Source organism: Triticum aestivum, chromosome 5D, assembly GCF_018294505.1.
Source record: "Triticum aestivum cultivar Chinese Spring chromosome 5D, IWGSC CS RefSeq v2.1, whole genome shotgun sequence".
Lineage (NCBI taxonomy): Eukaryota > Viridiplantae > Streptophyta > Magnoliopsida > Poales > Poaceae > Triticum > Triticum aestivum.
Window position 1 is genome coordinate 497,202,882 of NC_057808.1, and position 70,061 is coordinate 497,272,942.

The following is a 70,061-nucleotide window of genomic DNA, read 5'->3' on the forward strand; positions in this document are numbered from 1 at the left end:
GCCTACCACCTGACCTACGATCCCTTTCTTGAACAAAAGAAAGTAAATGGGCTATTTAACATGTCTCCTCTACTACGTATGCATAAAAACGAGTTAATTTAGTGTTCGATTTTTTCCGCGCTTAGGTACCCCGTTCCTACTAACTTTACCGACCGGGGGGGATGAAATATCCTCCGTTAACTTTCGTGTGAATAACATGGTAACTCAAATTTCATAGACCTGATAACTTATGTACCCCGGTCCTAAAAAATTTGTCGGCGAGGGTGGGGGTGGGGCAAGTCGCTGAAACATGCCATGGTCACTTCTGTGCAAATAACATGATAACTCAGACATGGCGGACCTGATAACTTATGTACCCCTGTCCTGATAGCTTGGTCGGCGAGGGTGGGGGTGGAGCAAGTCGCTGAAACATGCCATGGTCACTTCTGTGCAAATAACATGATAACTCAAACATGGCGGACCTGATAACTTATGTACCCCGGTCCTGATAGCTTGGTCGGCGAGGGTGGGGGTGGGGCAAGTCGCTGAAACATGCCATGGTCACTTCTGTGCAAATAACATGATAACTCAAACATGGCGGACCTGATAACTTATGTACCCCGGTCCTGATAACTTGGTCGGCGAGGATGGGGGTGGAGCAAGTCGCTGAAACATGCCACGGTAACTTATGTGCAAATAACATGATAACTCATACATGGTATGTTGGGGAACGTAGCAATAATTCAAAAAAAATCTACGTGTCGCCAAGATCAATCCAGGAGATGCTAGCAACGAGAGAGAGGGAGTGCATCTTCATACCCTTGAAGATCGCTAAGCGGAAGCGTTACAAGAACGCGGTTGATGGAGTCGTACTCGCGGCGATTCAAATCGCGGAAGATCCGATCTAGCGCCGAACGGACGGCGCCTCCGCGTTCAACACACGTACAGCCCGGGGACGTCTCCTCCTTCTTGATCCAGCAAGGGGAGAGGAGAAGTTGAGGGAGAACTCCAGCAGCACGACGGCGTGGTGGCAATGGAGCTCGTGGTTCTCCGGCAGAGCTTCGCTAAGCACTACGGAGGAGGAGGAGTTGGAGGAGGAGAGGGCTGCGCCAGGCAAGGGGTACAGCTGCCCTCTCTCTCCCTCACTATATATAGGGGGAAGGGGGTGGAGGAGGTTCCCTAGGGGAGGGGCGGCGGCCACAGGGGAAACCCTAGATGGGTTTGGGCGCCCCCACCCCTGGGAAACTTGCCCCCCGAGCCGGGAGGGGTGGCTGCCCTAGGGGAGGCGCCCCCACCTCTCCACGTTACGTGAGAGGGGTTGGGAGGGGCGCACAGCCCCTTAGTGGGCTGGTTTGCCCCTTCCCCCTGGCCCATAAGGCCCCCCAACGCTTGCCGGGGCCTCCGAAACCCCTTTCGGACATGCTGGCCATAGCCTGGTACCCCCGGAACAATTCCGGACTCCAATACCCTTCGTCCAATATATCGATCTTCAACTCCGGACCATTCCAGAGCTCCTCGTCATGTCCGGGATCTCATCCGGGACTCCGAACAATCTTCGGTAACCACATACTATTTCCCATAACAACTCTAGCGTCACCGAACCTTAAGTGTGTAGACCCTACGGGTTCGGGAACCATGCAAACATGACCGAGACACCTCTCCGGCCAATAAACAATAGCGGGATCTGGATACCCATATTGGCTCCCACATGTTCCACGATGATCTCATCGAACGAACCACGATGTCGGGGATTCAATCAATCCCGTATACAATTCCCTTTGTCTATCGGTATGTTACTTGCCCGAGATTCGATCGTCGGTATCCCAATACCTCGTTCAATCTCGTTACCGGCAAGTCTCTTTACTCGTTCCATAACGCATGATCCTGTGGCTAACTCATTAGTCACATTGAGCTCATTATGATGATGCATTACCGAGTGGGCCAGAGATACCTCTCCGTCATACGGTGTGACAAATCCCAATCTCGATCTGTGCCAACCCAACAGACACTTTCAGAGATACCCGTAGTGCACCTTTATAGTCACCCAGTTATGTTGTGACGTTTGGTACACCCAAAGCACTCCTACGGTATCCGGGAGTTGCACGATCTCATGGTCTAAGGAAATGATACTTGACATTGGAAAAGCTCTAGCAAACGAACTACACGATCTTTAGTGCTATGCTTAGGATTGGGTCTTGTCCATCACATCATTCTCCTAATGATGTGATCCCGTTATCGATGACATCCAATGTCCATGGTCAGGAAACCATAACCATCTATTGATCAACGAGCTAGTCAACTAGAGGCTTACTAGGGACATGTTGTGGTCTATGTATTCACACATGTATTACGGTTTCCAGTTAATACAATTATAGCATGAACAATAGACAATTATCATGAACAAGGAAATACAATAATAACCATTTTATTATTGCCTCTAGGGCATATTTCCAACAGTCTCCCACTTGCACTAGAGTCAATAATCTAGTTCACAACACTATGTGATTGTAATGAATCCAACACCCATGGGGTTTGTTCATATCTCGCTTGTGAGAGAGGTTTTTAGTCAACGGGTCTAAACCTTTCAGATCCGTGTGTGCTTTACAAATCTCTATGTCATCTTGTAGATGCAGCTACCACGCGCTACTTGGAGCTATTCCAAATAACTACTCTACTATACGAATCCGGTTTACTACTCAGAGTCATCCGGATTAGTGTCAAAGTTTGCATCGACGTAACCCTTTACGACGAACTCTTTTACCACCTCCATAATCGAAAAAATTCCTTAGTCCACTAGTTACTGAGGATAAGTTCGACCGCTGTCATGTGATCCCTTACTGGATCACTCTTGTACCCCTTGACTAATTCATGGCAAGGCACACTTCAGGTGCGGTACACAGCATAGCATACTGTAGAGCCTACGTCTAAAGCATAGGGGACGACCTTCGTACTTTCTCTCTCTTCTGCCGTGGTCAGGTATTGAGTCTTACTCAATACTCACACCTTGTAACACAACCAAGAACTCCTTCTTTGCTGATCTATTTTGAACTCCTTCAAAATCTTGTCATGGTACGTATTCATTTGAAAGTACTATTAAGCGTTTTTGATCTATCCTTATAGATCTTGATGCTCAATGTTCAAGTAGCTTAATCCAGGTTTTCCATTGAAAAACACTTTTCAAATAACCCTGTATGCTTTCCAGAAATTCTACATCATTTCTGATCAACAATATGTTAACAACATATACTCATCAAAAATTCTATAGTGCTCCGACTCACTTCTTTGGAAATACAAGTTTCTCAAAATCTTTGATCATCTCATCAAAGCGTGCATTCCAACTCCGAGATGCTTACTCAAGTCCTTAGAAGGATTGCTGGAGCTTTGCATACTTGTTAGCATCTTTCAGGATTGACAAAACCTTCTGGTTGCATCACATACAACCTTTCCTCAAGAAAATCGTCGAGGAAACAATGTTTTTTGACATCCTATCTGCAAGATTTCATAAATAATGCAGTAACTACTAATATAATTCCAACAGACTCTTAGCATCGCTACGAGTGAGAAAATCTCATCGTAGTCAACTCCTTGAACTTGTCGGAAAACATCTTAACGACAAGTCGAGCTTTCTTAATGGTGACATTTACCATCATTGTCCGTCTTCCTTTTAAAATCCATCTGCACCCAATAGCCTTACGACCATCAAGTAGTTCTTCCAAAGTCTATACTTTGTTTTTTTTATACATGGATCCTCTCTCGGATTTTATGGCCTCGAGCCATTCGTCGGAATCTGGGCCCACCATCGTTTCTCCATAGCTCGTAGGTTCATTGTTGTCTAGCAACATGACTTCCAAGACAGGATTACGTACCACTCTGAAGTAGTACGCATCCTTGTCGTCCTACGAGGTTTGGTAGTGACTTGATCCGAAGTTTCATGATCACTATCATAAGCTTCCACTTCAATTGGTGTAGGTGCCACAGGAACAACTTCTTGTGCCCTGCTACACACTAGTTGAAGTGACGGTTCAATAACCTCATCAAGTCTCCACCATCCTCCCACTCAATTCTTTCGAGAGAAACTTTTCCTCGAGAAAGGACCCGTTTCTAGAAACAATCACTTTTGCTTCCAGATCTGAAATAGGAGGTATACCCAACTGTTTTGGGTATTCTATGAAGATGCATTTATCCGCTTTGGGTTCGAGCTCATCAGCCTGAAACTTTTTCACATAAGCGTCGCAGCCCCAAACTTTTAAGAAACGACAGCTTAGGTTTCTCTAAACCATAGTTCATATGGTGTTGTCTCAACGGAATTGCGTGGTGCCCTATTTAAAGTGAATGCGGTTGTCACTAATGCCTAACCCATAAACGATAGTGGTAATTCGATAAGAGACATCATGGTATGCACCATATCCAATAGGGTGCAGTTATGATGTTCGGACACACCATCACACTATGGTGTTCCAGGCGGTATTAGTTGTGAAACAATTTCCACAATGTCTTAATTGTGTGCCAAACTCGTAACTCAGATATTCATCTCTATGATCATATCACAGACATTTTATCCTCTTGTCACAACGATCTTCAACTTCACTCTGAAATTACTTGAACCTTTCAATAATTCAGACTTGTGTTTCATCAAGTAAATATACTCAGCATCTACTCAAATCATCTGTGAAGTAAGAACATAACGATATCCACTGCGTGCCTCAGCACTCATTGGACTGCACACATCAAAATGTATTACTTCCAACAAGTTGCTTTCTTGTTCCATCTTACTGAAAACGAGGCCTTTCAGTCATCTTGCCCATGTGTTATGATTTGCATGTCTCAAGTGATTCAAAATCAAGTGAGTCCAAACGATCCATCTGTATGGAGTTTCTTCATGCATATCTACCAATAGACATGGTTCGCATGTCTCAATCTTTTCAAAAACGAGTGAGTCCAAAGATCCATCAACATGGAGCTTCTTCATGCGTTTTATACCAATATGACTCAAATGGCAGTGCCACAAGTATGTGGTACTATCATTACTATTTTATATCTTTTGGCATGAACATGTGTATCACTACGATCGAGATTCAATAAACCATTCATTTTAGGTGCAAGACCATTGAAGGTATTATTCAAATAAACAGAGTAACCATTATTCTCCTTAAATGAATAACCGTATTGCGATAACATAATCCAATCATGTCTATGCTCAACGCAAACACCAAATAACAATTATTTAGGTTTAATACCAATCCCGATGGTAGAGGGAGCGTACGATGTTTGATTACATCAACCTTGGAAACACTTCCAACACATATCGTCATCTCACCTTTAGCTAGTCTCCGTTTATTCCGTAGCCTTTTATTTCGAGTTACCAACACTTAGCAACCGAACCGGTATCTAATACCCTGGTGCTACTAGGAGTACTAGTAAAGTACACATTAATATAATGTATATCCAATATACTTCTGTCGACCTTGCCTGCCTTCTCATCTACCAAGTATCTAGGGTAGTTCTGCTTCAGTGACCGTTCCCCTCATTACAGAAGCACTTAGTCTCGGGTTTGGGTTCAACCTTGGGTTTCTTCACTAGAGCAGCAACTGATTTGCCGTTTCATGAAGTATCCCTTCTTTCCCTTGCCCTTCTTGAAACTAGTGGTTTTACTAACCATCAAAAATTGATGCTCCTACTTGATTTCTACTTTCGCGGTGTCAAACGTCGCGAGTTGCTCAAGGATCATCATGTCTATCCCTGATATGTTATAGTTCATCACGAAGCTCTAATAGCTTGGTGGCAGTGACTATGGAGAACCATCACTATCTCATCTGGAAGATTAACTCCCACTCGATTCAAGCGATTGTAGTACTCAGATAATCTGAGCACATGCTCAATGATTGAGCTTTTCTCCCTTAGTTTGCAGGCTTAAGAAACTTGTCAGAGGTCTTATACCTCTTGACGTGGGCACTAGTCTGAAATCCCAATTTCAGTCTTTGGAACATCTCATATGTTCTGCGACGTTTCAAAAAAACATCTTTGGCGCCTCAATTCTAAACCGTTAGCATTACGCACTGAACTATCACGTAGTCATCAAAACGTGTATGTCAGATGTTCGCAACATCCACAGACGACGCTCGAGGTTCAGCACACCGAGCGGTGCATTAAGGACATAAGCCTTCTGCGCAGCAATGAGGATAATCCTCAATTTACAGACCCAGTCCGCATAATTTCTACTATCAACTTTCAACTAAATTTTCTCTATGAACATATCTTAAACAGTAGAACCAAAGCGTAAGCTATGACATAATTTGCAAAGACCTTTTGACTATGTTCATGATAATTCAGTTTATCTGATTATTTAATGAACTCCCACTTAGATAGACATCCCTCTAGTCATCTAAGTGATACATGATCCGAATCGACTAGACCGTGTCCGATCATCACGTGAGACGGACTAGTCAACAACGGTGAACATCTCCATGTTGATCGTATCTACTATACGACTCATGTTCGACCTTTCGGTCTCTTGTGTTCCGAGGCCATGTCTGTACATGCTAGGCTCGTCAAGTCAACCTAAGTGTTTTGCATGTGTAAATCTGGCTTACACCCGTTGTATGCGAACGTTAGAATCTATCACACCCGATCATCACGTGGTGCTTCGAAACAACGAACCTTCGCAACGGTGCACAGTTAGGGGGAACACATCTCTTGAAATTTTAGTGAGGGATCATCTTATTTATGCTACCGTCGTTCTAAGCAAATAAGATGTAAACATGACAAACATCACATGCAAATCATAAAGTGACATGATATGGCCAATATCATCTTGCGCCTTTGATCTCCATCTTCGAGGCGCGGCATGATCACCTTCGTCACCGGCATGACACCATGATCTCCATCATCATGATCTCCATCATCGTGTCTTCATGAAGTTGTCTCGCCAACTATTACTTATACTACTATGGCTAACGGTTAGCAATAAAGTAAAGTAATTACATGGCGTTTTTCATTGACACGCAGGTCATACAATAAATTAAGACAACTCCTATGGCTCCTGCCGGTTGTCATACTCATCGACATGCAAGTCGTGATTTCTATTACAAGAACATGATCAATCTCATACATCACATATATATAATTCATCACATCCTTTTGGCCATATCACATCACATAGCATACCCTGCAAAAACAAGTTAGACGTCCTCTAATTGTTGTTGCATGTTTTACGTGGCTGCTATGGGTTTCTAGCAAGAACGTTTCTTACCTACGCAAAAGCCACATCGGTGATATGCCAATTGCTATTTACCCTTCATAAGGACCCTCTTCATTGAATCCGATCCGACTAAAGTGGGAGAGACAGACACCCGCTAGCCACCTTATGCATCAAGTGCATGTCAGTCGGTGGAACCTATCTCACGTAAGAGTACGTGTAAGGTTGGTCCGGGCCGCTTCATCCCACAATGCCGCCGAATCAAGATAAGACTAGTAACGGTAAGCAAATTGAACAAATCATCGCCCACAACTACTTTGTGTTCTACTCGTGCATAGAATCTACGCATAGACCTAGCTCATGATGCCACTGTTGGGGAACATAGCAATAATTCAAAATTTTCCTACGTGTCGCCAAGATCAATCCAGGAGATGCTAGCAAAGAGAGAGAGGGAGTGCATCTTCATACCCTTGAAGATCACTAAGCGGAAGCGTTACAAGAACGCGGTTGACGGAGTCGTAGTCGCGGCGATTCAAATCGCGGAAGATCTGATCTAGCGCCGAACGGACGGCGCCTCCGCGTTCAACACACGTACAGCCCAGGGACGTCTCCTCCTTCTTGATCCAGTAAGGGGAGAGGAGAAGTTGAGGGAGAACTCCAGCAGCATGACGGCGTGGTGGCAATGGAGCTCGTGGTTCTCCGGTAGAGCTTCGCTAAGCACTACGGAGGAGGAGGAGTTGGAGGAGGAGAGGGCTGCGCCAGGCAAGGGGTACGGCTGCCCTCTCTCTCCCTCACTATATATAGGGGGAAGGGGGGTGGAGGAGGCGCCCTAGGGTTCCCTAGGGGAGGGGCGGCGGCCACAGGGGAAACCCTAGATGGGTTTGGGCGCCCCCACCCCTGGGAAACTTGCCCCCCAAGCCGGGAGGGGTGGCTGCCCTAGGGGAGGCGCCCCCACCTCTCCACGTTACGTGAGAGGGGTTGGGAGGGGTGCACAGCCCCTTAGTGGGCTGGTTTGCCCCCTCCCCTTGGCCCATAAGGTCCCCCAACGCTTGCCGGGGCCTCCGAAACCCCTTTCGGACATGCTGGCCATAGCCTGGTACCCCCGGAACAATTCCGGACTCCAATACCCTTCGTCCAATATACCGATCTTCACCTCTGGACCATTCCGGAGCTCCTCGTCATGTCCGGGATCTCATCCGGGACTCCGAACAATCTTCGGTAACCACATACTATTTCCCATAACAACTCTAGCGTCACCGAACCTTAAGTGTGTAGACCCTACGGGTTCGGGAACCATGCAGACATGACCGAGACACCTCTCCGGCCAATAACCAATAGCGGGATCTGGATACCCATATTGGCTCCCACATGTTCCACGATGATCTCACCGGATGAACCACGATGTCGGGGATTCAATCAATCCCGTATACAATTCCCTTTGTCTATCAGTATGTTACTTGCCCGAGATTCGATCGTCGTGTTGGGGATCGTAGCAGAATTTTAAAATTTTCGACGCATCACCAAGATCCATATATGGAGTATATTAGCAACGAGGGGAAAGGAGTGCATCTACATACCCTTGTAGATCGCGAGCGGAAGCGTTCAAGTGAACGGGGTTGATGGAGTCGTACTCGCCGTGATCCAAATCACCGATGACCGAGTGCCGAACGGACGGCACCTCCGCGTTCAACACACGTACGGAGCAGCAACGTCTCCTCCTTCTTGATCTAGCAAGGGGGGAGGAGAGGTTGATGGAGATCCAACAGCACGACGGCGTGGTGGTGGAAGTAGCGGGGATCCCGGCAGGGCTTCGCCAAGCGCAAGCGGGGAGGAGAGGTGTTGCAGGGGGAGAGGGAGGCGCCAGGGGCTGTGGTGCTGCTGCCCTCCCTCCCCCCACTATTTATAGGGGTCCTGGGGGGGCGCCGGCCACCCTGGAGATCCCATCTGAGGGGGGGGCGGCCAAGGGGGTGGCTTGCGCCCCAAGGCAAGTGGGGCGCCCCCCACCCCTAGGGTTTCCAACCCTAGGCGCAGGGGGAGGCCCAAGGGGGGCGCCCCAGCCCACTAAGGGCTGGTTCCCTTCCCACTTCAGCCCATGGGGCCCTCCGGGATAGGTGGCCCCACCCGGTGGACCCCCGGGACCCTTCCGGTGGTCCCGGTACAATACCGATAACCCCCGAAACTTTCCCGGTGGCCGAAACTGGACTTCCTATATATAATTCTTCACCTCCGGACCATTCCGGAACTCCTCGTGACGTCCGGGATCTCATCCGGGACTCCGAACAACTTTCGGGTTTCCGCATACTAATATCTCTACAACCCTAGCGTCACCGAACCTTAAGTGTGTAGACCCTACGGGTTCGGGAGACATGCAGACATGACCGAGACGCCTCTCCGGTCAATAACCAACAGCGGGATCTGGATACCCATGTTGGCTCCCACATGTTCCACGATGATCTCATCGGATGAACCACGATGTCGAGGATTCAATCAATCCCGTATACAATTCCCTTTGTCAATCGGTACGTTACTTGCCCGAGATTCGATCGTCGGTATCCCAATACCTTGTTCAATCTCGTTACCGGCAAGTCACTTTACTCGTACCGTAATGCATGATCCCGTGGCTAACTCCTTAGTCACATTGAGCTCATTATGATGATGCATTACCGAGTGGGCCCAGAGATACCTCTCCGTCATACGGAGTGACAAATCCCAGTCTCGATCCGTGCCAACCCAACAGACACTTTCGGAGATACCCGTAGTGCACCTTTATAGTCACCCAGTTACGTTGTGACGTTTGGTACACCCAAAGCACTCCTACGGTATCCGGGAGTTGCACGATCTCATGGTCTAAGGAAATGATACTTGACATTGGAAAAGCTCTAGCAAACGAACTACACGATCTTTAGTGCTATGCTTAGGATTGGGTCTTGTCCATCACATCATTCTCCTAATGATGTGATCCCGTTATCAATGACATCCAATGTCCATAGTCAGGAAACCATGACTATCTGTTGATCAACGAGCTAGTCAACTAGAGGCTTACTAGGGACACGTTGTGGTCTATGTATTCACACATGTATTACGATTTCCGGATAACACAATTATAGCATGAACAATAGACAATTATCATGAACAAGGAAATATAATAATAACCATTTATTATTGCCTCTAGGGCATAGTTCCAACAGTCTCCCACTTGCACTAGAGTCAATAATCTAGTTACATTGTGATGAATCGAACACCCATAGAGTTCTGGTGTTGATCATGTTTTGCTCTAGGGAGAGGTTTAGTCAACAGATCTGCTACATTCAGGTCCGTATGTACTTTACAAATATCTATGTCTCCATTTTGAACACTTTCACGAATGGAGTTGAAGCGACGCTTGATATGCCTGGTCTTCCTGTGAAACCTGGGCTCCTTGGCAAGGGCAATAGCTCCAGTGTTGTCACATAAGAGAGTCATCGGGCCCGATGCATTGGGAATCACCCCTAGGTCGGTAATGAACTCCTTCATCCAGACTGCTTCTTGCGCTGCCTCTGAGGCTGCCATGTACTCCGCTTCACATGTAGATTCCGCCACGACGCTTTGCTTGCAACTGCACCAGCTTACTGCCCCTCCATTCAAAATATACACGTATCCGGTTTGTGACTTCGAGTCATCCAGATCTGTGTCGAAGCTAGCATCAACGTAACCCTTTACGACGAGCTCTTCGTCACCTCCATAAACGAGAAACATATCCTTAGTCCTCTTCAGGTACTTCAGGATATTCTTGACCGCTGTCCAGTGTTCCATGCCGGGATTACTTTGGTACCTTCCTACCAAACTTACGGCAAGGTTTACATCAGGTCTGGTACACAGCATGGCATACATAATAGACCCTATGGCCGAGGCATAGGGGATGACACTCATCTTTTCTCTATCTTCTGCCGTGGTCGGGCATTGAGCCGTGCTCAATTGCACACCTTGCAATACAGGCAAGAACCCCTTCTTGGACTGATCCATATTGAACTTCTTCAATATCTTGTCAAGGTACGTACTCTGTGAAAGACCAATGAGGCGTCTTGATCTATCTCTATAGATCTTGATGCCTAATATATAAGCAGCTTCTCCAAGGTCCTTCATTGAAAAACACTTATTCAAATAGGCCTTTATACTTTCCAAGAATTCTATATCATTTCCCATCAATAGTATGTCATCCACATATAATAAGAGAAATGCTACAGAGCTCCCACTCACTTTCTTGTAAACACAGGCTTCTCCATAAGTCTGTGTAAACCCAAACGCTTTGATCATCTCATCAAATCGAATGTTCCAACTCCGAGATGCTTGCACCAGCCCATAGATGGAGCGCTGGAGCTTGCATACCTTGTTAGCATTCTTAGGATCGACAAAACCTTCCGGCTGCATCATATACAATTCTTCCTTAAGAAAGCCGTTAAGGAATGCCGTTTTGACGTCCATTTGCCATATCTCATAATCATAGAATGCGGCAATTGCTAACATGATTCGGACGGACTTCAGCTTCGCTACGGGTGAGAAAGTCTCATCGTAGTCAACCCCTTGAACTTGTCGATAACCCTTAGCGACAAGTCGAGCCTTATAGATGGTCACATTACCATCCGCGTCTGTCTTCTTCTTAAAGATCCATTTATTTTCTATGGCTCGCCGATCATCGGGCAAGTCAGTCAAAGTCCATACTTCGTTTTCATACATGGATCCTATCTCGGATTTCATGGCTTCTAGCCATTTGTCGGAATCCGGGCCCGCCATCGCTTCTTCATAGTTCGAAGGTTCACCGTTGTCTAACAACATGATTTCCAGGACAGGGTTGCCGTACCACTCTGGTGCGGAACGTGTCCTTGTGGACCTACGAAGTTCAGCAGTAACTTGATCCGAAGCTTCATGATCATCATCATTAACTTCCTCCCCAGTCGGTGTAGGCACCACAGGAACATCTTCCCGCGCTGCGCTACTTTCCGGTTCGGAAGGGGTGACTATCACCTCATCAAGTTCCACTTTCCTCCCACTTAATTCTTTCGAGAGAAACTCTTTCTCCAGAAAGGACCCGTTCTTGGCAACAAAGATCTTGCCTTCGGATCTGAGGTAGAAGGTATACCCAATGGTTTCCTTAGGGTATCCTATGAAGACGCATTTTTCCGACTTGGGTTCGAGCTTTTCAGGTTGAAGTTTCTTGACATAAGCATCGCATCCCCAAACTTTTAGAAACGATAGCTTAGGTTTCTTCCCAAACCATAATTCATACGGTGTCGTCTCAACGGATTTCGACGGAGCCCTATTTAAAGTGAATGCGGCAGTCTCTAAAGCATAGCCCCAAAATGAGAGCGGTAGATCGGTAAGAGACATCATAGATCGCACCATATCCAATAGAGTGCGATTACGACGTTCGGACACACCGTTTCGCTGAGGTGTTCCAGGCGGCGTGAGTTGTGAAACGATTCCACATTTCCTTAAGTGCGTACCAAATTCGTGACTTAAATATTCTCCACCACGATCTGATCGTAAGAACTTTATTTTCTGTCACGTTGATTCTCAACCTCACTCTGAAATTCCTTGAACTTTTCAAAGGTTTCAGACTTGTGTTTCATTAGGTAGACATACCCATATCTACTTAAGTCATCAGTGAGAGTGAGAACATAACGATATCCTCCGCGAGCCTCAACACTCATTGGACCGCACACATCGGTATGTATGATTTCCAATAAGTTGGTTGCTCGCTCCATTGTTCCGGAGAACGGAGTCTTGGTCATCTTACCCATGAGGCATGGTTCGCACGTGTCAAATGATTCGTAATCAAGAGACTCCAAAAGTCCATCTGCATGGAGCTTCTTCATGCGTTTGACACCAATGTGACCAAGGCGGCAGTGCCACAAGTATGTGGGACTATCGTTATCAACTTTACATCTTTTGGTATTCACACTATGAATATGTGTAACATCACGTTCGAGATTCATCAAGAATAAACCATTGACCAGCGGGGCATGACCATAAAACATATCTCTCATATAAATAGAACAACCATTATTCTCGGATTTAAATGAGTAGCCATCTCGCATTAAACGAGATCCAGATACAATGTTCATGCTCAAAGCTGGCACTAAATAACAATTATTGAGGTTTAAAACTAATCCCGTAGGTAAATGTAGAGGCAGCGTGCCGACGGCGATCACATCGACCTTGGAACCATTCCCGACGCGCATCGTCACCTCGTCCTTCGCCAGTCTCCGCTTATTCCGCAGCTCCTGTTTTGAGTTACAAATATGAGCAACCGCACCGGTATCAAATACCCAGGAGCTACTACGAGTACTGGTAAGGTACACATCAATTACATGTATATCACATATACCTTTGGTGTTGCCGGCCTTCTTGTCCGCTAAGTATTTGGGGCAGTTCCGCTTCCAGTGACCACTTCCCTTGCAATAAAAGCACTCAGTCTCAGGCTTGGGTCCATTCTTTGACTTCTTCCCGGCAACTGGCTTACCGAGCGCGGCAACTCCCTTGCCGTCCTTCTTGAAGTTCTTCTTACCCTTGCCTTTCTTGAACTTAGTGGTTTTATTCACCATCAACACTTGATGTTCCTTTTTGATCTCCACCTCCGCTGATTTCAGCATTGAATATACCTCGGGAATGGTCTTTTCCATCCCCTGCATATTGAAGTTCATCACAAAGCTCTTGTAGCTTAGTGGAAGCGACTGAAGGATTCTGTCAATGACCGCATCATCCAGGAGATTAACTCCCAGCTGAGACAAGCGGTTGTGTAACCCAGACATTCTGAGTATGTGCTCACTAACATAACTATTTTCCTCCATTTTACAGCTGAAGAACTTGTCGGAGACTTCATATCTCTCGACCCGGGCATGAGCTTGGAAAACCATTTTCAGCTCTTCGAACATCTCATATGCTCCATGTTTCTCAAAACGCTTTTGGAGCCCCGGTTCTAAGCTGTAAAGCATGCCGCACTGAACGAGGGAGTAATCATCAGCACGTGATTGCCAAGCGTTCATAACGTCTTGGTTCTCTGGGATGGGTGCTTCACCTAGCGGTGCTTCTAGGACATAATCTTTCTTGGCAGCTATGAGGGATCCTCAGGTTCCGGACCCAGTCCGTATAGTTGCTGCCATCATCTTTCAGCTTGGTTTTCTCTAGGAACGCGTTGAAGTTGAGGACAACGTGGGCCATTTGATCTACAAGACATATTGTAAAGATTTTAGACTAAGTTCATGATAATTAAGTTCATCTAATCAAATTATTCAATGAACTCCCACTCAGATAGACATCCCTCTAGTCATCTAAGTGAAACATGATCCGAGTTAACTAGGCCGTGTCGATCATCACGTGAGACGGACTAGTCAAGATCGGTGAACATCTCCATGTTGATCGTATCTTCTATACGACTCATGCTCGACCTTTCGGTCTTCCGTGTTCCGAGGCCATGTCTGTACATGCTAGGCTCGTCAAGTCAACCTAAGTGTATTGCGTGTGTTCCGAGGCCATGTCTGTACATGCTAGGCTCGTCAACACCCGTTGTATGCGAACGTTAGAATCTATCACACCCGATCATCACGTGGTGCTTCGAAACAACGAACCTTCGCAACGGTGCACAGTTAGGGGGAACACTTTCTTGAAATTATTATAAGGGATCATCTTACTTACTACCGTCGTTCTAAGCAAATAAGATGCAAAACATGATAAACATCACATGCAATCAAATAGTGACATGATATGGCCAATATCATTTTGCTCCTTTGATCTCCATCTTCGGGGCGCCATGATCATCTTCGTCACCGGCATGACACCATGATCTCCATCATTGTGTCTTCATGAAGTTGTCACGCCAACGATTACTTCTACTTCTATGGCTAACGCGTTTAGCAATAAAGTAAAGTAATTTACATGGCGTTATTCAATGACACGCAGGTCATACAAAAAATAAAGACAACTCCTATGGCTCCTGCCGGTTGTCATACTCATCGACATGCAAGTCGTGATTCCTATTACAAGAATATGATCAATCTCATACATCACATATATCATTCATCACATCTTCTGGCCATATCACATCACAAGGCACATGCTGCAAAAACAAGTTAGACGTCCTCTAATTGTTGTTGCAAGTTTTTACGTGGCTTCTATAGGTTTCTAGCAAGAACGTTTCTTACCTACGTAAAACCACAACGTGATATGCCAATTTCTATTTACCCTTCATAAGGACCCTTTTCATCGAATCCGTTCCGACTAAAGTGGGAGAGACAGACACCCGCTAGCCACCTTATGCAACTAGTGCATGTCAGTCGGTGGAACCTGTCTCACGTAAGCGTACGTGTAAGGTCGGTCCGGGCCGCTTCATCCCACAATACCGCCGAAACAAGATAAGACTAGTAGTGGCAAGAAAAATTGACAACATCTACGCCCACAACTGCTTTGTGTTCTACTCGTGCATAGTAACTACGCATAGGCCTGGCTCATGATGCCACTGTTGGGGATCGTAGCAGAATTTTAAAATTTTCTACGCATCACCAAGATCCATCTATGGAGTATACTAGCAACGAGGGGAAAGGAGTGCATCTACATACCCTTGTAGATCGCGAGCGGAAGCGTTCAAGTGAACGGGGTTGATGGAGTCGTACTCGCCGTGATCCAAATCACCGATGACCGAGTGTCGAACGGACGGCACCTCCGCGTTCAACACACGTACGGAGCAGCGACGTCTCCTCCTTCTTGATCCAGCAAGGGGGAAGGAGAGGTTGATGGAGATCCAGCAGCACGACGGCGTGGTGGTGGAAGTAGCGGGGATCCCGGCAGGGCTTCGCCAAGCGCAAGCGGGGACGAGAGGTGTTGCAGGGAGAGAGGGAGGCGCCAGGGGCTGTGGTGCTGCTGCCCTCCCTCCCCCCCACTATTTATAGGGGTCCTGGGGGGCGTCGGCCACCCTGGAGATCCCATCCGAGGGGGGGCGGCGGCCAAGGGGGTGGCTTGCCCCCCAAGGCAAGTGGGGCGCCCCCCACCCCTAGGGTTTCCAACCCTAGGCGCGGGGGGAGGCCCAAGGGGGGGCGCCCCAGCCCACTAATAGCTGGTTCCCTTCCCACTTCAGCCCATGGGGCCCTCCGGGATAGGTGGCCCCACCCGGTGGGCCCCCGGGACCCTTCCGGTGGTCCTAGTACAATACCGATAACCCCCGAAACTTTCCCGGTGGCCGAAACTGGACTTCCTATATATAATTCTTCACCTCCGGACCATTCCGGAACTCCTCGTGATGTCCGGGATCTCATCCGGGACTCCGAACAACTTTCGGGTTTCCGCATACTAATATCCCTACAACCCTAGCGTCACCGAACCTTAAGTGTGTAGACCCTACGGGTTCGGGAGACATGCAGACATGACCGAGACGCCTCTCCAGTCAATAACCAACAGCGGGATCTGGATACCCATGTTGGCTCCCACATGTTCCACGATGATCTCATCGGATGAACCACGATGTCGAGGATTCAATCAATCCCGTATACAATTCCCTTTGTCAATCGGTACGTTACTTGCCCGAGATTCGATCGTCGATATCCCAATACCTTGTTCAATCTCGTTACCGGCAAGTCACTTTACTCGTACCGTAATGCATGATCCCGTGGCTAACTCATTAGTCACATTGAGCTCATTATGATGATGCATTACCGAGTGGGCCCAGAGATACCTCTCCGTCATACGGAGTGACAAATCCCAGTCTCGATTCGTGCCAACCCAACAGACACTTTCGGAGATACCTGTAGTGCACCTTTATAGCCACCCAGTTACGTTGTGACGTTTGGTACACCCATAGCATTCCTACGGTATCCGGGAGTTGCACAATCTCATGGTCTAAGGAAACGCTACTTGACATTAGAAAAGCTCTTAGCAAACGAACTACACGATCTTGTGCTATGCTTAGGATTGGGTCTTGTCCATCACATCATTCTCCTAATGATGTGATCCCGTTATCAATGACATCCAATGTCCATGGTCAGGAAACCATAACCATCTATTTATCAACGAGCTAGTCAACTAGAGGCTTATAGGGACATGTTGTGGTCTATGTATTCACACATGTATTACGGTTTCCAGTTAATACAATTATAGCATGAACAATAGACAATTATCATGAACAAGGAAATACAATAATAACCATTTTATTATTGCCTCTAGGGCATATTTCCAACATGGTAGACCTGATAACTTTGTAGGAGGGGTCGGGGTGGGGTGTCGTTGAAACATACCACGATAACTTCTATGCAAATAATATGATAACTCACACATCATAGACATTAAATTATGTACCCAGTCCTGGTAACTTTGTCGGTGGGATTGGGGTTGGGGGGAGTCATTGAAACATACCACGGTAACTTCTATGCAAATAACATGATAAGTCACACATCATAGAAATGATAAATTATGTACCCAATCCTGATAACTTTATCGGCGGGGGTAGGGTGGGAGGAGTTGTTGAATCATACCACGATAACTCTTATGCAAATAACATGATAACTCACACATCGCAGACTTGATAATTTATGTACCCGACCCTAGTAAATGTGGCGATTGTGGCGAGGGGTGGGGTGGGGCAACCCCGGTAATTTATATGTAAATAGCTTATTAATAGACACATACTAAGCTGATAACTCACATATAAACGTCATTATAATTTTTTATTTTTTTGTTGAAAAATATACAACCGGTAATTTCTATGTAAAAAGCATGATGATGTATACATCACAGATTTGTTAACTAATATCTTACGTTTTAAACACCATGGTATCTTTCATCCAAGGGAAAAAAGTTTTTTAAACATTTTCATCGGTAATTTATGTGTTAAATTACCATACTTCCTCATGCCTTAACCTTCTCGTGCTGTAGTTATCATTCTTATCATGGTATAGTTATCATGTTGCTCATACCATAGTTATCATGCTGGTCATGCCAAAGTTACCAAGACAAACTTTATTTTTTTCTGACATGGCAGAAATAAGAAAGGTTCAAATAATATTGTTTATCTACAATAGACAACAACAAAAGGTGGCTTAGTTGGTTATTAGGCTCAATAGGTATTGCATAGACCTAGGTTCGAATCCTCTTTCAAGCACTTTTATTTTATTTTCATATTATGCGGTGAAAAACCAGAAAAAAACACTAGCGATTTACCACGGTTTTTGAGAGAAGGAAAAAATCAGTGGAAAGCGAGCGTGGGAAGATAGCGATCACGTAGGAACTAGTCGTGCGGATCTGTCGCTAACGATCAGTCGACTGGTCGTTAGCACAGTCCTTTAATATATGGCATGATCATTTAACATAATGATATTCTGTCGAGCTATCGAGCTAAAATTGAGCGAGCCAACATTGGCTCAAGATTGGCTTGTTTCTCGATCGATCTACATAAAGTGTTCAAACTCAGCTCATTTCTTTCGAGTCGATCTCGAGCGGCTCACGAGCCTCGAGCTTTTCTTGCAGCCCTAGATGTATATGGAATTATGGACAAGTGTGTTTTATGGTTCATGTTGAAATATCAAAGACATCTTATATTTGTAAACAGAGGGGGTACTTACCAATTTTCAAATTGGAGTCTTTGTTGCCTTTGTTCAGTTGTTGTCAACTTTTTGATTAATTTGCAAATAATCCAACTATGTTTGTTAATAAATCCGCAAATAGGGTTTATTAAATGCCAAAAAATAAAATTAATTCAAATAATATGAAATATAAATAATTTGGATTTATATGTATTTTTCCTATAAATACTTTGGATTTGCATGAAATGATGTATTGCAACTTGGGCTGGCTATTTTTTTCTAATAGCCGGCTATAAGGAGTTGCCATAGCGTCCCGCCCCGCACATGGGCCGGCCCAAAAGGGTGGGCGGTGGATCGGAGGGTGAGTGCTTGCTCGATAGTGGGCGCATAGGTTGCGAAATAGGGGCTCCACTACCACCGCATGCATGCGCTAATACGCATACCTACTGCCTCGCTAGCGTCGCGAGCCTGCCGTCACACGCTCCTGAGGGCATGAACAGTGGTGGCATATGGGTACAGATGCCCCATCAGAAAAAGAAGCTTGAGGCAACTACATTGATTTTTTTCTCCCCAACGCAAGCTACTACTAGTGGGCCTCATCAAGAAATAGAAAATAAAAACTTTAATACATATGCATCTCTAATCTCCACTACAACTTTTTCAGCTTTTTACATCGGACCACATATTTTCTCCCCAAGCACCCGCCTCTTGCATAGGATCCAGCTTCCCTATCCGAACCTACTTTCCCTGACATCCAATTCTACATGGCACACGGGGCATCACCATGAGGCTATGCATTGACGATGCCCTCGGATCGATCTGGTTTGATCTCGCCGAGACGGTCATCGTCAAGTTCTCGAACACCGGTGTTGCTTCTACGCATATGCTTCGATTGCGCCCATGAACTGTTACGACGTCTCCAATCGCTCCATTTACAACATCTCCAATCGCTCCCACCTACACCTCCCGCATTACCATGACCTCTCTCGTGTTAACTAAGCCAATCCATGTTGGGCTTTTCCCCTCTAGATAAACAATCTGTGACCTTCAAACAACCTGACTCATGATATCATTTGTTAGAATAATCCAAGGGGCATATCAATCTATCGAGAATCGAACAATTACACTAAACACGATACCAGGATTTGTTAACGAGATTCATTGAACATGGGCTAATTCGAGTATGGACCTTTTCCCGTTGATACCATGGTAATACCACATACTGGCCGCCAGACCATCGACACATGCCGCGCAGAGGCTACCCTATGCGCTGTGCTATTATGTTGGCAGTATTATACAAGCTTGACATGCAGACGTGTGAAGCTATATTACTACAGGTAAGCATGCATGTCTTGATGTATTTTAGAAGTTCTTAATAGTTCTCTTTTCTTATTTTGAATGCAAATACCTAACTAAACACTAATAAATTTCTTTGTTGACAGCAATATATGCTTCAGAATAGTATATATTTTGTATATTGAAGTCCTAGATAGGAAAGTAGAGTAGGCACAAATCCTCCACAAAAGGCAAAATGTATATGAGAAAAAGATCGATTGAACTTTCCAATGGACTCATTCCATGAGTAAACGATTGAATGGGATTCGCTTGGGCAACAAAATCAAGTCTTGGACCCCTTTTCTCTATTATTGAATTAACTAATTCATTTCCTTTTTTACTTTTGGATTTTTATTTGATTTGGCATTATTCAACAATAAGAAAAGAAAATGGAGAAGGAAGTCCAGATGGAGAGTTAACTGGTCACCATAGGATCAACATCACATATCTTACACGATACAATCAATGGCGAAACGAGCAATCTGGCATGCTTCGGCAGCTGCCATACCTTGAGCTCTTTTTTCTTTCCCCTCTCGCAAGGCGACAAGGACTTGATTTCGTTGCCCCAAGTGAATCCCATTCAATCGTTTACTCATGGAATGAGTCCGTTGGAAAGCCCTGCATAGAACTGACTGTTTTGGGAACTTCCAGAAGGATCCTAGCCGTTTCAGGCATGGTTTTTCCTTTTTCTTTTTTTACTCTTCCTGTGGTTCCTTTTATTGGGTTTTTCTTCATCTTTCATATTTTTCTTCTTTTTCCTCCTTTTCTTTTTAGAAGAAAGTTCCATTTCAAAAAACTGTTCAGTAATTTTCAAGAACTGTTTGGAATTTAAAAATGTTCATGTTTTTATAAAACTTTGGGAAATTTGAAATAATGTTTGCATTTTTTAATATTGTTTGGAATATAATAAAAAATCAGTTTTAAATATTATTCAAAAATTCATAATTTTTTGTAAATGTTTGTGTTTTAGAAAATTATACAATATTTCAAAAAAATCATGTTTACCAAAAATCAGAAATTCGAAAGATGTTTGTTTTTCCAAAAAATATTCTGAATTTTCAAAAAAAATTGTATAATTTTCCAAACTATGTTGACAAATTAAAAAAATTGTGTAATTTTTGAAAAGGGTTTACGCTTTCATTTAAAAAACAGAATTTTGAAAAAAGTTGACGGTCTAAGAAAACATTTTGGATTTTTTATAAAAGTGTTTGCTTGTTTAAAAGTTTGTACTACCTCCGTCTCACAATGTAAGAGCGTTTTTTGACACTACACTGGCGTAAAAAACGCTCTTATATTATACTAGGACGGAGGGAGTAGCCTTCAAGAAATGTTTGAAATTTATAAAAGTGACAAGGGATGCTACAGTGGCCGATTCGCTACTATGGATCGGCTTGGTACAGTGTCCAGTCCGGTATAGTGAACCGGCTCGCTACAGTGCGTGGGTTTGCCACGGTGCTTTGCGTCTTCCATGGGTTTGCCCAGTAGGGAGCGTGCATGTGCGACGCGACATCTGTTGTCACGCAGCACGCGTCGCATACATACAGGCTAGCCTAAAGGGAAACGTTGTGTACCGGTGGACCGGCCGAAGCTTCGGCCGGTCGCTCGCGCGCCGCTCGATCGCGAAGGGATCTAGCGCTAGGATGTCTCCCGATCCACTTTTTCGTTGTTTGTTTTTCCTTTCCTCGGCCCACCCACGTTGGTTGTTTTATTTTTCTCTCATCCTATCTGGTGCGTCGTACTCTGCCCTCGCGTGGTCGTCTCCTCGCGTGATTGTTTCAACAATATATACCGGTTATCTTCTTCCTCGCGTGGTCGTCTTCAAGCTCCTTCTCCACAACCACTCGTTGAAAAGCTCCGACGTGGGGGGATGGGAAAAGGAGCTGCAACGGGAGCCCAGCGAAGATGCATCCGCGGGAGAATCACCACCGGCGAGCTGCGACTATGGCGGCCGCATGCTGGAACCAGCACCTTTTTTGCTACATGCATTCATGGCGGAGCTACAATCCGCGACGGCGGAGACCAGTTTTTGCTGCAATCGTCATCAGTTTTTGCTACGACCGGCGAGAAATTTTGCTACATCCATTCATGCCAGAGATGCGACTGGGTTGGGACGGCGACGAAGATGTTTTTTTGGCTACCATCGGCATTTTTTTTTGCTACAACCACGTTGCGTTTGTGCTACAATCAGCCTCTCATTTTGCTACAACCCACCCCCCGGCGTTGAAACATTTGCTACAACCGGTGTTTTTTTTTTGTTGCAACCGGTATATATTTTTGCTGCAACAGGCGATTTGTTTTGCTACACCCGTTTCATGTTTTTCTACATTCATTCATGGCCGAGTTGAGTTCCGGGATGACATCGCCTTTTCTTGCTGCAACCGTTGTAGTTTTTGCTACACCCATCGAGGAATTTTGCTACATCCCCTTTTTTCCTCGTGGAGCTGCAAGCTCGACGGCGGTGTTGAGGATTTTTTCCTGCAACCGTTGTCTTCATTTGCTACGACCGACACGGGAAAATGCTACAACGGGCATCTTTGTTTTTTGCTGGAACGAGTCAATCATTGATGAGGCGGAGCTGCATCCATGACAAAAAAAAGCTACAACTCGCATGATTTTTTGCTGGAACCAGCTTTAGCATCGGTTAGCCAGAAAACACTAGTAGATTTCCTACCACGGGTCAGCTTGGGGATCTCCGGCGAGTGCGGGCAGCCAGAACGGCGAGCACGGACGGCCGGGGCGACGAGCGCGGGGCGGCGCCATGGCCGGTGCGACGAAGCACGGGCGGCGCCCTTGCCGGGGCGACGAGCGATGCAGCGGGCGGCCGGGGCGACGAGTGCAGGCGGCGCCATGGCCGGGGCGACGAGCGCCACCGGCGACGAGGGCGACGAGCACGGGCGGTGCCAAGGCGGCAAGCGCGGGCTTCGTGGTCGCGCATCCATGGCGGCCTTGACTGGCTCGCTCCTCTCTCTGTTTGCTGGAGACGCTGAAGACGAGGATAAGGTAAGGAAAAAATAGAATAAGAAGTTGCGATCTGATGGTCTCGTGCAGCCAGATCGGGCGGCTGGGGCAGACCGGCCGAAACTTTCGGCCGCACCGGCGCCCAGTGCTGCCCCACCTTTAAAGGTGCCTGTGGAATTATACTCGTCGTGTATGGTTGGTTTACCACCACTGCACGCTAGGTACTTACTTAGGTAGCCAGCTTGGGCTATATATACGGTCGGTCCGATACGTGCAAGGTGCAACAGCGCACCACAGATCAGTCAGTGCAACGAACTCATTTACGTACGATCCTAGCTAGAGCTTGGACGAGGATGTGCAACTGCGGTACGGTAGGACCTTCAGCTACGACCGGCAGCTGCACATCCATGCCCAAGCTCTACCTACTGTCGTCACTACTGTAGCTGCTCCACGCTCAGCGACCCCTGCGCCGCGCGTGTGCCCATGGCGACGGAGGTGACCCTGCGCCGCTTCGACCTCTCGGACGTGGACGCCATGATGGCATGGGCGTCCGACCCCGAGGTCGCCGCCTTCTGCCGCTGGGCGCCCTTCGCGTCCACGGAGACGGAAGCCCTGCTCGCCCACATCCGGGACACCGCGCTCTCGCACCAGTGGTACCGCGCCATCTGCCTCGCCGGCGACGCTCGCCCCGTCGGCTCGGTGTCCCTGGAGCCCACGGCTGACCCGTGCCGCGGGGAGCTCGGCTACGTGGTGGCCCGCGCGCACTGGGGCAGGGGCGTGGCCACCGCCGCCGTGAGGGCCGCGCTCGCCGCGGTGTTCGGCGAGGTGGAGGGGCTGGCGCGCGTGGAGGCGCTGGTGGACGTGGACAACGCGGCGTCGCAGCGCGTGGCGGAGAAGGCCGGGTTCCGCCGCGAGGGCGTCCTGCGGCGCCACTACTGGCACAAGGGCCGCGTCAGGGATCTCGTCGTCTACGGCTTCGTCTCCGGCGACCCCTTGCCCCCATCACATGAGGATGAGGTATGTAAGCCACTCACTCGCCTTGGCCTCGTGCGTCCAGCGTCTCACTCTGTCCAACGAACTAGGCTCGGAGATCGATGGAGCGAGAAGCGGCAGCCCGGACGCCGGAGCGCGCGGACGAGGTGACCCTCCGGCCGTTCGACCTCGCCGACGCCATGACGGCGTGGGCGGAACACCCCGTACTGGTACCGCCTACGGCCTCCATGGCGTCGGGGGTCTACTTCTCCCCGCCCCGCGACGCCCTGCTCGCGTTCCTCCGGGGCACCGACCCTCCGCACACCTGGATCCGCGCAGTCTGCCTCGGCGGCGCCATCGTGGGCGCGGTGACCGTGTCGCGCACAGAGGACCGGTGCCGCGCGGAGGTCGGAACCGCGCTGGCGCGCGCGCACCGGGGCACGGGCGTGGCCGCGGCGGCCCTGAGGCGCGCGGCGACCGCGGCGTTGGGGGACCTGGAGGGCGTGGAGCGCGTGGAGGCGCTGGTGGACGCGGACGACGCCGCGTCCCGGCGCGCGGTGGAGGACGCCGGGTTCCGCCGCGAGGCCGTGCTGCGGAGCCACCGCGACGCCAAGGACGTGGTCGTCTACAGCCTCATCTCCACAGACGACGACCCACTCATCGGCTTACGCAGTTCATGACGTCGTTGGCTTGTTGCCTTGCCATGCGATGCTAATAAAATTGACTCACGCATCATCAACACGATCAAATGTTACCAAGAAAAGAAACCGAATTACATTGCTGTGTTTCACTCTCAGCCGCGGATTACAAGAAGGTGGTGCTGCTACTGTTCTGTCAGTCTCCAAGAGATCGGAGCTTATGTATGAGAGAACACACGGGCTCGATTATTGAACTTTTTTGTTGAGTTGCGACTTCGACGGGATCCCCATGGAGACGGCGAGAGAGCACGGGCATTGCAGGATGCCGGCCGGCGAGCGATCAGGCCTCCCAGCCGCGGAGGACGGTGGCGCGGGCGACGCGGTTGACGCCGAGGGTGAAGGCGCCCATGCGGAGGTCGCAGTGGTGGGAGCGGCACATCTCCTTGGTGTCCCGGAAGGCGCGGGTCATGTACGTCTTGAGCTCCCGGTTCACCTTCTCCTCGTCCCACATGAACCCCTGGATGTTCTGCACCCACTCGAAGTAGCTCACCGTCACCCCGCCGGAGTTGGCCAGGATGTCCGGCAGGATCAGCACCCCCTTCTTCGCCAGAATCTGCACCACGAACATGTGCATTTCTCCACTGTCAGTCAGTGTGTGAACTGAATTATGTCAACAAATGCGAGCTTTGTTTTGTGGCAAAATTTTGGGTGTTCTTGCCTCGTCGGCCTCGGGGTCTGTCGGGTGGTTCGCAGCCTCGATGATGTACTTTGCTTTGATGGCATCAGCATTGTCCCTAGGAGAAGAAGAAAATCATGGTCAAGAACAGCCTTTTTGTTAACAAAAATGTTTTCAGATACTGAAAAAAATAACAGCCAGGAGGATACTAGTATAACTGAACTTCGGAGGAGTAATCTGATAGAAGGTAGGATGAAGTGAGCTGGGACGAGGAGAAAGGAGAAGATTACTTGTTTATGACTCCTCCCAGTGCTGCCGGGATGAGGACGTCGCACTCTTCCGTGAGCAGCGAGGTTGGGTCGACGGCGTCTCCTCCGTCAAAGCCCTTGATCCCGCGGTTCTCCGCCGAGTGCTTCATCAGCTTGGCTATGTCAATGCCATTGGAGTTCTTGACGGCCCCTGTGACATCGCTGATGGCGATCACCTTGCCTCCAGCTTCAGTGATCAGTTGAGCAGCCCAGGAGCCAACATTACCAAACCCCTGAAAAAGGCAAGCGGCCAATAATTGCTTATCTCTGCAAAATGTAGGTGAAGAAACATAGTTCTGATCTTACTTTCTTTTTAGTAAGAAAAGTTCTGGTCTTACTCCCTTTTGTAACCATAAAGTACAAAAGTGCGTATTGTGCGATCCACTGACGGCCACTTTTTAACTAGTACATATTTCTTAAATCTATGTTTGTAATAATAGATTGAGGCTTCATGACTCACACCACACTGAATCCTCAGTTCAATTACTTTTCATCATTTTAAATTCAAAGAGCTTAACTCATTAGCCTACACATTATTTAATTACCTGGATTACAAAACGCTGGCCTGCAATGCCTTTGCCATGCTCTGCAAGTAGGGCTTCAGTGGCAAACAGAACTCCCCTTCCAGTAGCTGCATCTCTTCCCAGTGATCCTCCAAGGTCCTGCGTTGAGCAAAAAAGTTCAGGAACATGCGAAGAGGGATAACTAGAAACCAGATTTCTCTGGACATTCAAATCCTGGTGCTCCCACTTTTCATCTGCAAACAACATTTCCGTTGCACATTACATGATAGAGTTTCAGGATGAATACTTACCACAGGCTTTCCTGTCACCACAGCAGGTGAGTAGCCATGGAACTTTGAGTACTCATCCAGTATCCATGCCATTGTCTGAAAGCCATGAATGAAACAAGCAAAAGAATCCACATCAGAATACAGATGAATAATTCTCACAACACTCTGCAGAGAAATAATAAATATGCAATGGACAATAAATACCTGTGCGTTGGTGCCCATATCGGGAGCTGGAACATCGGTGTGGATGCCAATTAAGTCGTGAATTTTCTGGGTGAAAACTCGGGTAAGCCGCTCGAGCTCCGATATGCTCAGGTCTCCAGGACTGCATCCGATGCCACCTTTAGCGCCTCCATACGGAATATTGGCCACGGCTGTTTTCCATGTCATCAGTTGCGCCAAGGCATTGACCTCGTCAGGATCAACCTGAATTTTTATCATAGCTTGTCAGTGCAAGAACTTACTACGATCATGGTTGCCAGTGTCTTGAACTTGCATGCACATGATCGAATTTTATGGAAACCAAGTCAGAATGTGATCCAGTGTAGTAGCTTTAGTGAGATGTGACTAATTTCCAAAATAGCTTTGTTCTGCTTTACTGCAAGTAGACATTGCAATTGCATAGCTAGGTATGGGCTGAACAATAAGTCATTCAACTATCTGACAGGTTCCTGAAGGAGATCGAATTTATGCTGAAGGACCATTTCAAGTCGGCGACAGTGCGGCAAGAATCAAGTGCTTAATGGCTGGTTGTGTCATGATGAACAGAAGAACCCAGGAATATATATACTTATGTGTGCTCAGTTGCTCACCTCATGGTGGTATCTGATTCCACCCTTCATAGGGCCCCTGGCATTGTCATGCTGCACCCTAAACCCAACATAGGATGCTAATGTCCCATCATCTTTCGGAATTGTGCACTCAACCTGCAACCACAAGCTTCATTGTTATACTGAATAATGGAACAAACAGTTCACCTCACATAGACAGGACACATGCTCATAAATTAGAAGGGTCCTGGACACAGTTTAACCTTACAGAGTAAGTGGCCAAGAGGCCAGTTCAACAACTTTTTTGCCATATTCAGCAGGAAAAACAGAATAAATTAACATGGATACGGGCTACGGCAAGCAAGAGAGTGTGAAAGAAAATCAAGTGAAGTCTCTCGCAAAAAAAAAAAAAATCAAGTGAAGTAGTAGGTTGGAAAATGTCAAATCCGAAGATAATCTGGTAGCCTAACCAGAAACTCATAAATTTACAGACCAGATAAGAAATAATCGCAGGTCAACTACCATAAGTCCCCAAGGACCAAGGTGATACTACTTCTCAATAACCACTGAACTCCATAGAACAAAGAGCGTAAATCGCTATCCAGATTCACTCATTCACAGCAAAATATGTATAATCCGGGATCAAGGAATAATCACCTTGATCTCCCTGAAGGGGATGAGCAGGCTCTTCTCGAGCTTGGAGTCGAGGCCCAGCAGCTTGGCCGCCTGCTTGAAGTTCCGGCTGGTGGCCGCCAATGCGTTCATCCTGCTCGACGAAATTCCCCCTCCGGAGCCGCCGCGCCTGAAAAAGAGATCGAGAACCCAACATCATCAGTAAAATCCGAGAAACCAAATCACACGAGACAAAAAGATTAAACTCTGCGCGAGGAACCAGAGGATAATCTGCTTTTATATTACCGACGAGCAGAGTAGCGGCGAAGTGTTGTTAGTGGCGAGAGCAGGGGGGAGGCAGCGGCACAAAGACTATGGAGGAGTTTCAGGTAGGCCGTATGCATATGTAGGCACACTGAACCCCTCGGTGGATTTGGGTTCCGTTCAAAAAGCAGAGGAGATTTTTTTTTTCTTTTTAATTTTAATTTGTTTTTGTTTTTTTTGTCTCTACCAGGATAAGAACAAGATCTGGTTCTCGGCCTGCCTGCAATTAATTTCCCTGGAAACCCGAGCCCTGTCTGTAATCAATACCGTAATTAACTATTCCTAGCCTACTAGTACCAGATTGAAGAGCGTCAATCTATGCCATGGAATCGACCATCTACACTTTTATTTAGTTTAGAGGTGCTATCTATACGTGCTAGTAGGAGCTTACTAACATCTACAGTACAAAAATAACACTGTTCTAGGGCCAACATCTGAATGAAGATTCAGACTGCCGACAGCTGCGCTTGTTTTGCTGAGAAAATGCCCAGAATTTGAGCCGCAAGCCAGTGGAAGGGGTGTTCAAGGAAGCCTCTGCATGTGGCAATTTCAGATTGCTCAAATCGGTTGTATGTATGCACTGTACTGAGGTGTGCATGTACGGGCTTGTACAGCTTGCGCCAGGCAAACTGCTGATACGCTGACGGTGCTGAGCATCCATGCACGTGTAACATGTGATCCCTGACACTTCATGCTTACAATACATGTCTGTCAAACAGTCAAGTATTCCCTCCGTAAACTAATATAAGAGTATTTAGATCACTATTTTAGTGATCTAAACGCTCTTATATTAGTTTACAGAAGGAGTACGTACTAAATATAAGGCTTCTTAGAGATTTTATAATAGGGACTATATACAGATGTATATAGACATGTTTTGGAGTGTAGATTCACTCATTTTACTCAGTATGTAGTCTGTACCAAAATCTCTAAAAAGCTTATATTTAGAAATGGAGGGAGTAGTACTTAATTACAGCTACAGTTAGAGCTCAACAACTTGGTCTAGCAGTTGAGTGATACTACTACTGTAGAAATCAGTTGTCTGTACTTTGGCCGCCTGTAAGAGATGGAAATTTCAGAAGCAACTTGGCGAAAAAGCACATGGCTGACTCAGCTGCGATGCTCCGTGGAATTATTTGGCTAACCATGCAGTCTTGCACTGTTTTGCATAGCGCAATCTAAATAATTGGACACAAAGACACGTGTATCCCATGGGTCAGGGGGTTGTTGGCAAACTCGGATTAAGGCTAGCTGATGGTCTGCCTAGGATGTGTGAAGCATATGCCATATGCCGTATGTTATTTATTTATTTGATTGACAACACATATGCCATATTTTGTTTGTGTCATATGGTGACAAGAAATATATCATATGTCATGGACAGGGCTGGTATGATAATTAAACGAACCTATTAGTATGGCTAATGCCAACTTTGGCTCAAGATAAGAGGGCATAAGTTCCAGGAAGATGCATTCGCCGAAAAGTAGGGGCAGATTGGGGGAGCAGGACAATCCCAGAACGGGCAGCAAAATCATGTGGAGAAGAAGAAGAAGCAATAGGGATCGAAAAGTGGTTTAGCTGCTTTTAGATGCATGGATTCCAGATTATGCAAGGCCTGCATTATTTGTCCTGTTTTATGCTATCTCTTTTTTAATGCCCCAAAATGAATGACAAAACAATCGCCCCACTATCAGTGCAGATAATGATAATTAAGGTGATGCTTTCAAATCAGAGGATGATGAAGGCAAATATTCTCAAATCAGAGGATAATGAAGGCAAATATTCTCATAATCAGATCCCGGATTAGGTAGCCGTAGATGAACAAGCCCAATCAAAGCTGCATAATACTAGTACTAGTACAGAGTTCAGAGCTTGGATAAACCATCAGTAACTCATTGATCTTTCTCTGGCCATGTGATCACTGCTAACACTAGCACACTACCATGTAAAGGAAACACAAAGGGAGAGAGGGTATTACTTTCTTGCAGCACCTGATCAGGATGAGTGAATCCTAGCGGCTGAGGGGTTTCACCCGTGCTGCCCGCTCTGTTGTGGCATTCAGGCAGAGGGTTACAAGGGGTTTTATAGGGAGAAACCGGCTGGGAATGATACACGGAATTAGTTCGGAGATATGGGGGAATAAACGAGGATCGTATATTTCTCCAAGGACTTTGGACGATTCCATGTGCTTGGGTTGAGTTGGCCGGGTTGCATTGCATCGAATTCCATTTCATTGCTATTCGAGGGCCAAATGGGCAGAGGGTCCACGCCCCGAATTCTCAGTCTAGTCAGAATGGAGCTATAGAGATTATGTTCGCAAACTGGTAACTATGCTCGGTTGGTTAGGTATCCTGTGCTAGAATACACCCATCTGGATTTAAGTCATATACTTGCACTCTCAGACGAGTGCTCGTGTTTTTCTGAATTTATTCCACAATTTTTTTCGCTATTTTCTAGTGGAAGACGTCTTGCGCCTTGACTATGAGGTGCCTATGATGAGATTTACCGGTTTGGTCTCTTGGAGAAGAGTGCTCGTATTTTCATGAATTTATTTTGTAATTTTCGGCGCTATTCCTTAGTGGGATACGTTGTGCACCTCGAGTACGAGGTGCCTATGATGAGATTTGCCGACTCAGACATGCTTGTAGGGTCAAAGTGTGTGCGCATGCCTTTTTGGGAGTGCACTTGTGTGTGAGCATTTGTATTTCCATAGAAAGACTGTGTGTGTGAAAGAGAGAGAGAATATGTAGTAAGTTCTTCGGAAATAAGCGTATTTCAGACGCACCTCATCCACCTTGCCTTCACAATAATGCGTCAAGCGATGATTATGACAAATCTGGTCCAGAAGATATCCTCAGGGAGAGAGAGCAAATCATCAAATGCAGAGCAACCGAAAGCTCCATGTCATGAATTATGACGAGAGACGCATCCTCTTGCATCACCGGTGGAAAACCGCGGAATATGGAACCAATCGCAGGATGCGCCGCGCAAATTGGCGCAATTGGAGTCCAGCGACATGGCCACCGCCTCTTCCCAATTGCTTTAGAATTCTTTCCTCGTAGATGGATGGATGGATGACTTGTGTTTGTTTCGTGGACAATGCATAGATTACTACTAGACCTTTACTGCCGTGTCATGGATGTAGCATCATGCTGCATTAGGCCAAAAAAGCACGCCCAAAAGGGAGGTTCTCTCAGCAGAAAAGTGTATGTGTTTCGTGTGTGGAGATTCCAGCCTTTGTATGCACCAACTTGTGATGAGTCTTCAGTGTCACTCATAAGTCTCCTTTCAGGGTTCATGTTATTTTTTCCAAGAATATTTTAAAAGCTTTGTTTTGGGGAGTGCTAACTGGGAAGGAAGCTATCTAGGGATTTCTGGATTTCAAAGGAATTTGAGAGAACAGTAAAATTCCTTGTACATGTTGCAAGAAAAGGAATGATGATTTCTTTGGAAGAGGAGAATTTCGGAGATCGTTTCGTTTCCCGTAGGAAGAGGAAATGTTCCCACGTGTCAACCGGGGATTAAATCGAGATTCAAATTAGTTTCAACATCATTATAGAAAGATATTTTCATATTGGAGACTGATACTTTTAAACTTTAATATAGCTGTGTGCATCGTAATGATGCAGAGGCGGGGTGATCCTTCTTTTTCTAAAGACATTTCAGAGAAAGAATATTTAAATGTTGGGTTTGTCTAGGACACATCTAGATGTGTCATAGTTATTGCACATCTAAGTGACACAATCAAGTATGGAAAGAAAAAAGAAAAGATAAAAATAAATACCCACACGAATCTCCGTGTAAGATCAATGACGTAAGACTTAGATGTGCAATACTTATGGTACATCTAGATGTGCTTTAGCAAAACTGTTAAATGTTATATGGATTTTTTTTTGAGAAATATCATGTGGCTGTTTTTCCCTGTGCGAATTACTGCAAATTCCTCATGTAACATCTTTTGGGATTAACTACTTTGTTTGCAGTTATTTACATAAAACTGCACCTGTTATTCTTGTGCAGTTCATTGATTTTCATTTTTCTGAGACCCAGAGAAGGCCTGAACTTCATGCACAATAGGTGGATGGACTTGCGTGCTGGAGTCAATGCCTACCATTCGGTGTAAAGGGAAAAGGCAGACAGTCATTTCCCAATCTGAATGTTGATTAGGACTACCACTTACAAGAAAATAAATAAATCCTGACCATAGCACCGTTCTGTTAGATCTATTTTCGAGTCATCGTGTTAGTGGTGCTAATTTTAATTTAAAACTTAAGACAGCCCACTTGAGCTACAGCAAAGAGGCCGAAATGATAGTCAAAGTTGAAGAAGAGAATGTGACACCTCGAGTTTGCAAGAGCGCGTGACCTCTCGAGTACGCAATAAGCACAAAGATGAAGATGTTAAGACAGTGGGTTGGTTTGAGTTAGGGCATCTCCAACGCTATTCGCTAAAGCCAACACACTATTCATCCGGGGTCCATTCGTGGATCACATACGGATGGATCCACGGACAGGACACGGGAGCCGGTCATTCAACTTTGTCCCTCAAATAAGCATCAGATCCGAATAGCAGAATTGGGCCAAGCGGACCTGGACGACAAAGCACATGGATCGTGATGACATATGGTCCAACTGACAGTGGGTCAAGCAGACCTCTACATGCTGCCTGGACAACCGTAAATCAATTATTTGTTTGCTGCCATGATACTAGAATTCAGACATCTAGATTGGTTTGTGGACATATACGGGTCCCCATTTGATGACAAAAGTGAACAAAATTGGTCCAGACACCATAATCTGGATATTTACGAGAGTTTTGAGGGCACATGCTTTCGAGATGCCCTTAGCCCTAAGGGTTCTCAAAAGAATCGGGAAACCAAACACACTACGTTTCCTGACTGATATGCACACAACACTTGAATCAAACGGGGTAGGAGTGTTGGCCATTGTGTGGTGGCCGCAGCATGCCGACTATAAATCCGCAGTAGTATTTTCGCATAGATAGCAAGATTATAAAATAAAGTAGAATAGAAACAGACGCAAACGGATCTTTGCTTCCGAACAAAACCCTGCCATCAAATAGGTTGTCCCAGGAGCACCATATTCTAGGAGCCCAAGTTATGCCAAATGTTGCGCTCAGGCATTACTCAATAGAGGTGCAAGGCATGCCCAGACAACCACAATATGAACAAATTGTTGTGATTTATGTTCATCATGGAGCGAACTAATTGAATTGTAAATTCAAAACGTATTTAGTCAAGTGTAAAAACGATGCAGCCAGGCCATGTTCCAGGAATTATCCACTATCTTACGTTCTACAGGTTCTTCAGTCTGTAGGCTCCGGAAGTCAGCACTTTGTGGATGGCAAAGGGATCTTCCCAAGGGTGATGAGAGCTTGTGCATCCTCTCCTTCTGAATCAGGCAGAGCACAAGGTCGCCGACCTAGTGCTCGTATATTTTACTGGTAGATGGGATGAGAGATACAAAGAAACAACTGTGTGTTTCGCAATACTTCTAGTTGGATGAATGCTACGGACCTAGTCACAAAGATCTTTGAGGAGCTACAGTTGTGGACCCTAGCAGGAAGAAGAGGAGTCAACGTGTGGTGTGAGTAGTAGCGTGAGGTAGTAGGAGTAGGAGTAGAGTGTCATTTTGCCTTAGCCGATCTGTGGCTTTGAGGCCTCAAGTTCTTGTAAATACTCTTTCCATCTTCTATAAAGGTACGGTACGTATTTTGCATACTCTAAAAAAAAGGCATCCTTTTTAGAGAATTTAATCTGCTCTAAAACAGAGTATACGCCTGTGACTGTGAGCCCAGTTGAGCTTTTGAGCTTTTTTTTACTGAAGGCTGAAATCTTCAGGAGTACCAAGGGGCATTAGAGAACGGAGGGCACCTAGATTGATCTGAAAGACTAGTTTGAAGCTGCCCATTAGTCTCTTCTCACAAAACTGTTCATGACAATTCAATGTGACATATCAACAGAGTCCAGGTCCAAGCAATCAATGTGTTTGTTTAGCAACCAATACATTGCATCACCGGCCAAGATCTTCTATACACTACAAAAAGGTGCTACTACCAGGAAAAGAACAGTGCACCGAGACAAACCACATAGTAGATACTAATCATCCACATACATATTAATCACCAGCCAGGTCCAATGGAAGTAATCTGTGTCAGATTCCAAGTATTCTCAGCACCCTTCAAAGGAAGTAAGACAGGGATAACTGTATCTTTACTTGTGATCTCATCATCCACATACATACTAATCAGTTTGAGTTTCAAAAAAAGTAAAATTTGTCAAACCTATCAGATTCATATATCAAACAAGAAAGAACTGCCATGGTCGCCAAGAATTAGATCTATAAAACAGAAAGAAAAAATAACATAAAGGACACGTTTCCAGGATATAAGCTGGCACAAAGAACGCCACCAATCAGGACATACCACACGTAAGAGAATAGCTGTAGCGTCCGAGACTAATTACTGCGAGGAACACAAGTCATCCTCAGGAATTGGTAACGAACGCGCATCAAACCAAGAAACAAACAGTAAGAAACATACAGACTACTCCACAGATAAATCATCAATTTGGGGGAGCTCAGACAGCCAAGGGGTCGTCCGCAGATGCCACTGAAGAGGAGGCATCAGAAACTCTAGTCCACAAATTTGTCATCACCACTACAACATCATGGACCATCAAAACTAAAAATAAGAAACAAACCAAATCGAGATTCATCAAGAATCAAAAGAGCGATGTTTGGGGGGGGGGGGGGGGGGGGGGTGGATAAGCTATTGCTGTTTGGAAAAGAAAAAAATGACATCACATTGCTGTTTGGAATTTGTAGGCGGCATTGGTGGGGATTTATATAAAAAAATTGAAGGTGGGGATTTTTCTAGGGTTTTCCTCTTCTCTTTGCGGGTGCAGATGGGGCAGGCCGACGCATCCACCTGCGTGAGAGGCAGACAAGGCCACAAGTAGACGCACTTTATTTCCTATTTGCCACCTTTAGCGGCGCATCCGTAGGGAGCTATATCTCGCTTATAGTGAGATTTTTTAGCAAAGGTAGCAGGCCTTATTGAACATCAAGAATGTTACAGGTATTATGAGCGTATCATGCAGATTGCCTAACCAAATATGCCTTCCCTGATACCCAAAAAGATGAGGAGAGTTCTGTTAAAAGCTATGCAATGATTAACAGAGTTTCTGCTGCAACATCTACGCCAGCGCCAATGCTCTGAATCTGAAAGTTCTGTTTAATGATCGCTTCATCCACCAAATGAATGTAGGAGTAGGCAACAAATTCAGAAGCAAAACCAAAACCTCAAGAAAGAAAAACATAGCCTAGGGGAAGATATGCACATTTCTTACATTAATAAATGTGCCAGAAGACAGGTAACACGACGCAGTTTGGTAATGCGTCGTGCTGTTTAATGCTGGCCAGTGTTTCCGATTAATCTATGCTTCCCTCTACAGGATGACCAAACTGTTAACAGGAACAAACACATAACATTTTCCATTGAAGCATTGTTTTTGGGCAGGGATAAGATATAACTAAGTATTTCCTCAGTTCAGGTCTCCAAATTGCTTCCACACCACGCCATGAGGTAGCGCATCAGAAGAACGAAAGTATTTAGTTTGATCATCATTGGACAGTTTTCAACATCAGAAAACATGAGATAAACAACAAAAACCATTATTTGGGGCGGGAAGAAGATAAAATGAAGTACTTCCTCAGTTCAGGTCTGAAAATTGCTTCCGCACTGTACCATGAGATAGCACATCAGAAGAACGAAAGTAATTGGTTTCATCATCAGACAGTTTTCAACATCAGAAAACACAAGATAGACAACAAAAAACCATTGATTTGGGGCAGGAAGAATTTAAATTTAAGTATTTCCCCAATTCAGGTCTCCAAATTGCTTCCGCACCGCGTCATGAGATAGCGCATCAGAAGAGCGAAAGTATTTAGTTTGATCATCATCAGACAGTTTTCAACATCAGAAAAAATCAGATAAACAACAAAAACCATTGTTTTGGGCCGGGAAGAAGATAGAATTAAGTGTTTCCTCAGTTCATATCTCCAAATTGCTTCCACACTGTGCCATGACAATAATAAGAAGTAACTTTCTGAGGGCACCCTCAGAACATTTGCATAATTGTATCACAGTATTTTTCTTAGGATATTTGTCCAGCCATCAGGAGGCAAAAACAGGAACAAAATGGCAACTAGAAAACAAATAAATAACAATATGAGGTATGTCATTGCTTCTGATCGCTCTAGGTGATAATATATATCTCATCAACACATGAATCAGACAACTATATTTTACGAACACAGGTGAGCACCACTCACCAGGATCCAAGAACAACAATCTGCGGTCCAGAAACAGACTAGGAAAGAAGAATCAAACTGCAGTATCCTCAGTTCAGGTCACCAACTCTTCCATATTCAAGATTTTCGGAACAAGGAACGTACCATTGTGATTGATGGTTGAGCTGTCAGACAATGCTTTCTAGGCAAACGCACTCAATCAAGCAGAAGTGAAGAAAGAGGATAAAGGAATAATAGAAGATCAAATCAGTATCCCTCAGGTAATATGCTTATGTTTTTCATCAACAGAGAAAACTCAGGTCTCAAAGATGTGCCATCACTGGACTTACAGAACTGAACCGAATAGAAAAGGATAAATTAAAATCAGGCAATTTTGGAGAATGTTATTCGCTGGGGAAGCAACTATCCCCAAAAGTCTAAAACCCAAAATGGGGCGTGGCCAAGTGGTAAGGCAGCTGGTTTTGGTCCCGTTACTCGGAGGTTGGAATCCTTCCATCCCAGATTGTTTCTGATGAAACAAACAGTGAAATCATACTTGTAGCTAAGAGAACAATGCTTTCATCTGTTAAAACCTCAGAAAACTGCATAAATTTTCGCCACTTAAAAATCTGACAGTAATTCCAACATGTAGCTAATCATCATGGGCATAACCCTGTACTTATCCAGTTGGGCTTCTCTTGGCTGAAGGCTGAAATCTTCACTTAACTAGGAGTACCGAGGGCATTGGAGAACTGAAGGCAACTAGACTGATCCGAAAGACTAGGTCAAAGCTGCTCATCAGTCTCCTCTCACAAAACTGTTCGTGACAATTCAATGTGTTTGTTCAGCAAAAAATGCATTGCATCACCGGCCAAAATCTTCTACACAGGTACTACTAGAAAAATAACAGTGCACAGAGATTCAAAGTATTCTCAGCATATGTACATACTAGGAGTAATCTGTGTCAGATTCAAAGTATTCTCAGCACCCTTTCGAGGAAGTAAGACAGGGATAACTGCATTTTTTACTTGTGATTGATGGCAGATTGTATGACGAGTCAGAAGTAGCTGGTTGAAGATCTCATGTTTATTACAAATCAATGGGAATCCGAATGATTTTCTTCTTCATACTCGCAATCCAAGCCAAATCATGCTGCACAAGATGATGGAAGTAATCGTGTCAGATTAAAAGTACCTAAAATCTTAAAAGTGCACGCGCACTGTTTCGCGACACCGAGCGGCGGCGCTACGCGACAGCGGACAGCGACCTCACACGCTCAGTCCATCTCTCCACTAAAAGAAAAAAGGAAAATCTTCTCCACTCCCGAGCAGCACGACCTTCTTCCTCCACTAACCACCGCCGCTGTGCACCCCGCCTCCTCCGGTCCTCCCTCGCGCCGCCTCCTGACAACGCCAACTCGCCGTCGCGATTGCCCATCGCCACCCCAGCAGGCCTCGCATCTTTCCCTCCAGGGCGCCACCATGAGCCGCCGCAGGAAGCAATCCCCAACCTCCGGCGCCGCCGCGACTCATCTTCTGCGATGGGCACACGCCGCTCCGCGGCTGCGCACAGCTGTGAATCCTCGCACTTAGCCGTGAGGGCTCCATCGCCTACTCAAGTGCCCATCACATGCAGGTAGTATTCCCCTTCCTTCTCTCCACTGATTTATCCCCCCCCCCCCAAGCAACCTCTGATCTCTCTCTCTCTCTCTCTCTCTCTCTCTCTCTCTTCGAGAGGATTCAGCCGTGAACTTGTTTGGATTTATAGGAATGAATATTGTTGGATCTAAATCTGGTTAATACTCTGTCATTTTCCTACTTCATAAATTTACTTTGGAAAGTTCATATATTTAGTAGTCTGGACACGGGAAATTTAATTGCAATGTTGATTCAACTTGGGTTTTCTATGGCAGCTGGAGTAGAAAATACAAATTTGTAGTGTAACAACTATAGTCTAATCTGCCGGATATTGATGGGAGCAATCAGATTTTTGATGTCTGTGCAGTTCATCTACATGTTATTGACAATTTTTATTCAGACATCTAATTCACCTCCACATATGCTTGTCTAGTCTGCTACCTTACCCAAATAGTACTAGTACTGAAATATTAACAACATTTTCATTCTCACATATTGTTAACTCAACCTCTTCTAGGTATTTTTTCAGGAAATGCAGTCAAATTCATGTACAGATGCATCACTTTTGTGATCCTACTAGTCAATCTCCGGTATGATGCTTGGAACGTTGATGATTGGAGTGTTGATCTATACAGGAGTTTCGGCATCTTTCTCAAGGAGCTACGTCGACTAGGATGAGTGGTGGGTTTGTACGGCGGTTAGGATTATAGTGGTGGGTTTGAGTTGGATTTTCACGGTGAGCTGTTCAGATTTTGTCACTACTGGTATGGTTCATGATCCTTATTTGATCCATCTATTCTTGCCTAGACTGCAATTGTCTCGTTAAACATGATACTCTCTGTAGAGCTTCATTACATTATTGACCTCTTTTTCTCGTAAATGCATCCGTGTGGTTTCTTTGTTTTCTCATAAGTCGCATGCATATAAGTAACCAGTTGGCTAGTTTGTTGTAATAGTTGCACATGAACGCAAATGTAGTTGGATGACACATATACATGTCTCAGTTGGCTAGCCAACTTATGAAGTTGCACAGTGAAGGCTAACCAGTTGCACAGTCGATGGTATTCTTCTGCAGCAGCCGCTGAGGTAACATAAAATTCCACCAGGGATATTTTTTACTCCACATATAGGCAACCAAGTGTATTAATTTTCATACATAGTTGCAGAAGGACTAATTAAGCATTGGCATGCTGAACTTTCTCAGTTGCTCAACGTTGCATCTTCAAGTTTTTTAGAATTGTCCCAAGAGTATGTAATGACTTGGCATCCTCAGACTTTCTAGTTGCAGAATAGTATCTAATTAGTTGGCAACCTCAGTAATTCTAGTTGCACAACAATATACAACTAGTTGACATCCTCAGCTTCTCTAGTTGCACAAGAACTCAGATTAGTCCCATCTAAAAAAATTGAGGATTGCCCAACAGTATCTAACGACTTGGCACCCTCAGGTTTTCTAGTTGCAGAAGAGTATTTATTTAGTTGGCACCCTCAGCAATTCTAGTTGGACAACAGTATCCAAGTAGTTGACATCCTCAGCCTCTCTAGTTGCACAAGAATTCAGATTAATCCCATCTTAAATTTTTTGAGGGATTGCCCAACAGTATCTAGTGACTTGGCACCCTCAAGTTTTCTAGTTGCAGAAGAGTATCTATTTAGTTGGCACCCTCTACGATTCTAGTTGGACAACATTATCCAAGTAGTTGACATCTTCAGCCTCTCTAGTTGCACAAGAATTCAGATTAATCCCATCTTAATGTTAGGATTAATCTTGATTATGTATCTGCGTTGTATTTTCGTTTAGCATGTAGTCTAGTGTAGGTTGATGTTTGTCCCGTGAAGCTTCAGCTCAGCATGCAGAGGAGGCGAGATGTTGGGCTGCCGTGCGATACGGCGAGCACGGCGAGATGCCGATGGCAGCGTGAGGCTGCAGTGCTACGCGAGGCAGCATGGCCGTGTGATGCGGCAAGTGCGTGAGAGGCTGGAGCGTGACGGGCTGCATGAAGAGGTTGAACCGGGCGATCCGGCAAGTCATTATCAGTTGTATACATGCTAGTTTGGTTCGGTCTATGGCCGTTCATGAGGCTGCCCAAGTACTGGCCGTGCATGTAGTTCTGCATGTTGAGGGGGTTAGATGCATAGTCGTTAGGATCCTGCAGAGATGCCTGGAGTAGGATAAGGCCAGTTAGTGGGTGTGGTAGTGCATGCATGGATTAGTTTGTTAATGGCCGAGCATGGCGGCCTGTTAGTTCGTGCGTGACTTAGTGGCCCGGCCAGGTTGTGCGTGATGGCCAACAGTCTATGTATATATATGTCACACTGAGCAATGAGAAAATAGAGGCCGTGAGGGCTCAAGAGAAAAGATGTAGCACTTGTGGTTGCCAAGAAAGAGTACCTCTCGGCAAAGTTAGTTGTTTTTCTTCCTTGTTATACATGCGTGTGTGTGCAGTTTCACCATGTGTGTGTGTGTTCTTGAGAGAAACCATAGAAGAGAAGAAGAGAGGAACCCAAATAGAGTTGTGGGAGGCAGCTCGAGGTAGAAGAAAAGCAGCGCTGCCAGAGGCGGCGCCAACACTTGAAAAATTTGAGGATTGCCCAATAGTATCTAATGATTGGCACCCTCAGGCTTTCTAGTTGCAGAAGAGTATCTATTTAGTTGGCACCCTCTGCAATTCTAGTTGGACAACATTATCCAAGTAGTTGACATCCTCAGCCTCTCTAATTGCACAAAAATATCTCATTAGTTGACATCATCAGCATTTCTAGTCGCACAAGAATATCTCATTAGTTATCATCACAAGTATTTCTAGTTGCAGAACAAACAGGATATCAAGTTACCATCCTCAACTTTTTAATCTAGTTTTCCAGAGAACAAATATTTGTATGTAATGATAACTAATCACCTCTACCTTTTTTTTGCAAACCCCAAGATATTGTTCAAGGAAATGAGAGTAATGAAGCAAATAATGTTGAACGACGGTCACAAGCTGGCTACCTGATGGAGACTGCCTGGTACGCCTCTCTCCTCCCTCTTCTTTACCACTTCCGTTCTTGCGTTCATTGCTTTGCCATTATAGCTCTGTTTTGGATCCAGGCTAGGACCCTTTCTTTCGTTGAAAAGAAGGAGCCCTGTGGAGAAGGAAGTGTGGGCGAGGGGTGCATGGAGGCTTCGGGAGTTAGTGGGCTATCATGTGATACCGATTGGCCTTTGTTTTCTGATTCTTCATGGATTTTAGGGGTCGGAACAAAGTTTCCTTTATGGAAACAGTGGGGACAAAAAGTTACCTTTTCCGGCCGCTCGCGAGCGCTACCAGGCCAACGGCCGCTAGCCAGACGCATCCTTAAAAGTATTCTCAGCACCCTTCCGAGGAAGTAAGACAGGAATAACTGTATTTTTACTTGTGATCTCATCATCCACATCCATATTTATCAGTTCGAAAAAACAATAAAAATCAAATGCTCGTACAATCTATCACGGCCGGCACATTTAGATCCAGAAAGACAAAGAAAAAAAAATAGAGGACGGCATGTGAATGTATGTGGCGTTTCCAGGATAAGCTGGCACAGAGGACGCCACCAATCAGGATATACCACACATTAGAGAATCGCATGTAGCGTCCGAGACTAATTACCACGAGGAACAAAAATCATCCTCAGGAATTGGTAATGAATGCGCACCAAAAAATGTTGTTTTGGGAGGGAAGATATAATGAAGCATTTCCTCAGTTCAGGTCTCCAAATTGATTCCGCACCACACCACAAAATAGCACATCAGAAGAACGGAAGTATTTAAATTGATCATCATCGGACAGTTTTCAACGTCAGAAAACATGAGATAAACAACAAAATCAATTGTTTCAGGGCGGGAACAAGAACAAAAATATTTAGTTCGATCATCTTCAGACGGTTTTCAACATCATATACAGTCATCAGGAGCCCAAAACAAGGACAAAATAACAAAAAATAAACACAAACGAACAATATCAGGTATATCGTTGCTTCCCTCTAGGTGATAATATCTCATCAACACATGAATCAGATCACTTTATTTTACCAGCACAGGTGATCACAAGGATGCATGAACAACAATCTGCAATCCACAAACAGACTAGGAAAGAAAAATTGAACTGCGGTATCCTCAGCTCTTCCATACTCAAGATTTCCAGTAGTTAAGTAGAATGGAGATTGATTGTTGAACGGTAAGAAGCAAATGCACCTCCATCAAGCAAAAGAATAGTCAATCAAGAGTGAAGAAAGAGGATCAAGGAATAACAGAAGGTCGAATCAGTAGACCTCAGGGATTATGCTTATGATTTTCATCAAGGAAGAAAAGTCAGGTCTCAAAGATGTGGCATCACTGGACTCGGGAACTTAACTGAATAAAAAAGGGCCAACTAAAAGTCATAAACATATAATGATAAGCAGGAGCAATTTTGGAGAATGTTATTCGCTGCCCCTCACAATTAAAAGTAGGGGAAGCGACTCATCCCCATAAAGTCTGCCCCTGGAAAAAATCAAGCCCCACAGATACATAAAACAAAAGGATCAACTAATAAAGGGGGTCTTCAACATAATTTGTCCTCAGAATTGCAGAATGACAGCATGGACGCATAGCAACCAATCAGTCCCGAAAGATGGTATGATTTAACAGGTTTTTCATCACCGGAACCATAAACAAGGTCTATATAAGTCAAACCTAAATTATTTTAGGGTTGGAAGTCAGAATTGCATATTTGACAACATGGCAAACAAGAGCGCACCAATCAGACTCAACATCGTGACAATAATAATAATGACGGAAATGTTGTATTCATAAACAAAAATGCAAAAATCTAAGCCTTTCATTAGTTAAGCAGATAAGCAACGACACCTAATTAGGCCAACCTATGTTAACAGTTCAGTGAACGAATTACACCAACAAACCTGGCAATAGACCGGGCACACCCAAAAAAAAAACAGGATTCAATTAGCCAACAAACCTGTAATGCACATAAATGCATAAGAATAGACGAGCTCTTGCCAACCATTGAAATGACTAAAGCCCATGGCAAAACAAACTCTCAAAGAGTTCAAGAAGGAATTCAAGATACAATATATTAAAGGTTCCAGAACAAAGACATTATCTAGGGCAAAACATCATCCAAGGTAATCGTCTAAACAAGAACACTCCTTAAGATTCTGGAAATGGACCAACACAGTAGTAGAAAAGCTATGGGGGATCGTTGTGAAGCAGCTTATCGCTTCTTGGAGACACCAACAGTCTTTCCTCTCCTGCCGGTAGTCTTGGTGTGCTGACCACGGACACGCACGCCCCAGTAGTGACGCAGACCACGATGGTTCCTGGAAAAGAGGAGGGTTTCAAGCATAAGTGATTACTCACGCATCTATGCACTAGGACAAGGCTACTGCAACAGTTTAGTCTAAAGGAATCAGGCATCACCATACATCTCTTGGAAACAAAGCATTGCTATACAGAACTACTGGGTCACATACAAGGTACACCAGAAGGATACAGATGAATATGTACAAGTAATAGACAGGCTAGTCCTAACAGATTGACCAAACTGAACTTTTGTAACCAAAACTGCTACTTGCCTTTATAACTTGAGAGCAGGGCTTCTCGTTAATAAGAGTAAATACAGACATATGACATTGTATTTTTGCAGAAAAGAAACATTAATTCCGATCTACACAAGCTAACGCTGGACTAGGTTAGGCCTATTTCACAGGATAAACCACTACAGAATGAAGCAGATGAAGTCAGCACATGCTACCAGAAAAACACTATGCACATCAAGAACAACAGAATAAACGCGTTTCAGGCATTCTAATGTCCGAAGATCTGCTTAGAGAAACCCACTATGCCAATCCCAAGACTAGACTGTAAAGTACTGGATGAGATATCAACTACTGCAGCTACTAAAGCATGTGCAAGATGTTAGTTAACAGCATCATAACCAGTTGAACCTAGCGCATAATCATCGATCAACCAGTAAACAGTATGAAGCCAAAACAAACAAGAGGGGGAGGAGTTTATACCTGATCTTCTTGAGCCTCTCAAGGTCATCCCTGAGCTTCATGTCCACGGCGTTGGACACGACCTGGGAGAACCTGCCGTCCTTGTAGTCCTTCTTCCTGTTGAGGAACCAGTCCGGCACCTTGAACTGGCGCGGGTTGTGCACCACCGCCATCAGGCGGTCCATCTCCTCCGAGGAAAGCTCTCCGGCCCTGCACGCCCACCACAGAGCACAGCGCACGGCTCAGCACCACACCGACCGCGACGAGATCTGGCGAGAAAGGGGGACGGACGGTGTTCCTCACCTCTTGTTCATGTCGATGTCGGCCTTCTTGCAGACGATGTTGGAGAAGCGGCGGCCCACACCCTTGATGGAGGTCAGCGCGAACATGATCTTCTGCTTACCGTCGACGTTGGTGTTGAGCACACGCAGGATGTGCTGGAACTCCTCACCCGCGATCAGCGACTGCGGCCAGAGAAGGATCACGAACGTCAGCATACGAGGCGGGATCCGCGAGAGGAGAAGGAGGAGGGCGGAGATGGGAGGGGGGAGACGCTTACCATGGCTGCAGTCGGCGGCGGCGGCGGCGGCGGCGCTCGGGGGCAGGAGGGGAGGAGGAGGGCGTTCGCGTCTAAGGTTTTGGAGGAGGGGTCGTGGGGATGAATTATATACCCGGGGTGAAACCCTAGTGCTTCATCGGACGGCTGTGATCTGCGCGGGCTCTGTAAGTGGGCGGCTTTGTTGGGCTCTTTTCTCAACGGGCCTTTATCTGGAGTTCCTTGGGCTTTGGTGGCCTCTTGCACCCGCCGCTGTAATCCTGGAGGTCCCAGTCACTCTGAACCTTCTGGGGAGAGCAACTAGTTAACGAGCGTTTCTTCGGGAGTCTCGCAACGATCAGTGCCACTTGGCGCGCTCTCAGCCATTCGTCACGTGTCGTGTTCTGGACGCTCCCTCCGGATTTATTTTTTTATTTTTTGCACGCGTTTTCGGCTTTTTAAACGGTTTTTTCTTCTTTTTTTTCGAGGTTTTGGTTTTCCGCCGGTCTTCCTTAGCTTTTTGACAAAAAAAAAATTGTGCGAAAAAACGCGTTTTTTTTCTTTCGCGAAAAGTCACGGTTTTTCTCCCGCGAGAGGCACGGTTGTGCTTTAGCGAGAGTCATGGCCGTGCCTTTTTTTTCGCGAGAGTCACGGTTTTACTTTCGCAAGAGGCACGGTTGTGCTTTCGCGAGAGTCACGGCCGTGCCTCTCGAAAAGGGAAAAACAAAACGCGTTTTCTGTTTTTTTTCTTTCGCGAGAGTCACGGTTTTGCTTCCGCGAGAGGCACGGTTGTGCTTTCACGAGAGTCACGGAAAAAAATACGCGTTTTCTGTTTTCTTTCTTTCGCAAGAGTCGTGGTTTTGCTTTCGCCAGAGGCACGGTTGTGCTTTCGCGAGAGTCACAGGCGTGCCTCTTTCGGAAAGGAAAAAAAAAACGCGTTTTCTGTTTTTTTTCCTTCCACGAGAGTCACGGTTTTGCTTCCACGAGAGGTACGGTTGTAATTTCGCGAGAGGCACGGGCGTGCCTCTTTCGGAAAGGGAAAAAACCGTGCTCCCGGTTTGGTTTTTTCGTCCGGGTTTTTCGTGAAAAAAAAGTTCGTCAAAATCTATCAACATGGGATCTAGTTTTGAAGATCTCGACGCGAGGAATTCAATGGTGAAAACGGTTTGAGATTTGGACGCACGGTTTAAGAGATAAAACGTGTTGAATAAACGGATCTACGAAAAAGGGAAAACTCCCAGGTTGCGACAAGTGGCGCGCTGCATGTGCGCCCACTTGTCGTGACCTGGGAAGGTGGAGTGTTCTTTGCAACGAGTACTTCTTAGTTAGTGATTTCGACCTTCTGACTGAACCCCTTGACACAGCTGCAGTGCGTCAGATTCTCAAAAAAAAGCTGCAGTGCGTCAGGGCATTGAGGTTGCAGCTGTCGTATGCCCCACAAAGCGCATAAAACCTCGCACTGGATCGGTGGCTGGGCCCAGACTAACATCCACTGCTGCGAGGAATCCATCCATGACAGATGCTTGATCTGGAGTAAATAGCATAAAACTACTAGTTTACAGGCTATGGTTCCAAAAAACTACCACTTTTTAATTTTTCTCAGAAAGCTACCGAACGCGCGGTCCGCTGTTTCAAAAAACCCAAACCTGCGGTGACTAGCGTTTTAACCGTTTTCCTGACGGACTGGGCCCATCTGTCAGCCCACGTGGCCACGGGCGCTCACGGCGCGGCCGTTAACGGCCGTTAGCCGACCCGGGTCCGGTCGGAACCAAAGTGGGCGGTCGGCCACACACTCTCTCACTCCCCCTCCTCTCCCCCGCGGTGACCTAGGTGGGCGATGGCGGCGGCGCAGCCAAATGTCGTCGGCGGCGAGCTATTGAGGCAAGGCGGCACCGGCCAGGAGGGCGGTGGACACTCAGAGGTGGACAAATGGCTAGGCAGCTCGAGCTTCCCGGCGCAGCGGTCGCAGCAGCCATCACCGCCCGCAGCTCATGTGGATCCGGCGAGCTCAGATCCGAAAGTCCGCGCGGCTAGGGCAGTGGCGAAGCGCATCCACACTGATCCAGCAGGCGGCCACCATTGGGCGTCGTCCTTTGGTGGAGTGAGGTAAGCACTGGTCCTTTAGTTAAATTTCCGTGTGCTTTAGTTCAAATTAGAACTAGGGTTAGTATTTGTTTGTTCTTGGCATGCTACTGTATTTTATTGGTTAAGTCAGTGTAGAAGAAAGTGCATTTGGTTAGTTCATTTGGTCAGTGCATAGATGTTCTTGATATCTGAAGAAAGTTCAGTAATGTTCGGTGACTTAAAAAATAATTGTTTGTCAATTTAATCCTACAGCTTAGATGATGAGATTTGGGACTTGAGGCTACATTTTCAAGGAATAGATAATATGGAGAAAAAGTATTCAGTTTCCTCAGATATCAGTTATCTGACCATATTAGCATTGGTTGAGTTGGAGGGCTATGGCATGGATGCATTTATGACTTATGTAAAGGAAGAGGGAAAGGGGCTGGAGGGTGTGGAGGCCCTGGATACTGAGGAGGCATTAGAGGAAATGCTTGACTTATTTGTTGATAAGAAGGTACTGAACATCAGTGTCAGAAAAGCTACTGATCCAAGCCCAGCTGATGAGGAACAAATCCCCATTGATCATGTTGGTGAACCTGTTGTTTACAGAGTTTCACAAGAAGGTGTTCTGTACCCTGCCTCTAATGCTATCTTGCCATCTTTAACCCCTGATGAGCCCTACATGAACACACAGCAAAGCAGCAATTTGAACAAGGGGAAAACAGTTGTGGAAGAAGAAGATGTAGAAGAAGAAGCAGATGAAGAAGAAGAAGATGTACCAGAGGAAGAAGATGAAGTTGAAGATGACAAATCATCTTCAGATTTTGAGTTCTTTAGGGGTGATTACAGAGGGGAGAAAATTTCTTACAAAGCTTGGTGTAGGGGTGAAGATGAGGCTGGCACTGATACTGCAGAGCACTATTGTGCAGCTAACTCAGAACCTTCTGAGTTTTGGGAGGAAGAACCAATAGTTTCTGAAGATGAAGAAGTAGTGGATCCTGCTGCTGTAACTACAAAAGCATCCAAAAAGCTTAAGCCAGTTAGAAAACCTGGCCCAACTAGCAAGTCTCACAGTGAGCCTGAGCACAACAAGTTTGAAGATTATGTCCCTGAAGCTGATGAGTACTGTTTTCCAGGTGATTTTGGCATAAGTGATGAAGAGGATGCACCAAGGCTGCCATCTGGAAGAAAGAGTAGGAAGAAGCAGAAGAAGGAGAGGAGATGGTATGATCCAAAAAGGCCTGATGCACATGAGCAGTTTTCAATGCATTTGTGCTTTGAAAATGTAGTTGAGTTCAGAGAAGCACTTAGAAATTTTCATGTGAGGACTCTTAGGAATTTTGAGTATCACAGAAATGAACCAACTAGGGTTATTGCTTGGTGCTCTGAGAGAAAACATGGTTGTGAGTTTTACATAGTTGCCTCCAAGATAGCTCATGAGGCAACTTTCAGTATCAAGAAGATGAACCTGGATCACACTTGTGGAGCAAGTGGAGAGAACACAAAGGTGACAGTCAGTTGGGTTGCTAAGGTTTGTGAGGATACAGTCAGATCCAACCCTGGAGCTGGTGTTGACACAATTATGTCATACACAAAGAAGAAGTTTGGTGTGCATGTGCCTAAAAGCTTGGCATATAGGGCAAGGAAGCAAGCAGTTGAGGTTGTGCAAGGAGATCACAAACTCCAGTATCACAGAATAAGGGACAACCTGCAGTGTGTGCTAGATACTAACCCTGGCAGTAGGTGCATAGTAACAACACATGAGGACCCACTTAACCCAGCTCCTACCCCAAGGTTTCACTATATGTTTTACTGCTTGTTTGCATGCAAGGAGGGTTTTCTGAATGGATGCAGGCCATTTATAGGTAAGTATTCAGAAATTTATATGATTTTTAAACATTGATGTACTTAGGCACTCATGTTATCATGTTAGCAGGTCTGGATGGTTGCTTCATCAAGCTAAGCACTGGTCAGCAGATATTGGCAGCTACAGGGAGGGATGGCAACAATAACATCTTCCCAATAGCTTTTGGTGTTGTTGATAAGGAAGAGACAGACAGTTGGACATGGTTTCTCACACAGTTGAGAACAGTCATTGGAACTGGCAATAAGTTTGGCAAATACACAATTATGTCTGACAGGCAGAAGGTATTTTTCTGAACCTAGTCTTTACATTTGCCTTTACATTTGCCATGAGTAAAATGTTATTCAGTAGTAACACTTAAGATTACACTACATTGAACAGGGATTGTTGAATGCAATAGATGATGTATTCCCTGACTCTCCACAAAGGTTTTGTCTTAGACATATTTATGCCAATTTTCAATCTGCTGGTTTCAGAGGAGAGGAACTTAAGAAACATTTAGATCAGGCTGCCTATTCCTTTACCAAACATGGACATGATTTAGGCATGGAGAATTTGAAAAAAGAAAGTTTAGAAGCTTGGCAGTGGTTGTCACAGATACCAGAGCATACATGGGCTAGGTATAAAATGGACACTGTGTGCAAAACAGACCTGTTAGTAAACAACCTTAGTGAGGTTTTCAATAGAATGATATTGGATGTTAGGAAGAAACCAATCAGGACTATGTTAGAGGGCATAAGAACAAAGCTGATGATTAAGTTTCAGAAGATCAGAGAGAAGACAGAGACATGCAGATGGGAAATCACACCTACTCATTCAGAGATTTTAGAAGAGGGGAAGAAATGGGCTAAATATTGTGAAGCATACATGGCAGGGCCAGGCATATGGCAGGTCACTAGTAGCTCTGAAAACACATATTGTGTTAATTTGAACAATGAGACCTGTGACTGTAGGAGGTGGGACATGACAGCTGTCCCCTGTAGTCATGCCATTGCTGCAATGCAGAAAGTGAAGATACACCCTGAAGACTATGTTTCTGCTTTCTTCAAGAAACCCATGTATTGTGAAACATATAAGCACATAATATTCCCTGTGCCAGGTCCTGACCATTGGCCTCATACACCTGGTGATGATATTTCTCCCCCTGTTTTTTAGAGAAAAGAAAGGTAAAAAACAAACTGCCAGGAGGAAAGGCCTGTTTGAGGTGCCAGCTAAAAAGGATACTTCTAGGATTGGTACAGTGACATGCAGCAACTGCAAGAAGCAAGGGCACAGGATCAACAATTGTGGTGTCCCTTTGAAACCTAAGTTCCAGATGAGGCTGAACAAGCACCAGGTATGTCCATTCATTCCATTGTTACATTCATTGCATTGTTACATTCATTTCATTTGTAGGAAAATAGTTCTAACTAATATTGTTGTGTAGGAAAATAGAGCAAACTACTCTGAGGCTGGTTCTTCAATGGCTGCAACTGCACAAAGGCCACCAAGGGTACCTGCTGCCTCTGCACCTGCACCAACTCCTCCTCCAATAACAAGTGTGTCAACACAGACAACTTCTAGGTCAAGGAAAAGGGCAGCTCCAGCTACAACAGCAGTACCACCACCTCTCAAGAAGAGCAGGCCTAACACCTCTTCTTCAACACTAGTACCACCTAACACAACTATTTCTGCCAATGGATCAAGGTCTTCTCCAGCAAAGAACGCATGGTCATCAAGGTCTTCTCCAGCAAAGAACACCAAGTCAGCTGCTGCCAATAGAGCTGGCAATGGATCTTTCATTGCTCCTAGACAATCTGCTACAAGTGTTGTGCAGGATGGGTCAAAGAGGGTCAGGAAGCCATCTGGGAGGCTGAAAGATTACTTTTATGCAAGTGGTAACTAGCTGAAGTGGTTGAACTCCTCTGTTATCCTAGGTTATGTATGCAAGTGCACTGTTTGATTTGGTTTGTCATAACACTGCCTCACTAAGTACTTGATACTGCACTGTTTGATTTGGTTTGTAATATGGTACTTTATGTGGATTCTGCACTTGTCTGCAACTTCAATTCATCTGCAACTGTTATCTACATGTGGATTCAACACTTGATAAATTGATGGTGCTGCTGACCAAGTGCATTATAAGATACTGAGATATACATAACTGACCAAATGCATACATTTATTCAGAAACATCCAAATGTTACATAGATAGAAAGATAGTCTCATAGATTACATCCAAATCTCACAAATACTACCAAAACTCTCTCTCAAATTGACTTACAGATAGCTAGAAAGATAGATAGCAAGATAGATAGATAGGTATATAGATGGATGAGATGAGATTGAACATATCAGTCATAGCGCTCAAAGAAACGGACCCACTTGGCCCTAGTTGCTGGATGAGGAGCCATGACTGCCCTCATCCTTGCCCACCTAATGATCTCCATGAATGACCTTCCCCTGCCGCCAGTGAAAACCAGCTCTAGTTCTCATCATTGCACTTCTCCAGTTCGGAGAGTCGGCGGTTGAACTCCTCTTGCTGCTCATCCTGGGCCGCCTCTAGTGCCCTCTGCCTGCGCCTCCTCCTCCTCCTCCTCTGTGCTGCTGCTGCTGTCCTAACCTCCACAGCCTCCCCCTCTTCCTCTATGACATCTCCCATGTCAGGATCCATCCGTGGTTTTCTTTTGGGTGGCGGCTGGTGGAGTAACTGGGAAAGGGTGGGGGTGGGGAGGGGTTTATATTGACAGATGGATGGGGTTGGGTTTAGTAGGCCTAGGGTTGCATTTGGTCAAAGACTAGTGGGCCACTAAGCCCAATTACACACAGAAATAATATTAGTAGGCTAACAAATAACATATAAAAGATATAAGATCAAGTTGAACACTTAGTAGCATACATTCTACATTTCCACAACTTAGTAGCATAAGAGATCCATTTCCACTACTTAATAGCATAGGAGATCCATTACAACACTTAATACCATAGGTGATCCATTACAACTTAACAACATAGGAAATAAGGTTCTTGCACTAGGTTAAACTTCACATTTCCCCAAAATGTACACCCATAATCACTTGCAGTCATGCCAGGCCACATCCTTATATAAAGGCCTTTTGATGTACTTACTTCACCAAGATCAAGCTTCAAGATTCAAGGATGGCCTTGATTTGCTCTAACTTCTCCTTGCTGCCATACCCTTCTTTCAGCAGCTCAGCAACAACAAGCTCAAGCTTTGCCTTCTCCTTCTTAAGAACATCTCTGTCAACTTCAACAGCCTTCATAGCCTTCCTCGTGTTCTTGATGATATCAGCTTGGCTCTGCAAAATGCACCTCTGCTCTTTTGCAAGTTTGAGCTTTTCCATCTTCACCTCCAACATAGCTTTCTCCTCTAGCTCCTTCTTCTTCTTCTCAAGTTCTTCCTCCTCCACTTGTTTCTGGTACACCTTCTTGTCCACCCTACCATCCTGCCAATCAAACATCTTGGATACATCATCAACAAGCTTGGTGTACTCAATGCAAAGCTTGTCATTTTCAGTCCTAAGCTTGGCCAACTCCCTTTCATGTTCACTCTTAAGCCTGGCCAACTCCTTCTCAAACTTTTGCTTGTCCTGTACCCTTCCAAAGTTCTGCTCATGGAACATCTCCCATAGCTTGCACAGACATCTCTGGAGAACAGTTGGCCAAGGCCCATCAACCCACTCTACAACACCACAATTCACACCATTTTCCTGCATTTATAAATGTGATAAGTTATTACAAATGGACTAGGAGCTTATTTCAGTTCCATGATTAACTTGTATAGACTTCATAATTTCTAACAATGAATAACATAAATGAGATATGATAAGTTATTACATATGTGACTGTCATATCAAACAAAGTGCTGCATCATATCAAACATTAGTGAACATACATAGCAGAAATGTTTATTGGCATCTAACCTGGACTGGGCAGCCATAGAAACGCCTTCCTGTTATAGGCCCTTCAAAAGCAACACGCTTAATAGGCCTCAGTTGGTGCAGAATGCACTTGGGATGAGCAAGCTCAAGTTGGCCACAGAAAAGGGACTCCACAGTGGTGTCTGGTTCCTCCTGCAACCATAATAACCAACAAACACTGGTTTCAATCTCCACTCAATACCAGAATCAACAAGCACTGTTCTTTAAACCTGATCACTAAAAAATCTCCAAATCAGCATGAACCCTAACACTGTACACAGATGAACCCTAGGTTACCTCAATCCTACAATCAAACCCCACCCTCACTAATCAAGAACAGTATCACACACACAACAACAACACTACACTCAGCAACATCCATGGCTGTAGCCTAGGGCTACTAGCACCTAACCCTAACCCTAGGTGGCAAAGAACTTACCATAAGTCCCATGTCCATGTTGACAACCTCGCACTCCTCCTCCGAGCTGGTTTCCTCGTCGTTCCAGGAAGGCATTGCGGCAAGGAGGTCGACGGCCACTGGCCTCGAAGACGGCGAGCGGCGGCGAGCTCGTACTGGAGCAGGGGAGTGAGAGCAGGGGAGTGAGCGAGCGAGCACGAGAGAGTGTGCGAGCGGGTGTGCCCGACCGACCGAGCGGGTATATTTACCCCAGTTCCGACCGGGCCGGTCGGCTAACGGCCGTTAACGGCCGCGCCGTGAGCGCGCGTGGCCACGTGGGCTGACAGATGGGCCTGGTCCGTCAGGAAACGGGTTAAATCGCTAGTCACCGCGGGTTTGGGTTTTTTGAAACAGCGGACCGCGCGTTCGGTAGCTTTCTGAGAAAAATTAAAAAGTGGTAGTTTTTTGGAACCATAGCCTGTAAACTAGTAGTTTTATGCTATTTACTCCTTGATCTGCCCGCCCACGTCGCTCAGCGAGTAGAAGAGGTAGCCTTCAATGTCATTGTTGATGAATGGGATGTCGAATGTGAGACCGATTGTCATCTCCGGTGCAAGGGTAAAGTTATGGCCGTTCCAAGGGCCACTGGACCAATAGGTTATGGACAGATTCCACCGGATGAAAAACTGTAGCGTGCCGTTTGGGTCCAGCTCCAGCGTGAACAGCCCTGGAGACGGATCTGCCATGTTCTTCCAAGGAACAAGCCTCTGGATCACACCGGTGATCTTGTTCATCCCGAGCTTTCCCCCTGGAAGCCAGGTGTTTGTTGGATGGTCTATGCTCCGCCAATAAATTATCGATGAATTCGACGCGTCGGTGACGTCGAGGCTACCGGTGTCCCTGATGACGGCCATGGTGGAGTTGGAGGTTACACTCACGTTGGTCGACCATAGCTCCATGTTCCTGGAGTGGTCAAAGAGGACAAGGTTGCCATCGCTGCCCATGGCCAAGGCAACTCTGGCCGGGTCGGAAACCGGCAAGTCGGAGGTCGCCGTCGTCACCGACAGTATGTCGCTGTACCATATGGCTAATTAGTAGCTGTTGGAGCTGGAAGAGGAGGTGGTGTTACCTTGTGTCGGGGAGTAGAATCCCAAGGTGAATTCCTTGCCCTGGGATACAATCCTCTATGTCGTCCCAGACAACAGCGAGGTGGAGTTGATGATATCAACGGCTATGCAGATAAGGATTTGGCTGAGTAGGAGGAGGAAGATGAGAGGAGCCATGGATGGGAGCTTGGAAGAATGCCCAACTACCCAAAGCTGGCAGGAGCATGGGAGTTTGAACTTTTTGCCTAACTCGTGGTGGTGCTTGGATGTAGAGGTTTTTAGGTTGGTGAGTATTCAGTGTCATTGTTGAAGAATGTGAGGTCAAAAGTTTGTCATCTAGTATATCATGGACTAATTCAATAGGAAGATTCCATTGACCTGGTACAGCAGGCTCTGGTTTTCCCTTCCCTGATTAAGTTTTCTCATCCTGCGATTACTATATACTTTGTGCATGCTTCATAATTGTATTTTTTCCCAAGAAAACGTAAATGTTTTGCATCCCAGTGCATTAAATTGAAAGAAGTTTATGGATTTGGCTGAGTAGAAGGAGGGGGAGGCCAGAGGAGCCATGGATGGGATATTCCATGAATACTGAATATCCAGGCACTCCTAGTGAATGGTGATGGCTCAGTACAGAGGTTTTTTAGGTTGGTGAATGACTTCACCTCAAAATACTAGCAAGGACCCTTCTTTGATCTAGTACACTAGCTAAGGCTGATTGAAAGGTAGACACACCCAACAACATTATGGTGCCGAATCATGGATCAGTTAACAGAATGCAATCTAGTCACTACTGTGCTGAAAATTAGAAGGGGGTTAACTATGGGGGCTGTCCTTTCCTTGATAATATTATTCTGCCTATTCAATTCATTCTAGGTCAACTTCAGCCACTTCTTGGACTGTGAAACTTGACCTAGAGTGTCGTTCTCGGTTGGCAGCCGCACTAGATTAGCTTACCACCAGCCGCCCAACTTATTCTGAAGACCCACGATTATTTCTGTATGAATTTTTCTGAAGGCCCCCGATTATTTATGTAAAAAGCTATGTGGCCTCTTGTATGTGTTTCTCCCGAAAAGCATTTTAGCAAAATAATATAAGCACATGTGCCACTCACAGAAGATCCCACTAACAAGTGAGAAGCCTTTGACCTGCTCTCCTTCAGCTATGGAGGGAGCCATTCCTGGCCCCCCTTTGCTTCTTTCTCATTCTTGGAGCTTCTCTTCTAAATATTCTGTTCTTACAAGACCATGATCTAGAACGACTGTACGAGGCACATCAAGAACTTTAATTTTCTCTTCTTCGGTTTGGAGCATATCAGGAAGCCAACACATACAGTCACACATGTTCAAGATGAAAGATCGTTCACTCTGATCCCCTAATTTGCAGTATTCATTTGTGGGTCTTGTCGGGGATATACCCCGCGGTATGACCCGGCCGGAATTGGCGACTCACTGGTGACCCGCCCGGAGCTTGGCGATTCACAGATAACCTGCCCGATCTTGGCGACTCATTAGTAACCCGGCGGGCGGGTCAGATGGACAACAAGGCCCAAGGCCCAGAAGGCCGGCTCACATTTATGATGGGCCGGCTTAAGAAGGAAGGGGTGACGAATATTTCCTTTACGGGGAAGCAAGACCCGGACTTGTAATTAACTTGTAAGAGAAGATAGACTAGTCCTAGTCCTACTAGGACTCCACATGTAACCCGCCCCTCTAACTTATATAAGGAGGGGCAGGGCTCCCCGAAGAAGGACAGGCAACAAGAAATAATCTCTAGGGCTAAACACCGAGAGCCGGTTCCCGGCGACTCTCCCGTGATCATAATGAGACCTAGCCTCAAACAGCATGTAGGGTTGTTACCGGATGATGTTTCCCGGGGCCCGAAGCTGTCTAAACCTTTGTCTTGTGCGTTGATCCGCCCTGCGTCTCTCATCCCAATCAACCCCTCTCAAGCTACTACATAGATGCGCTGGCCTCACGACTAAGTCCTTACACCTAGGACATCTGACGTGTTAATTCCACGACAGTTGGCGCCCACCGTGGGGCTAGGCGCACGGTGGTGTTGAGTTCTTGGAGGGATCTCTTCAGGGATCGAAGAGCTCGCGAGTAGACAGATGAAGGTTTACGTTCCATAAGATTAAGAGTGCGTCGGATGTACTATCGCCGCCGCAAGTTAGAGATGTGTTCGAGATCAAGCAATGCAAGGATCACGTCACAGGGGCCAGCAGGAGTGCAAGAGAAATTTTTTGCAGTATGATTGGGGAGCAGTTGAATCGCAAGTCGCCAGGCCGTGTTTTCCTGTTACAACACGTTTTTTCTGACGCACCCAGACCCGAGGTGTTTTGTCGCTATAGGCGACTTCCAAGTCATAGAACGTCCATCAATCGTGCCAACTACTGCTGCATGTTATCGTACAAAGGACAAAACAGGATCTATGCTGCTCACGTGGGTTGAGTGCTAGTTTAATTCTCAGAATTGCTATCTCGGATAGCTATACATACATGGAGGCAGGCTGCACAAGGAAATATGAACAGAGCCGTCCAATCAACAGCGATGCACTCGAGAAAGAAAGAAAAGGGCGTGGGGTTGCCGAGTCAAAGTACGACCCGGAGAAAGACAGGGACGTGGCCGCAGATTCGGCCCTGTCCTACGATGCTCAAGCTTCTGCCTGTGAGCCGGCCGAGCGGACATCTGACTCGCCCTCGCCAAATCACCGCCTTCACCATTAGCCGGGGCTGCCTCCGATGTGCCTCCTCTGCCTCGGCCCACACCTCGACGCTGCTCCATGGCTGTGCTGCTGCCTCGAGACGGCCAAGCTGCTGTTAGCCTGCACGCCTCGCCGTTGCTGCTCCTTCTATGAGCGCTACAGCTGCACCTCCACTACGATCTGCCGCTGCTGCTTTGTGCATAAAGACCAAAATCTAGTCATCAACTACTACTCCATCATCCACTATGACGTATGAAGGCACTAGTCAAACTGATGGGTCAAACCAAGCATGACCCGGAGGAGATCTCGGTCACACGGAGTCGGCCTCGCCTCCACGCGCCGCATTAAGATATTGTCGCGCCTCCGGACTGGGTCCTGCCGTCGCCGCTGCTGCACTTCTGAACCGCCGCTGCACTGGGTCATCTTCTACCACCGTCATCGACCCTAGGGTGCTGCCGCTGCTGCTTTGAGCCGCCGGCCCCCAAGCCTCCCAAACCGCCGGCCTCCAAGTGTTGCGAGTCGCCCCGACCGAGTTGCCATTGAGCCACCCCGGCCAAAGCGACTTCATCTACGGCCTTCACACCTCTGAAACGGCCAAAGAGTATACTACAATTTGCACGCAGTGAACATTATACAAACTACTGCGAACTCTCGCAAAGCCTTTGAGAGGATCAACACAAAAATTCTTGGTTATCTACGGATGCCATATGGTGATCATCTGTCACCTAAAATCAGGTGATATTTATCTTACATATATTGTTAGGTACATGTTGATTTCCTTCGACAAAAAACTACTCCGCCCTGTTGTATGTTTTGTACGCAGGACAATTGTGGTTTATACCATGGGTACGGAGCACGTACTTGCAACATTGCGCCCGGTGTTCGTCCGTGCCTCGTTTCCCGGTAAATGGACACGCAAGCCGCCACCCTTGCGGCCCGGACTACTTCAACTCATCGGAACCGTCCCTGTGATTGGCTCGTCCGTCCGCGCCGTCTTACAACGCCACGGACGACTCGCCCGTCCGCCCTCGCGGCCGGTTCACGTGTCTGCGCTAGCTTACAAACGCCGTGGCCGACTCGCTGTCCGCGCCAGCTTACAAACGTCGCGGCCGACTCACCCGTCCGCATCGGTTTACCACGATGTGGCCGGTTCACTCGTGAGCGACTTCAACTTCACCTAGCGATCATCAATTTCATGGCAGATTATTTCTGGCCTGGCACATCAGGTGATATCCATCTAAAATATATTTTATTGGTACATATTATTTTGTCAAAGAGCAGTTTATCTTTGTCTAGGTCTGCAATATTGTTGATGCAGGACAAGTGTTCACTACATCAAAACGGAGTGGTTAACTCGCCCGACTGCGCCGGTTTATAACACCGCGGCCGGTTCGTCTGTCTAGGCCGCCTCTGATGCTGAGGTCGTCTTTTCCGTCCGCCTCTCGCGGCCTGGTCTACATCAACACACCGAGCAGCACTTATCTGCATGAGCTGTGTATTGAGTATGAGCAGGTCACTACTTGGGAAGCCCGGTTTTCTTCCAACAAATTGGAGGCAAATTATCATATGTTATCAGCCGCCGTCTGCACCTGGACGGCTCAATGGACATGCGCACAAGTCGCCATCACTACAGTTTGGTTAAAGCTTCAAACAGCCAGTTGGAAGGAACCATTGGCCGAGTTGCTGACACGGCTCATAAGAGATCATTTATAACCCGCCGCAGTCACCTCAACCTTCTGTGGATACACATTGTGTTATCAACACCAATGATATACAAGTTATGCCGGTTTGTATCACGGTTAAATATGGAGAATCTCAAGCCAACTCCTCGAGTCATCTTGAGACTCGGGGGCTACAGTGACATGACTCGGGAACCCCGGGTCGTTGGAGGGAATGATAACCCGGTTCCGGAGGCTGCTACCATATCGATGAAACTTTAAAGGCCGTCAGAAAATTGCCGGTTCAAATAAAGATTCCGGTTTTAAATCCGGTTCAAGAGATATTTTTTCTCCCGCAAAGTTTTGAAGCTCTCAAATCCGGTTCAAACGTCCGGCTCAAGGTAAATTTATATCTTATAAAGCTTTGAAGCTCTTAATATCCGGTTTACAGATTTCCGGTTCAAAAAGAGGTTATCTCTCGCAAAGTTTGAGTTCTCAGGAAAAATTAAAGGGACCAAAGAGAGTCTGTTACAAAGCACAACTCAGATATAGGTACCCTGCTTTAATGACCATTGGGAGCTGATCGTATTTGAATTTGGCTTAACCCTTTTGGTGTGACCCTGATCGTATTCGAATCAGAGTCGTTAAATATTCTCATGATCACTAGGGGGCTTCCTGTTCAAACATAGGTCGTATTCAAACCAAAGAGAACATAGCTGTCGATACCCTTTTGATCGGCACACTGCCGAGCTCATTGGGGAGTTTCTTGGTCATATTTGAACCATATTGGAGATGACTCGAGGAGTCATTTTTTGCTCAACTTATTGAAGATCCGACTCATCACATTCTAAATGAGCCGGCCCTTGGGGGCTACCAATTGCTCCTGTCGAAAATTCAAGGTACACAAGCTTTAATCTATTATATTGAAAGATCCATTACTCAGTTGGTAGAGTACAAAGCTCTTAACCTTGTGGACGTGGGTTCAAGCCCCATGGTGGAGATTACATCATATGTTGTTATTATCAATGAATCATATACAAAGTCCCAGCTCGGTAATATCTTACTGACCCGGCCCTTGGAGGCTACACGTTGCTAGTCAAAGTTTACATGATCATATTTACAAAGTCCCTGCTCATTATTATAATGACCCGGCCCTTGGGGGCTACACTGGTTGAAGTTTTTATGAGCATAAGGCAATTACAAGTCCCAGGTTGCTGCAAGCATGACAACCCGGCACTTGGGGGCTACATATGTGGAATATTCAGTTTATGACTAATGATTGAGATGAATAACCCGGTTTTCTTCAAGGTTGCAACACTTATATTGGAGAAAGTCTTAAGTTATCACTATGTTCTCCTCTTAAGACTTGGGGGCTACAGGTGATATGCATATAAGGAAAAAAATCATCAAATTCTCAGTTTTGAGTAGATCAGATTGACCCGGTGTTTGCAACAATCATGATCCGGTGTCACCAATAATTATGACCCGGCGTCGGCAACAGTTATGACCCGGTGCTATCAATATTTACAAGCCGACAATTTTGGTTATGATAAACCGGCAAGTTTTACCTCTTCAAGCCAGCTGAAAGTCAGATGAGTATTTCAAGACCAATATATTTTAAGTCGGTGCTTTGGAAGCCGATTCAAGTGGATTATTTCTTACAATATTTCTCTACAAGAGACCAATGCCAGCAAATTGACTCTGAAGCTGGCCTATTGACCCAGATTTCTTAAAAGAAGTATCTGGATTTTTTGCATTCACAAAGTTTGAACATATCTACTAAAGGAGATTTGCGATGAGTTCATGGGCATGTATCAAGAAGGAAATGACAAGGATTTAAAGATGATCAGGTGTCGGCTTACAAAAATTTAACCCGGAGCACAACCTATCAAGTTTGTTCTTGTGTTTATTTTACAGGATCAGTTTAACATGGATGAATCCAAATCAAACTGGGGGCTAATGTCGGGGATATACCCCGCGGTATGACCCGGCCGGAATTGGCGACTCACTGGTGACCCGCTCGGAGCTTGGCGATTCACAGATAACCTGCCCGATCTTGGCGACTCATTAGTAACCCGGCGGGCGGGTCAGATGGACAACAAGGCCCAAGGCCCAGAAGGCCGGCTCACATTTATGATGGGCCGGCTTAAGAAGGAAGGGGTGACGAATATTTCCTTTACGGGGAAGCAAGACCCGGACTTGTAATTAACTTGTAAGAGAAGATAGACTAGTCCTAGTCCTACTAGGACTCCACATGTAACCCGCCCCTCTAACTTATATAAGGAGGGGCAGGGCTCCCCGAAGAAGGACAGGCAACAAGAAATAATCTCTAGGGCTAAACACCGAGAGCCGGTTCCCGGCGACTCTCCCGTGATCATAATGAGACCTAGCCTCAAACAGCATGTAGGGTTGTTACCGGATGATGTTTCCCGGGGCCCGAAGCTGTCTAAACCTTTGTCTTGTGCGTTGATCCGCCCTGCGTCTCTCATCCCAATCAACCCCTCTCAAGCTACTACATAGATGCGCTGGCCTCACGACTAAGTCCTTACACCTAGGACATCTGACGTGTTAATTCCACGACAGGTCTGGTTTTTACTGAATATATGGAAATTATAGCAACATAAAAGAAATGTAGATTAATTCGAGTTGTTCTTATTTTACTGGTATCAGCCGCAACAACAGAGTGTGCATTTTCAACAATAAAGCTTGTTAAAACAAGACTCCGTAATAAAATGGAGACATATTTCTTTTTTTCAAAAGTACGCAAATTGCGTACCATAGCTTTATAGAAGAAGAGAATATCGGATACAAGACAACTAGCACTCGCTGCGAACAACGAGCGTAGCACAACTCCACATCTGGCTAGCCACGAACATCCACACACGACAACACAACTACAACGCAACATAGCCTGCACAAAACCGAGAGCCTCGCCGCGTCTTGACCGACGTCAGTCACCACCGAAGAACAGTAGCTCCCGAAGAAGGCACTGTCTTGGAATCACCAGCGACGACCATACATTGCGCCGAAGCAGAACGATCAGGGCAACGGCAAGCACCGGAGGAGCGCAACATAGGATCATCAAGTCTCTTGGCACGATGCTCCCAACAGAGGGATGACGTCGCAGACGCCGCCATCGTGTCGATCCAGAACAGAATCAAGGCTTTCGCCCGGAGACAGCTGCCAATCCCAAGCAGGCGAGAGGGATGGTGACACACTCGACGACGCCTCTGAGGAGGAGAACGACACCCACGGGTGCCATCGCCGCCGGCCCGGTCAGAACCGGACAGGGTTTTCATCCGTAATGCCGCGCATCTCCACACCTCCAAGGTTACGGGCAACATTGACCAAGATGCCTCGCACCGCCGTCACCGCAGCAAATTGCCGTCAAAGCCGCACAACCGTGGTCCTTCCCACCTGCACTGCAGGCAGAACGCGGCCCAATCCACCAACCGTAGCCCAGGAGCACCAACATCCAGCCATGTCGTGCAAGTGCCAGAGCGACCACGTCGGCCTTCACCCACACCAGGGGACTGCCACAGGAATGGTTCTGACCCACACCTCCGACCACTCCGGCGCCAACTCCTTCGAGGCATCACCGCTCGCCCCTCACGCGGAGGCGGCCGACCCCCCGCTGCCAGCCAGGATCTCCTTCCTGGCAGGGCCTCCCCAGCGACGCCGCCTCCATGGCTGAGCTCACGCTGCCACCATCGTCAGAGCCGGCACACCACCCTCCTCCACTACCCTGTTGCGCACCTCGCCTGGATCCGCTGCACCGCCGCGCTCCCTGCCGTGCACCAGCGGCCACCTCCGCGAAATGCGTCGCCAACCATCCCACCACCATGGCCGAGGGGAACGTGATACCAACCACACCTCCACCCCGACGGAAGGACAACAGCCAACCAACGCCACCGGCAGGGCAAGGGTCGCCAGCAACGGCTGTCACTCGCACAAGGGACGGCCTTGCGATGCCAACGACACCCACGCTCCGGATTGGAGCCGGGCAGGCCCAGATCTGACCCGCCCCACCGCGGACCGCGCCTCCATGCCTGCGTCACCAGGAGAAGAATGCCGCTTGCCAGATCACCCATCTATGGCCAGCGGCACGCTGCTCGCCAGGGACCTCCTGGCCGAGCCTCTCTGCGCCGCCAGAGACCTGGCCTGTGCTCGCGCCGCCACCTCGTGACCACACCGCCGCGCATGTCCTCCACCAACACACCGCTGCCCATGCCCAACCACCACCACCACACCGCTCCTCCACGTCCCCCGTCGCGCGCCGACGAAGAACCGCACTGCCGCCCGCGCCAGCCCCTGCGCAGCCCATCGGACAGCTCGCCTCCGCGCGAAGGAGAGCCATCCAAGACGCGCCGCCTCGCCCGCCGCCTTTGACGGCCGGGCGCGGCCGCCACCGCCGGCGCTGGCGGCGGCAGCGACCGAGGAGGGGGCAGATCTGGCGCCTCTGCTCTAGGGTTGGGGGTCCTCCGGAGTCGCTCGCGCGAGCGACCCGGGAGGAGCAACGAGTTTTTTTGAAACGAGGAGGAGCAATGCAGTGCTCATCTAGACATATTTCTAAGAGATTACTTGTTGATCTACATCGAGAAAGAGATTGCAATATGATTGTCGACAGATACAATTATTGATGATTTCAATACGACGAAATGCCCCGCACTGTTTGACTGAAATTTGTTAGTTAATCATCATCTAATTGTACATATTCCATACATGTTAACACTTAACGGGTTATAATAGTACGCATTTTGCTATACATTCCGTACACCTTATTACATTTTAGAGTTGTGAGAAACAGATTCAGATCCTTTGTTTGTGTTTCTCTCTTCTGCCTTGTCTAGTCTATTCTAGCACTCTCTCGGATCCATATTAATTGGCGCAGCTTTAGTACAAAGTTATATGAGTTAATTGCAAGGAACTGCCACATTTCGGCACGCTGTGACGAATCAGTACCACTAGTCACTTTTTTGCCATGCAGTATCAACTCTAAGCCTAAGTGTTGCAAAACGGTCTGACAGCCGTATAAGCGCGTATTGACCACGTATCTGGCCTACCGGGCCCACGTGTCAGGTGCCACGGTGGCTTACCCGCGCGCACCCGCGCGGTCACTCGTCCCAGCCGGCTCGGTCGCACCAAGTAGCTGGGTCGGGTCAAACCCGTACGCGACGAACCCTAGTTTCCTCTCCCCCTCCCTCGTCTCCCTCTCCCCTCTCAGGCGATGGCGGCGGCGACTCCCGGCGGCGCCGACGGCGCGGGCGGGTACGGAGACCTTCCTGCACTACAAAAAAAATACACTTCCGTGATGATACGTGTTTGTCACAGTAGGTCGCGTTTTTGTCATGCATGTACATCCATGACAAATTTATGACAGAATCAAGATAGTCATACCTGTGCTGTCGTAGAAGTGTTCCATGACATTACCAAAATTATTATCACGGAAGTGTCCACTTCCATGACGATAAATCGCGCGTCACAGAAGTGCTTTCGTCAAGGGTGACCGACACGTGGCATCCACCGTAACGAAACGCCGTTAAGCTATCGGGTCCGGTTTTGGATCCGATAACCCGTTAACAACCACGACCAATGGGGATTTTCCACGTGTAAAATCATCATTGGCTGGAGGAAACAGGTGTCGGCTCACCGTTGGAACAGATGTCATCCACTCATTGGACCCAAAACGCCTATGATACGTCGACACGTGGCACGGCCCAACAGAGGCCCATTCCTGTGAAAAGGCCGGCCCGTTTGACTTGGTCAAAAGGTGGCGGGCCGGCCCACGGCAAGCCTGTTAATGGCCTGTTCGCATATAGCCCAATTATAGCCCGCTAACCCAGGGCCCGTTTACGGCCTAACCGAATTAGGCCCAGTAGCGTCATCTGGGCCGTCCAATATAATTCCAGCCCATTTTAACTTCCGGCCCATGTATGGCCCATGACGTCTTTCGGCCCATATGAGGCCCTTATTACTCTCGGCCCATTAACGGCCCGTGGTAAAACTGGCCCGTAATGAACAGTGTATCACTTTATACCCATTAACGGCCCGTGGTGAAACTGGCCCGTAATGAACACTGTATCACTTTATACCCATTAACGGCCCATTATTCCGTTGGGCCGTTTCCAGCCCATGTTATCTTTCGGCCTTCTCAGGGCCCATTTATTCTTGGGCTCATTTCCAGCATTCGGTTACTTACGGCCCATTACTGTCATTTTCTGCTTGTGGGCCAAATTCAGCTTGTGCTTACCGTCGGCCCGTTTGTGGCCCGTTAATACGTTGGGCCGTTTTCATAGCGTCATCAAATACGGCCGATTAACGACGGCCCATTATGGTCGGCCCATGAATAGACGATTCCAACTCTAGCCCGTTTACGGTCATAAAGCGGTATGTTATTGGCCCATGTTTGGGCAATCGATCATACGGCCCGTAGAAGGCCCATTGATAATAGGGCCCGTAGAAGGCCCATTGTTTCTACGCCCCGTAGAAGGCCCATTGTTTCTACGCCCCATAGAAGGCCCATTGTTTCTACGGCTCGTAGAAGGCCCAGTGTCACTACTAAATATGTAGCCCATGGTTATTGTGGCCTAGTTTAAAAAAAGGTTATTGCGGCCACTAGCAAACCATGGAAAAAGAACAGCACTGACTACAAGCAAACAAATAAACAAGACAACAAGGAAATAATTAAGCAAGCAACTTACGCTAGGCTATCACGGCTATTACACATATTACATCCACTGGGCATCAAAGTTCGTCACCAGTGCAAATATAGGGAACAAAGCAGCATATCATATACACTGGTTGTCAAAGTTGGCGACCAGTGCAAATAAACACCGCAGCAAAACATGTCCAGAACTGAAACCACTTCAGAAGATCTCAAGAAACAATATCCTGGGTACCCATAATGCTGGCAAGATGCTTAGCAAGCTTATTAACTTTCTCTTGTTTGGCGCTTAAATCCTCCAGCGCTTGCTGTTGCACCAGAAAGTATGCATCTGAATTCTGCAGGGACTTCCTCTGTCCTTCAGCTTCCTATCGCAACACATCTGATCGATGTCTTTCAACTTGAAGCTGAGACTCAAGAAGACGAACTGATTCAGGCAGCGAGTTCGAAGAGCTTGTGCCAGCAGTAGTGGCCAGTAACTCGAACACTACATCAAGACAGGACTTCTGGGTTCTCTCACTATCGTCAAGGTAGTTTTTATCAGCTTTCTTGGAGACCAACAAGGATGTCTCACTATCTTGAACCTTATCTGCATTACTTCCTTCACCATTGCATAATGGGGTACTGTTCTCCAATATTTTGTCCGCATTCTAAAAGAGAAACAAGCAGACACATCACAGGTTTACCATGTTGTATATGAAACTCATTTTGGTAAATCAGTTCAGTAGTAAAGTGCACATGATAACAGCATGAAACAAACATATATCTATGTACCATGGTCACTTTATGGTCTATATCATTCTAGTTTTTGTTGCCAAATCAAGATAGAGACACAGTTTAAATAATATTTGTTCAAGACAAAGCAGAATAGACAGAATATAAGTGTGGGAAACTATAGAGACACTTGTAATGTGCATGACATGAGAACGTTACTGTTTATTCAATTGAAACTGAAATCAATATAGAGCAAGTTACAACAAGAAACCAGTTAAAGAAACAAGTTTAAAACATACATGTTGCGCCATTGGAGTTTCAATTCCATCCTTCAAATTTGAAAATAGTTGGTCTGAGTAAATACAGTGATGCAAGAGCAAAGGAGTATGAACCATAGCTACAGAACCTGACCTGAGAACAATTCTTCTTCTCCTTTAAGCGTTGAGTTGGGATTCAGAGTGGTGGTCCTCGTGCTTTGGGCACTGCAGTTCCCTTACTAACTGCTCGTGTTTGGGTGCTCTGTGGTGGAGACGGTGCTGTGTCAACTGGAACTGGGTTACTATCTGCTGGGGTTGGGGTTAGAAGGGGTGTAGCTGGTTCTCTGTCCAACTGGGTAGGGGTACAATCTGCGAGAGTCTGGGTTATGTGTGGTGGGGCTGGTTCTTGGGCAAGTACAACCGTGGTTCTATCTGCATCAACTGGTAGCACTATCTTTTCTGAAGACCGTGTTGTTACTCCCTTAGATACTGCCATCACCCTCTCCAATTCAAATGGCTGAGAAACAAGAAAAGTAATTGAATGTACAGACATTGTATGATAGACAGGTGCAATGGATAGTGGGGAATAAAAGAGGGCATGAAATAATTCACATTTATGTTGTCTAACCAAACAGGATAGCATGACACAATTTCACATATATGATGGCTAACTAAACAGGATAGCATGATACAATTTCACATTATGATGGCTAACTAAAAAAGATGGAAAGACATAGTTCAAAATATGATGACTATGTAAACAGGATGACATAATATAACTATATAATGTGTTTATTAAATAGATTGGCATGCCATAATTCACATACATGCTGCCTATGGAAACATGATAGCATGATATAATTCCCGGATAGAATGACATAATTCAAAATATGATGATTGTAAACACTAAACAGGATGAGATGATATAACTATATGATGTCTTTATTAAATGGGTTGCCATGCCATAATTCAGATAGATGTTGTGTATGTAAACATGATGGCATGATATAATTCAAATATATGATTTATATAGTAAGCAAGTAAGCAGATGGCAATCCATATATGATGTAAAAACTAAGCAATGCAAGACAACATGCATGACATGGGTAATATAACCCTGCCAAGTTTGAGCATAGACCTCAGGGGGGAAATAGGACTGGTCATCAGTCTCTGAATCCTCCTCTGAGGAGCTCTGTGTATCCAGCAAGATGTCTGCTTCAGCAGGTAGCATTGTCTGCTCTGAATACCTTGTTTTCACTCCAGATACTTCCATCACCGCTTCAAATGGCTGATGCACAGGAAGAGTAGTTGAATATACAAATGTTGTCGACAAATGGAACACGTAATACAAAAAAAATGATAGCATGATATAATTCACATACATGATGATTGGCTCAACAGTATGGCATTGCATAATTCACATATATAATGCCTTTGCAACATGATAGCATTGCATAATTCACATACATAATGTCTTGCAACAAGATGGCAATGCATAATTCACATATATGGTAATTAGACACTAAGCAGGTGGCATTCACACAAAGCACGTTTAAACTAATCAAATGACATCGCAATGCAAGACACCATACGCACGATATGAGCAACATAACCCTGCCAAGTTAATTAGAGCATACACCTCGGGGGGAAATAGGACTGGTCATCTGTCTCTGAATCCTCCTCTAAGGAGCTATCCGTAACCAGCGAGATATGCGCTTCGTCAGATAGCATAGTCTGCTCTGAAGACCTTGTTTTCACTCCAGAATGTACTAACATTGTTGACAAATGTAATACGTAACGAAAAAAAGGATGGCCTGATATAATTCACATATAAGATGACTGGCTAAGCAGGATGGCATTGCAAAATTCACATATATGATGCCTGGCTAAACAAGATGGCATTGCATAATTCACATAAACGATGAATAAACTAAATAGATGGCATTCACACAAAACATGTCTAAACTAAGCAGTTGATGTATAAAGTAAGCAATGCAAGGCACCATATGCATGATATAACCAACATCAGCATGCCAAGTTAGAGCGAAGACCTCATGGGGTAAATAGGAGTGGTCTTCTACTTCTGAATCCCCCTCAGAACAGTTATCTTCCTCTTGATTACGATCCGAAATGGGTGGAGGGGGGGTTGCCTTTGCGCCCACCATGGAGCGACGTCTGCATGAAATTTTATTACCACGCAAGGCTCGTCTCTTTTGCTCTACATGTTGAGTTCCATTGTGTACAATAACTGACATGCATATGAATAAAACATAGTGAGATTATGTAAGGAGTGCATGCACAAATCCAGAGTGATGGTAGCACACTGTGGATAGACCCAAAACCAATGATAGCAGGCAGATAATAGCTTTAGTTAAAAAATACAGATAATGGCTCCTTTAATGTTTGTTTGCACCCAACATGAAACTCATAGTAGACACCCGAGATTAACCAGATAGTAGACAGATAGTACTGATTGCTGCCCCAATATGTACCCCACAACCATTTAAAAACTCAAGTTTCAGCATAAGTTTGGACCTGACTCGGAGTCTAATAGGTGAACACGACGATAAAGTAGCATGTCATCATATTAAGCGATGCATAACGTAAGCAGACACGGAAGAGTACGACCTCTCTTGCGGACCCATGTAGTCCTCAAGGTCATCTGCTCAGTTGATGATGGTAATGCAGTTTTCGTGGCTGCCAGCGGCGGGGAAGAAGATCTAAGGCGGCGAAAGACAGTCTGGAGAGCGGATCCCTGCTGTGGTGAACCCTTCCATCATTGGAGCAGCTGAGCTGGGGTGGAACACAGCACCGCAAGAGCAGGACAAACCACACAAGGTTTTCTTTGACACATATCTGTAACAGAAGTAATTGTGTAAGGGCTTGTTTGAATTTGAGGATTCTAACAATGCAGGGATAGGAAATAGACATGAATAGGATAGGAATGCACGTGCAAAACAGAGAATTTAAAAACACATGATTTCTGCCAATCTGGGTGTTTCGTTCACAAGAATTGGAAGATCACAGGATGCAAAGAAGCATGGTGAGATTAAGTCAAACCACAAGAAGTGTACAACCTCTTTGGCGAAGCCATGTCAATCTCAGCGTGATTGGGTTGGCCGGTGAGGATGCTCCGACTGACTTGGCTGTCGGAGGAGGGGAAGAAGATCTTAGGCATCTGGAGATGGAGCCCGAGGTACTGCTCCGCTGTGATGGAGGGTTTCGTCGTTGGAGCAGCTCCGGTGAGTTGTACGAAGCCGAGGCTGAAGCAGGACAAGAGAGACAACGTCAACCTGAGTGGAATTCTAATAGCATCTCCAATAGATGACGTAAAATACATAACCACAAAGTGCTAGATGTGTACATCAGCCGCTCATCTCGGAACTTAACTATCGAAACTGAATTTTGCTGTCGAAACTGAATTTTGCCGTCGAAACTAAATTTTACTGTCGAAACTGAACGCACTAGAGGTGAGGCTACACGTCAGTCGACTGACTTTTTCATCTCTGGTCAGTCGATTTTGCAGCCATTGGATACGAAATCAAGGGCCTGTAGTTCATCTTCAACCTCCACCCCCCTGAGCCGCCAGCCACCACCGGCCAAATAGTCGCCCCCACCGCCCGCGGCCGGCGGTGCGCCGCCCCGCCCGCCCCGAAAACACTTCCCACCGCCGGTCCGCCGCCGCCCCGGCCATCCCTCTAGCCTCCCCCCCCGTGCCGAGCTTTTTCTCTGGCGATCCCCACGCCACCGCCCCACCACCACCGGCGACCACCGCCCCCACCCTGAACCCTAAGATAGATAGTGGGGTACTTCTCCGGCGAGCTCCCCTCCCCGCTGCGACTGGTTCTTCCTTCACTCCGGCGAGCCCCCCACCCCCTGAAAATCGACTGACCCAAAAGTCGATTCAGTCGACTGAAGTGTAGGTAAATCGGAGTAGCATCGCAAGCAAGAGCAAGAGTGAGAGCAGCAGCGCGAGCAAGAGCAAGAGCAGACCAGGCAGGGGACCGAGAGCAAGAGCAGAGCAGCAGCGCGAGCGAGAGCTAAAGCAGCAGCAGCTCCTACTGATGTGGACGTCGCCGCCGAGGGAGCGACGCCGTGGAGGAAGT

General features: G+C 46.3%; 3 protein-coding genes, 1 long non-coding RNA gene, 10 other non-coding genes and 5 pseudogenes across 15 annotated transcripts; 2 read left to right on the plus strand and 17 right to left on the minus strand.

Annotated features, from left to right (window-relative positions):
- Positions 1-23,271: 23,271 nt before the first annotated feature.
- Positions 23,272-24,893, plus strand: LOC123123167 (uncharacterized). Its single transcript, XM_044543634.1, has 2 exons — positions 23,272-24,027; positions 24,093-24,893. The coding sequence occupies exons 1-2, from the start codon at positions 23,494-23,496 to the stop codon at positions 24,660-24,662; spliced, it is 1,104 nt and encodes a 367-aa protein (XP_044399569.1). The 5' UTR covers positions 23,272-23,493; the 3' UTR covers positions 24,663-24,893.
- LOC100682519 (glutamate dehydrogenase 1, mitochondrial) lies at positions 24,718-30,100 on the minus strand. 2 transcript variants are annotated; one of them, XM_044543633.1, is made up of 9 exons: positions 30,082-30,100; positions 27,825-27,969; positions 27,210-27,323; positions 26,602-26,823; positions 26,419-26,493; positions 26,150-26,266; positions 25,587-25,837; positions 25,339-25,414; positions 24,718-25,233 (listed from the first exon to the last, which is right to left on the minus strand). In XM_044543633.1, the coding sequence occupies exons 2-9, from the start codon at positions 27,930-27,932 to the stop codon at positions 24,961-24,963; spliced, it is 1,236 nt and encodes a 411-aa protein (XP_044399568.1). In that variant the 5' UTR covers positions 27,933-27,969; positions 30,082-30,100; the 3' UTR covers positions 24,718-24,960. The 2 variants fall into 2 exon arrangements, with proteins under 2 accessions (XP_044399568.1, XP_044399567.1); XM_044543632.1 differs by lacking the exon at positions 30,082-30,100 and adding an exon at positions 28,086-28,336.
- A 4,169-nt stretch (positions 30,101-34,269) lies between these two features.
- On the minus strand, positions 34,270-34,362 carry LOC123126360 (small nucleolar RNA R38). The gene has a single exon (XR_006461641.1). It is a non-coding gene; the product is annotated as a small nucleolar RNA R38 (small nucleolar RNA).
- Positions 34,363-34,693: 331 nt separating this feature from the next.
- LOC123126407 (small nucleolar RNA Z157/R69/R10) lies at positions 34,694-34,788 on the minus strand. The gene has a single exon (XR_006461660.1). It is a non-coding gene; the product is annotated as a small nucleolar RNA Z157/R69/R10 (small nucleolar RNA).
- Positions 34,789-35,478: 690 nt separating this feature from the next.
- Positions 35,479-35,630, minus strand: LOC123126469 (small nucleolar RNA snoR137). Its single transcript, XR_006461712.1, has one exon. It is a non-coding gene; the product is annotated as a small nucleolar RNA snoR137 (small nucleolar RNA).
- A 31-nt stretch (positions 35,631-35,661) lies between these two features.
- LOC123126948 (uncharacterized) lies at positions 35,662-35,757 on the minus strand (annotated as a pseudogene).
- A 72-nt stretch (positions 35,758-35,829) lies between these two features.
- Positions 35,830-35,922, minus strand: LOC123126953 (uncharacterized; annotated as a pseudogene).
- Positions 35,923-35,996: 74 nt separating this feature from the next.
- LOC123126952 (uncharacterized) lies at positions 35,997-36,092 on the minus strand (annotated as a pseudogene).
- Positions 36,093-36,688: 596 nt separating this feature from the next.
- LOC123126966 (small nucleolar RNA R66) lies at positions 36,689-36,760 on the minus strand. Its single transcript, XR_006462154.1, has one exon. It is a non-coding gene; the product is annotated as a small nucleolar RNA R66 (small nucleolar RNA).
- A 241-nt stretch (positions 36,761-37,001) lies between these two features.
- On the minus strand, positions 37,002-37,084 carry LOC123126440 (small nucleolar RNA snoR77Y). The gene has a single exon (XR_006461688.1). It is a non-coding gene; the product is annotated as a small nucleolar RNA snoR77Y (small nucleolar RNA).
- Positions 37,085-37,467: 383 nt separating this feature from the next.
- Positions 37,468-37,549, minus strand: LOC123126349 (small nucleolar RNA R12). Its single transcript, XR_006461639.1, has one exon. It is a non-coding gene; the product is annotated as a small nucleolar RNA R12 (small nucleolar RNA).
- A 2,514-nt stretch (positions 37,550-40,063) lies between these two features.
- LOC123123170 (uncharacterized) lies at positions 40,064-41,447 on the plus strand. Its single transcript, XR_006460533.1, has 3 exons — positions 40,064-40,455; positions 40,980-41,061; positions 41,144-41,447. It is a non-coding gene; the product is annotated as an uncharacterized lncRNA (long non-coding RNA).
- LOC123126362 (small nucleolar RNA R38) lies at positions 41,381-41,471 on the minus strand. The gene has a single exon (XR_006461643.1). It is a non-coding gene; the product is annotated as a small nucleolar RNA R38 (small nucleolar RNA).
- A 109-nt stretch (positions 41,472-41,580) lies between these two features.
- LOC123126446 (small nucleolar RNA snoR80) lies at positions 41,581-41,714 on the minus strand. The gene has a single exon (XR_006461693.1). It is a non-coding gene; the product is annotated as a small nucleolar RNA snoR80 (small nucleolar RNA).
- A 51-nt stretch (positions 41,715-41,765) lies between these two features.
- On the minus strand, positions 41,766-41,861 carry LOC123126950 (uncharacterized; annotated as a pseudogene).
- A 478-nt stretch (positions 41,862-42,339) lies between these two features.
- On the minus strand, positions 42,340-42,411 carry LOC123126967 (small nucleolar RNA R66). Its single transcript, XR_006462155.1, has one exon. It is a non-coding gene; the product is annotated as a small nucleolar RNA R66 (small nucleolar RNA).
- Positions 42,412-42,625: 214 nt separating this feature from the next.
- On the minus strand, positions 42,626-42,718 carry LOC123126913 (small nucleolar RNA SNORD96 family). Its single transcript, XR_006462116.1, has one exon. It is a non-coding gene; the product is annotated as a small nucleolar RNA SNORD96 family (small nucleolar RNA).
- Positions 42,719-43,065: 347 nt separating this feature from the next.
- On the minus strand, positions 43,066-44,785 carry LOC123123169 (40S ribosomal protein S18). Its single transcript, XM_044543635.1, has 4 exons — positions 44,627-44,785; positions 44,371-44,531; positions 44,089-44,277; positions 43,066-43,389 (listed from the first exon to the last, which is right to left on the minus strand). Exons 1-4 carry the CDS (start codon positions 44,627-44,629, stop codon positions 43,284-43,286), a joined length of 459 nt encoding a protein of 152 aa, XP_044399570.1. The 5' UTR covers positions 44,630-44,785; the 3' UTR covers positions 43,066-43,283.
- Positions 44,786-45,923: 1,138 nt separating this feature from the next.
- LOC123121005 (G-type lectin S-receptor-like serine/threonine-protein kinase At2g19130) lies at positions 45,924-54,133 on the minus strand (annotated as a pseudogene).
- Between the last annotated feature and the right edge of the window lie 15,928 nt (positions 54,134-70,061).

Bases quoted from the DNA above. Each gene is read 5' to 3' on its own strand.
- LOC123123167 (XM_044543634.1), top strand. From the start codon at position 23,494: ATGGCGACGGAGGTGACCCTGCGCCGCTTCGACCTCTCGGACGTGGAC. The intron at 24,028-24,092 runs GTATGTAAGCCA...CCAACGAACTAG, and splicing joins CCCCATCACATGAGGATGAG to GCTCGGAGATCGATGGAGCG.
- LOC100682519 (XM_044543632.1), bottom strand. From the start codon at position 28,183: ATGCATACGGCCTACCTGAAACTCCTCCATAGTCTTTGTGCCGCTGCC. The intron at 26,494-26,601 runs GTATTTATTGTC...CATGGCTTTCAG, and splicing joins ATATGGGCACCAACGCACAG to ACAATGGCATGGATACTGGA. The intron at 26,267-26,418 runs GTAAGTATTCAT...TGCTCAACGCAG, and splicing joins TGGTGACAGGAAAGCCTGTG to GACCTTGGAGGATCACTGGG.
- LOC123123169 (XM_044543635.1), bottom strand. The intron at 44,278-44,370 runs GTGAGGAACACC...GTGGGCGTGCAG, and splicing joins GACATCGACATGAACAAGAG to GGCCGGAGAGCTTTCCTCGG. The intron at 43,390-44,088 runs GTATAAACTCCT...CCTCTTTTCCAG, and splicing joins GAGAGGCTCAAGAAGATCAG to GAACCATCGTGGTCTGCGTC.